Raw genomic sequence first — 72,089 nt, forward strand, 5'->3', positions numbered from 1 at the left:
AAAGCTTCTGCACAGCAAAAGAAACAATCGACAAAACTAAAAAGGAACCTACAGAAGGGCAGAAGACATTTGCAAATGGCATGTCTGATAAAGGTTTAGTATCTAAAACATATAAAGAACTTATAAAACACAACACCCCCAAAATGAATAATCCAATTAGAAAATGGGCAAAAAACATGAATAGACATTTTCCCAAAGAAGACATACGGATGGGTGAGGGGTATCAGGGAGGGCATGTGTTAGGATGAGCATTTGGTGTTATATACAACTCATGGATCGCTGAACACTACAACAAAAACTTACGATGTACTATATGCTGCCTAACTGAACATAATGATAAAAAAATATACTGACAAAAAAGACATACAGATGGCCAAGAGACACATGAAAAGATGCTCAACATCACTCATCATCAGGGAAATACAAATCAAAACTACAATGAGATATCACCTCACACCTGTCAGAATGGCTAACGTTAAAATTACAAGAAACAATAGGTGTTGCAAGGATGTGGAGAAAGGGGAACCCTCTTACACTGCTGGTGGGAATGCAAAGTGGTGTAGCCACTGTGGAAAACAGTGTGGAGATTCCTCAAAAAGTTAAAAATAGAAATTTTGACCCAGCAATTGCACTACTGGGTATTTACCCAAAGGATACAAAAATACTAATTAAAGGGGATACATGCACATGAATGTTTACCGCAGCATTTGCCACAGTAGCCAAATTATAGAAAGGGCCCAAATGTCCCCAGACTGATGAATGGATAAAGAAGATGAGATATGGGGTGTGTGTGTATAAATAAAATACATAATACAAAGTGTACATATATAAAAATATAACACAAAATACATGGGTATATACATATATATGTATATGCATACACATGCACATACATGAATACACACACACACACACACACAATGTAATATCACTCCTCCATAAAAGGATAGCAATCTTGCCATTTGCATTGAAATGGATGGAACTATAGATTATTATACTAAGTGAAATAAGTCAGAGAAAGACAAATACCATATGATTTCACTCATATGTGGAACCTTAGAACCACAACAAATGAGCATAAGGGGACTAAAGAGAGAGAGGTCTTTAAGCTCTCAAAAGAGCTGGCAGGAACCATTTCTCACCAAACCTGCCCCTGCCTAGGTACCTTGAAACATGTGGGAACCAGCAGTAAAACTCTCAATATAGCAAGCTAATGCCAAGTACCCTGCCCCCTGCTCCCTGCCAATGTTTTCCTGCCTACAGTTTTATTCAACCCACACCTCGAGGCAGAAGTTCCTCTGAAGAAACATTTGATGCTTCTCATTGTGCAAGTGCCCCCTGCATTGACCAGCACCACTACAAAATGACTCTTGCCACAGGAAGTGGGAAAGATAACCACTGACACCACTTCCACTATAGCCCCAGCAGAGGGTTGGTAACAGATATGTGATCTGACTGCTGGCCACACTCACCTAAAACAAAACAAAACAAAAACAAACAAACAAAAAAACAGTGGGGCAACACAGGGAGACAGCTCCATAGTTCAAGTTAAATTCAACCCCAACAAACAGACTAGGGACAGACATCTGGTCTAAATGCAGGGCCCGTCCACCAATGAAAGTGTCTCAGGACAACAGGAAGAGCTCCCAGCAGATTGGTGAAAACCCAATCCCAGCAAAAGATGTGAGAGCATACACCTGGTCTGACCCATCTACAAGCCCATGGAGGCCCCAGACTGGCCCCTTAACAGTACAGGGACTAAACCTTAACCACAATAGGCAAAGGGGGCCATTGCAGCTGAGTGGACTGAAGGCAAATGTGTCATAACCCCAACAGTAGGGCACAAGCAATGTGCACAAGAGACACCCTGAAGTACCTGGATCTGGTAAACAGGGTACGTATAAGACCTCCTCTTCATAGGCTACAACTCTGAAGATCAGGTGATGTAGCTGACTTCTCTAATACATAGAAACAAACAGGGAACTAGACAAAATGAGTAGACATGATGTCCGAAATGAAAGACAAATACAAAATCACAGCAAAAGAGATAATGAAATGGAGATAATCAATGTGCTGCATAGAAAATTCAAAACAGTTATAAAAATACGTACTGGACTTGAGAAAAGGCTGGAAGATCTCATTGAAAGCTTCAACAAAGAGATAGAAAATGTAAAAAGAAAAAAAAAGAACCAAATAGAGATAAAAACTCAATAACTAAACGTAAAAATACACTAGAGGGAAGAAATAATAGACTAGACGAAGCAAAAGATCAGATATTCCAAGAGGTGGGAAGATGATGGAGTAGGAGGACCCTAGGTTCATATCCTCCCATGGTGATAACTATATAACACTCACATCACTGTTAATAATCAAGAAAACGAACCTAAGAATGGTAGAACACTCTCCACAACCAAAGTTAGAAAAGAGGCCACATGTAAGAACATGGGCAGGGCTGAGATGTGGTTTGGGAGCAAAACAGACTTTCACTGTCTGTGGACAGGAAGGAGCAGGTGGTGCAGTGAAGAGTGAGAGAAAGACTGTCACACTAGGGAGCACCCATGAATATGAATCCCCATAACATTTGGCTTTGAATGTGAGAGGGGCTGAATTTTGTGAATTCCTAAATGAGCAGGAATTAAAGCCTTGAATTTTAAAAATAGGCAAAACTCTGGGAGAACCTGGAGGGTGATATGAAACCGAGGCCCAAACTTAAAGTGACAGAATGACAATCAGCAGGTACAGATAGAGCCTAGAAGCAGTAGTCTGAAAAACACCTGGGGCATACAGGAGAGAGAGCTATTTACTCATCTCAGAGGAAGTTCCCGAGGGGCAGGGAAAGCATGAAGACATTTCTAGGAACAAAGGAGCTGGCAGGCTCCATCTGCCTCTCCCATCTCTCAGCATAAATGCATTGCCACTTGTGGACACAAACCACCTAACTTGCTTACACTAAGCCCCATGCCACCGTGATTCAGAGGATTGGCATTTCCCAGTCATGTTTGCCTCAGACCCAGGGCTGCAGTTCAAACCCTGAAATACCACATCTCCAACACACACATGTTATGGGACCTTGGTTCTGGGGTGGCACCAACAGGACTCATTTTACAAGCAAGCCAGTGCACACCTTGTTAAATTGTGCCCCACCATATTTGGGGACGAAACACTGCAAAACTGCACATAACAGGCAAAGACAGCCTCTACAGATGACTGGACTGAAGGAAATAGTAGCCAGGACACAACAGCAGGACACAGGCAACACACATAAGAGATACCCCCTAAAGCACCTGGTCTTTGGCAACAGGGGACACTGCACTATAGGACACTACAGGACCTCTTTTTAATAAGGCCATTACCTTCAAGAGGAGACATAGCTGACTTTCCTAACACACAGAAAGAGACACAGTTAGACAAAATAAGGAGAGAGCAGAATAAGTCCCAAATGAAAGAACAGGACCAAACCAGAGCAAGAGACCTAGGTGAAAGAGACACAAGCAATATGCATGAGAGAGAATTTAAACATACAAAAAATAATAATATTAAACAACTTAACCTTACACATAAAGGAGCAAGAAAAAGCAGACCATACAAAGTCCCAAGCCAGTACAGGGATAGAAATAAAAATGATTAAAACAGAAATAAACGAAATAAAGAATAAGAAAACAATAGAGCAAATCAATGAAACCAGGAGCTGTTTCTTTGGAGGTTTTTTGTTTGTTTTTTAAAGATTTTATTTATTTGACAGAGACACAGAGAGAAAAGAGAGAGCGAGCGCACAAGCAGGGGGAGCAGCAGAGGGAGAGGGAGAATCAGGCTCTCCACTGAGCAGGGAGCCCAATGTGGGGCTTGATCCCAGGGGTCCTGGGATCATGACCTGAGCTGAAGACAGCAGCCTAATGACTGAGCCACCCAGGTGCCCCAGGAGCTGTTTCTTTGAAAAGATGAGCAAAACCGATCAACTTCTAGCCAGACTCATCAAAAAAAGAGAGAGGATTCAAAATCAGCAGTGAAAGAGGAGAAAAAAAAACCACCACCACAGAAATAAAAAGGATCATCAGGAAATATTATGAGAAATTTTATGCCAACAAGTTGGACAACCTAGAGAAAATACATAAATTCCAAGACATACATAACATTCCACAACTGAATAAGGAAGAAAGAGAAAATGTGAACAGACTAATTATTAGCAATGAAATTGAATCAGTAATCAAAAAACTCCAAACATAAGTCCAGGATCAGATGGCTTCACAAGTGAATGCTACAAAACATTTAAAGAAGAGTTAATACCTATCATTGTCAAACTATTTCAAAAATAGAAGTGGAAGGAAAGCTTCCAAATTCATTCTCCAAGGCTAGCATTGCCGACACCAAAACCATATAAAGACACTACAAAAAAGAAAGCATCAGAACAGTATCTCCAAGATTGCAAAAATCCTTAACAAAATATTAGCACACTGCATTCAACAATGCAAAGAATCACTCAACCAACTGGGATTTATTCCAGGGATGCAAGAGCGGTTCAATATTTACAAATCTACCAACTTAACACGTATTAACAAGAGAAAGGATACAAAACATATGATCATTTCAACAGATGCAGAAAAAGCACTTCACAAAGTATAACATCCATTCATGATAAAAACTTAGACAAAGATTTAGAAAGAACATCCCTCAACATAATAAAGGATATAGGAAAAAACCCACATATAATACTGTACTCAATGGTGAAAAACTGAGAGCTTTTCCTACAAGATCAGGAACAAGACAAGGATGTCCACTCTCACCATTTTTATTCAACACAGTACTGGAAGTCCTAGCCATACCAATCAGACAACATCAAAAGAAAAGGCATTCAAATTGGTAAGGAAGAAATAAAACTTCCACTATTTTCAGGTGGTATGATTCTATATATAGAAAACCCTGAAGACTCCACCAAAAAACTACTAGATCTGATAAATGAATTAAGTAAAGGCACAGGATACAAAATTAATACAGAGAAATCTGTTGTGTTTCCATACAGTAATGATGTTGCAGAAAGAGAAACTTACTTACTTTTTAGCTAAAATTAAGAATTCTCGTAGAAAGGGCCTTATAATGTTAGGACATGTTCACTGACATACCCAATTTCCCCAAATGCCAGCAGAGATAAGAACAGCATGAAGAGGGAAAAACAGAGCAGCTTGTCCCAGTTCCTCCTCCTGGGGCTCCCCACCTGGCTAGAGCAGCAAGGCGTGTTCTTTGCTCTGTTCCTGGGCATGTACCTGACCACAGCCCTGGGGAACCTGGTCATCATCCTGCTTATCAGGCTGGACTCTTGCCTCCATACTCCCAGGTACTTCTTTCTCAACCACTTGGCTTTCTATGACAATTCCCTTTCATCTATCACAGTTCCAAAGATGGTCACGAACATGCAAACTCAGTTACGATCTACGCCCTATGCTGGGTGCATTTCTCAGATGTTTTTCTTCTTAATTTTTGGTTGCCTTGACAATTTTCTTATCGCAGTGAAGGTATATGACAGGTACTTGGCCAACTGTCAGCCACTCAAATACACCACTGTCATGAGGCAGGAGCTGTGCATCTCATTAGTACCTGGGTCTTGGTTCTTCTGTTGCATCCATGCCCTTTAGCACAGCCTCCTCTTGGTCCAACTGTTCCGTATGATAGTACCATCCCCCACTCTGCGACTTCACTGCACTCCTGATGATGGATTGCTCAGACACCTCCCTCAAGGAGCTGACTTTCTTAAGTTTATTTAAATTCTAGTTAGTCAATATAGTGTAATACTAGTTTCAGGTGTACAAAATACTGATTCGACACTAGCATACAACACCTGGTGCTCACTACAAATGCATTCCTTAATCCCCATCACCTATTTAACCCTCCCCTCTACCCACCTCCCCTCCAATAACCATCAGTTTGTTCACTATAGTTGAGAGTCTGTTTCTTGGTTTGCTTCTCTATTTTTTTCCCATTGCTCATTTGTTTTCTTAAATTTAACACATGGGTGAAATCATATGTTATTTGCCTTTGACTGACTTATTTCACTTTGCATAAAACTCTAGCTCCATCCACATCATTACAAATGGCAAGATTTCATTTGTTCTTATGGCTGAGTAATATTCTACTGTATGTATGTGTGTGTGTGTGTATATATATATATATATATATGTATATATACATATACATATATATACACATACACACCACATCTTCTTTACCCATTCATCAGTCAATGGATATGGGCTATTTCCATAATTTGGCTATTGTTGATAATACTGCTACATAAACAACAGGATGCATGAATCCATTTTAATTAGCATTTTTGCATTCTTTGGGTAAATACCGATAGTTGTGCAACTGCTGCATCAAAAGGCAGTTCTATTTTTAACTTTTTCAGAAACCTCCATACTGTTTTCCAGAGCAGCTGCAACAGTTTGCAATCCCACCAGCAGGGCAAGAGGGTTCCCCATTCTCCACACCCTTGCCAAAAGCTATTGTTTCTCATGGTGTTGACTTAAGCCATTCTGAGAGGTGTGAAGTGATATCTCATTATAGTTTTGATTTGTATTTCTCTGATGATCAGTGATGTTGCGCATCTTTTCATATCTGTTGGCCATCTGTATGTCTTCTTTGGAGAAATCTCTATTCATGTCTTCTGCCCATTTTTACTTGGATTATTCACTTTTGGAGGGTTGAGTTTTATAAAGTCCTTATATATTTTGGATGCCAGCCCTTTATCAGATAAGTCATTGGCAAATATTTTTCCCCTTCTGTAGGTTGCCTTTTAGGGTTTTTTTAATTATTATGTTATGTTAGTCACCATACAGTACATCCTTCGTTTTTCATGTAGTGTTCCATGATTCACTGTTTGCATATAACACCCAGTGCTCCATGCAATATGTGCCCTCCTTCATGCCCATCACCAGCCTATCCCAATCCCCACCCCCGACTCTCTGAAGCCCTCAATTTGCTTGATGACCATTTCCTTAACTGTGCAGAAGATTTTTATTTTGATGAAGTCCCAATCTATTTTTGCTTTTCTCTCCCTTGCCTTAGGAGACATATCCAGAAAGAAGTTGCTATGGGTACTGAAGAAAGAGAAATTAGGGAATCCATCCCATTTACAATAGCACCAAAAACCATACGTTACCTTGGAATTAACTTAACCAGAGGCGTAAAGGATCTATATTCTAGAAACTATAAATCACTCTTGAAAGACATCGAGGAAGACATAAAAAGATGGAAAAATATTCCATGCTCATGGACCGGAAGAATTAACATAGTTAAAATGTCCATGCTACCCAGAGCAATCTACACTTTCAATGCTATCCCGATCAAAATACCAATGACAGTTTGTAAAGAACTGGAACAAATAGTCCTTAAATTTGTATGGAAATAGAAAAGGCCCCGAATCACCAAGGAACTGTTGAAAAGGAAAAACAAAGCTGGGGGCATCACAATGCCGGATTTCGAGCTGTACTACAAAGCTGTGATCACAAAGACAGCATGGTACTGGCACAAAAACAGACACATGGACCAATGGAACAGAATAGAGAACCCAGAAATGGACCCTCGGCTCTTTGGGCAACTAATCTTTGATAAAGCAGGAAAAAACATCCGGTGGAAAAAAGACAGTCTCTTCAATAAATGGTGCTGGGAAAATTGGACAGCTACATGCAAAAGAATGAAACTTGACCACTCTCTCACACCATACACAAAAATAAACTCCAAATGGATGAAAGACCTCAATGTGAGACAGGAATCCATCAAAATTCTAGAGGAGAACATAGGCAACAACTTCTATGACATCGGCCAGAGCAACCTTTTTCACGACACATCTCCAAAGGCAAGAGAAATAAAAGATAAAATGAACTTATGGGACTTTATCAGGATAAAGAGCTTCTGCACAGCCAAGGAAACAGTCAAAAAAACTAAGAGACAGCCCACGGAATGGGAGAATATATTTGCAAAGGACACCACAGATAAAGGACTGGTATCCAAGATCTACAAAGAACTTCTCAAACTCAATACACGAGAAACAAATAAACAAATCATAAAATGGGCAGAAGATATGAACAGACACTTTTCCAATGAAGACATACAAATGGCTAACAGACACATGAAAAAATGTTCAAAATCATTAGCCATCAGGGAAATTCAAATCAAAACCACACTGAGATACCACCTTACGCCAGTTAGAATGGCAAAGATAGACAAGGCAAGAAACAACAATTGTTGGAGAGGATGTGGAGAAAGGGGATCCCTCCTACATTGTTGGTGGGAATGCAAGTTGGTACAGCCACTCTGGAAAACAGTGTGGAGGTCCCTTAAAAAGTTAAAAATTGATCTACCCTATGACCCAGCCATTGCAATACTGGGTATATACCCCAAAGATACAGACGTAGTGAAGAGAAGGGCCATATGCACCCCAATGTTCATAGCAGCATTGTCCACAATAGCCAAATCGTGGAAAGAACCGAGATGCCCTTCAACAGGTGACTGGATTAAGAATTTGTGGTCCATATATACAATGGAATATTACTCAGCTATCAGAAAGAATGAGTCTCAACATTTGCTGCAACATGGACGGTACTGGAGGAGATAATGCTAAGTGAAATAAGTCAAGCAGAGAAAAGACAANAATTATCATATGATTTCTCTCATCTATGGAACATAAGAACTAGGAAGATCAGTAGGGGAAGAAAGGGATAAAGAAAGGGAGGGGTTAATCAGAAGGGGGAATGAAGCATGAGAGACTATGGACTCTGAGAAACAAACTGAGGGCTTCAGAGGGGAGGGGGTGGGGGGAACGGGATGGACTGGTGAAGGGTAGTGAGGAGGGCACGTGTTGCATGGTGCACTGGGTGTTATACGCAAGTAATATAGCATCGAGCTTTACATCGGAAACCAGGGATGCACTGTATGGTGACTAACATAACATAATAAAAAAAACATTAAAAAAAAGAAGTTGCTATGGGTGATTTCAAAGAAGTTGCTGCTTGTGTTCTCCTTTAGCATTTTTATGGTTTCAGGTCCCACAATTAGGCCTTTAATCCATTTTCAATTTATTTTTGTATATGGCATAAGAAAGTGGTCCAGTTTCATTCCTTTGCATATTGCTGTCCTCTTTTTCCAACACCATTTTTTGAAGAGACTGTATCTTTCCCATTGAATATTCTTCCTGCTTGGTTGAAGATTAATTGACCATATAGCTGTGGGTTCATTTCTGGGGTTTCTATTCTGTTCTGTTAATCTATGTTTCTATTTTTGTGCCAGTACCATACTATTTTCAACACTACAGCTTTGTAATATAGTTGAAGTCCAAAACTGTGATGCCTCCAGTTTTGCATTTCTATTTCAAGATTGCTTTGGCTATTCAGAGTCTTTTCTGGATTTTTGGAGTCTTTTTAGGATTGTTTGTTCTAGCTCTGTGAAAAATGCTGGTGGTATTTTGATTGAGAGTGAATTACAAATGTAAATTTTTTGGGGTAGTATAGACATTTTAACAATATTTTTTCTTCCAATCCATAAGCATGGAACATCTTTCCATTTCTTTGTGCCATCTTCAATTGCTTTCATCAGTGCTACATAATTTTCAGATTCTTTCACCTTGTTGGTTAGGTTTATTCCTAGGTATCTTACAGTTTTGGTGAAATTGTAAACAGGATTGATTCATTGACTTCTTTTTCTGCTGCTTCATTATCGGTGTATAGAATTGCAACAGATTTCTGTACATTGATTTTGTACCCTGAGAAATCACTGAATTTATTGTTTGAGCAGTTTTTTTGATCGAGTCTTTAGGGTTTTCTATATAGATTATCATATAATCTCCAAATAGTGAAATTTTCACTTCTTCCTTGCTTATTTGTATGCCTTTTATTTCATTGTCTGATTGCTGTGGCTAGCACTTCTAGTACTATGCTGAATAAAAGTGGTGAGAATGGAAATCCTTGTCTTCTTCCTGACCTTAGAGGAAAAACTCAGTTTCTCCATATTTAGGATATTAGCTGTGGGTGTTTCATAGATGGCCTTTATTATGTTGAGGTATGTTCCCTCTAAACCTACTTTGTTGAGGCCTTTTATTACGAATGGATGCTGTACTTTTTGTCAGATGCTTTTTTTTTACATCTATTAAAATGATAATATGGTTCTTATCCTTTCCTTTCTTAATGTGGCATATCACATTGATTGCTTTGCAGATATTAAACCACCCTTGCAACACAGGAGTAAATCCCACTTCATCGTGGTGAATGATTTCTCTAATGTATTGTTGGATTTGGTTTGCTAGTATTTTATTATTTCTGCATCCATGTTTGTCAGGGTTATTGGCCTGTATTTCTCCTTTTTAGTAAAATCTTTATGTTTTTGATATCAGGGTAATGCTGGCCTCATAGAATGAATTTGAAAGTTTCCCTTCTTTTTCTATTTTGTGGAATAGTTTGAGAAGAACAGGCATTAACTCTTCTTTAAATGTTTGGTAGAATTTCCCTTGAAGTCATTTGGCCCTGGACTTTTGTTTGTTGAGAGTGTTCTTATTTCTTACTCATAATTTATTTGGTGGTTATTGGTCTGTTCAAGTTTTCTATTTCTTCCTGTTTCTGTTTTGGTAGTTTATACATTTCTAGGAATGTATCCATCTCTTCCATGCAATCCAATCTGTTGGCATATTTTTTTTCATAGTATTGTCTTATAATTGCTTGTATTTCTGTGCTGTTAGCTGTTATTTCCCCCCACTCATTTGTATTTTTATTTGGGGCCTTTTTTATTTCCTTTTTGATAATCATCACTAGAGTTTTATCAATTGTATTAATTTTGTCAAAGAACCAGCTCCTGGTTTCATCGATCTGTTCTATTGCTTTTGTTTTTGTTTTTGTTTTAGGTTCTGTATCATTTAGTCATTTATTTCTGCTCTAATGATTATTTCTTTCCCTTTGCTGGTGTTAGGCTTCATTTGTTCTTTGTCTACCTCTTCAGGTATAAGGATAGGTTGTTTATCTTGAGGGTTTGGGGGGTTTTTTTGCTTCTTAAGGTAGGCCTGCATTGCTATATACTTCCCTCTTAGAGCCACTTTGGCTGCATCCCAAAGGTTTTGCAATGTTGTGTTTTCTTCTTCATTTGTTTCCATGTATATTTTATTTCTTCTTTGACTTCCTGGTTGAACTACTCATTGTTTAGGAACATGTTTAACCTGTATGTATTTTTAGACTTTCCGAAATTTTTTCTTGTGGTTGAATTCTACTTTAGTAGTGTTGTGGTCAGAAAAGTTGTACGGTATGATTTTAATCTTTCTGTATTTCTTTAGGTGTGCTTTATGAGCTGATATGTGATCTATTCTGGAGAATGTCCCCTGTGCACTTGAAAAGAACATGTATTCTGTTGCATTAAGATGGAATGTTCCAAATAAAGCTGTTAAGTCCATCTGTTCCAGTGTGTCATTCAAAGCCATTGTTTCTTTGTTCATTTTCTGTTTAGATGATACGTCCATTGGTATAAGTGGGGTGTTACTGTCCCCTACTATTATTGTACTATTCCAATTAGTTTATGTATGTTATTATTTCATATATTTGGGTGCTTTTATGTTGGGTGCATAAATACTAAATATTGTTAGATCTTCTTGTTGGTTTGTCACCTTTATTACGATATAGTGCTCTTCTTTACCTCTTGTTGCAGTCTTTGTTTTAAAGTCTAGTTTGATATAAGTATTGGTACTCTGGCTTTCTTTTGACATCCATTTGCATGATAAATGTTTCCCCATCCCCTTACTTCAACCTGCAGGTGTCTTTAGATCCAAAATGAGTCTCTTTTGGCAGTATACAGATGGGTCCTGTGCTGGTTTTTTGTTTGTTTGTTTTGTTTTGTTTTAATCCATTCTGAAACCCTATGTCTTTTCATTGGACTATGTAGTCCATTTACATTCAGAGTAGCTATTGATAAATGTGTACTTAGTGTCATTTTATTATTTGTTTTGTTATTCTATCTGGAGATATTCTCTGTTCCTTTCTTGTCTTTGTCACTTTTGGTCTTTCCCTTCCATACAAAGAGTCCCCTTTAATATTTCTTGCAGGGCTGGTTTAGTGGTCATGAACTCTTTAGTTTGTCTGGGAAACTTCATCTCTCCTTCTATTCTGAATGATAGCCTTGCTGGATAGAGGATTCTTGGCTGCAAATTCTTCCCATTCAGCATGCTGAATGTATCATGCCACTCTCTTATGGCTTGACAAGTTCTGTTGAGAAATATCCAGCTAGGCTTGCAAGTTAAGGACTGCTTTGTTTTGCTGCTAAGACTTTTTTTTCTTTATCACCGTATTTTGTAAATTTATTTACAATATGTCTTGGTGTTGGCCTGCTTTTGTTGATTTTGATGGGAGTTCTCTGTGCCTCCTGCCTAGATGTCTCTTTCATTCCCCAGATTAGGGAAGGTTTCAGCCCTTATTTCTTCAAATAAACTTTTCCTCATTTCCTCTATCTTCATCTTGTGGGACTCCTATAAGAGTAATGTTATTACATTTAATGAAGTCACTGAGTTCCTGAAGTCTATTTCATAATTCTTTTTTTCAGCTTCATTACTTTCTTTTATCTTTTATGTCACCAATTCCTTCCTTTCTTCTTCCAGCCTGCTCATGATATCAAGCTTGTTTCCAATCTCATTTATTGCATTCCTTATCTCTGATTCTCTTCTAACTCTTTTATCTCTGTGGTGTGTGCCTCACGTTTTCTACTTTTCCCAAGCCCAGTTAGTATTGTGATTGTTTCTTGAAATTCTCCATTAGGCACATTACTTATATGTTTCACTTGGCCATGGGCTTATCTTGTTCTTTCATCTGGGATGAATTCCTCTGCCTTCTTCTGTGTTAGAAAAGCCTGTTATGTCTCCTGATCCTGAAAGTAATGGCTTTATGTAAAAGAGATCATGTAGTGTCCATGTCCTGGCACTTCAGGAAGTGTCTCTGATGTGTGCTTCGTGTACTATACTGTTGTGTTTGGGCTGCTCTATCCTTCAGACCAGTCATCTGCAGAGGCTCTGCTTGTCTTCTCTGGGCAGCATTTGGTAGTGGCCTAAATGTGGTGAGTTTTAAGTAGGTGTGCTCTGGTCTGTTTATGAAATGAGACCTGATAATACTTCCATAAGAACTGAGGCCCTGCACAACTCTCTGGTTGGGAGATGTGGTGTGGGTAGGGGTTTGTGCTGGTCTTCTGGGGAAGAGGCTCACTATTCTGGGACTGAGGTAAGCTTGACACGGAGGTTCATAAAAACAAAGTACAGGGGGGTAGGGCTTGTTGTAAATAATATAGGCATCCAGTGTTTGTGCTGTGCTATTTCCCACAGGTGGCTCTGTGTTTATGCTGAGGGGTAGGGGAGGGAAATGGTGTCAACCAGCTCCTTTGTTCCTAGAGAGGCATCTCTACAATGTTGCCTCTCAGGGAAGCAATCCAAGAAGAGCAAATAATCTCCCCATTGTGTGCCCCACATATTGCTGAGATCACTGTTTCCATGCTGTCAGCCTCAGGCTTTTTTGCCTGCCTTCTCAGGTGCAACACAGTGCTCTCCAAGTTCTATATCAGCCAAACCTGCTGACCTTTAAAACTCCAGGCTTTAAAGACACAGTCTGGGCAGGGGCTTGTCCTGGTCTGGGGGTGGAGCCCACTGTATTGGGACTGAGACAAGCCTGACTGAGAAGGGCAGTCCTGGCAGATTGCTGGGGTGTGGGGCTTGATGTCAGCAAGTTAAGGAGCCAGTGTTGGCAGTGTGCTGTCTCCCACAGGTGGCTTTGTGTTTATGGTGAGGGGCAGGGCAGGGAAGTGGTGCCACCCAGCTCCTATACTGATGGAATAGCATCTCAGTGAATGCTAGCTCTCATGGAAGAACTCCAGGAAGAGCAAATAATCTCCCCTCTGTGTGTCCCAGGCATTCTTTAAATCACTGCAGAAAATGAAATTTCAAAAAAATCCCATTTACTATTGCAACAGAAATAATAAAAATATGTAGGAATGAATTTAACCTAGGAGGTAACAGACCTATACTCTGAAAGCTATAAAGCACTGATGAAAGAAATTGAAGATGATAGAAAGCTATCCCATGCCTATGGATTAGGAGACGAAATATTGTTAAAATGTCCATAGTACCTAATATAATCTACAGGTGTAATGCAATCCCTATCAAAATATGAAGAGAATTTTTCACAGAACTAGAACACATCATCTTAAAATTTGTATGGAACCACAAAAGAACACAAATAGCCAAAGCAATCTTGAGAAGGAACAAAGCTGGAGGTATCCCAACCCCAGATTTCAAAATATATGACAAAGAGATAGAAAACAAAACAGTATGGCACTTGCACAAAAATATACATACAGATCAACAGAACTGGATAGAGAGCCCAGAAATAAATTCATGCTCATATAACTAATTAATCTATGATGTAGAAGGCAACAATATACAATAGAAAAAGAAGAGTCTCGTCAACAAATGGTGCTGGAAAACTGGACAGCTACATGCAAAAAAAATGAAATTGGACCACTTTCTTACACCACATACAGAAATAAACACAAAATGAATTAAAGATCCAAAAGTGAGGCCTGAAACTATAAAATTCCTAGATGAAAAAATAGGCAGTAATTTATTTGACATCAGATGTAGAAATCTAGGTATGTCTCCGAAGGCAAGGAAAATGAAAGGAAAATTAAACTATTGGGACTATCCCAAAATAAAACCTTTTGCATGGCAAAGGAAACCATAAACAAAACAAAAAGATAACCTAATGACTGGAAGAGATATTTGCAAATGATATATCCAATAAGGGTTAGTATACAAAATATACAAGAAACTTATACAACTCAATACCAAAATAATAATAATTGAATTTTTAAAAAAAAATGGGCAAAGGACTTGAACAGACATTTTTCCAAAGAAGGAATACAGATTGCCTACAAACACATGAAAAGATGCTCAACATCACTAATCATCAGGGACATATAAATCAAAACTACAATGAGTTATCACCTCATACCTGTCAGAATGGCTAAAATCAACAACACAAGAAACAACAAGTGTTCGCAAGAAATGGAAAAAAAGGAACCCTCACGTACTATTAATAGTACTGCAAATCGGTGCAGTCACTATGGAAAATAGTAGAGAGGTTCCTCAAAAAATTAAAAAAACAAAAAACCCAGAATCACCATATGATCCAATAATTCCACTACTGGGTATTTACCTGAAGAAAATGAAAATACTAATTTAATAAGATATATGCACCCCTACACTTATTGCAGCACTATTTACAACAGCCAAGATAGGTAAGCAATTGAAATGTCCATTCACAAATGAATGGATAAAAATGTAGCATATATACAACATGGAATATTACTCAGCCATATGAAAGGATGAAATCTTGCCATTTGCAACAACATGGATGGATCTAGAGGGATATAATGCTATGTAAAATAAGTCACAGAAAGATAAATACCATATGAATTCACTCATGTGGAATTTAAGAAACAAACACACAAAGAAAAAAGATACAAACAATAAAACATAATCTTCAATACAGAATACTGGTGTTTACCAGAGGGGAGGTAGATGGGAGGATGGGTGATATAGGTGAAGGGGATTAAGTATATACATATTGTAATGAGCAGTGAGCAATGTATAACACTGTTGAATATTTACACTGTAACTTGAAACTAATATAACACTGGATGATAATTATACTTGAATTTTAGAAAGCATAGATATAGAGAGAGGGGCAAGATGGCAGCAGAGTAGGGGACCTCGTTTCATCTGGTCCCTTGAATTTAGCTGGATATCTATCAAACCATTCTGAACATACACAAATTCAACCTGATACATAAAAAGATTTTTTTTTAAATATTTATTTATTTATTTGACAGAGAGAGAGACAGCCAGAGAGAGAGGGAACACAACCAGGGGGAGTGTGAGAGGAAGAAGCAGGCTCCCAGCAAAGCAGGGATCCCGATGTGGGGCTTGATCCCAGGACCCTGGGATCATGCCCCAAGCCGAAGGCAGACACTCAACAACTAAGCTACCCAGGCGCCCCGATACATAAGAAGATTTATCTGGATCTACACAAGCAGAAAAATGACTACTTTTTGCAAGGTATAAAGTGTGGAACCTTGAATCTTCACGGGAAATATCGGAAGATAAACAGAAGGGGAAGGGAACCTCCATTAGCTGGCCGCTGGAAAGTGATGTAACACCAGAGCAAAAAATTGAGACCCTTGGAAGTCTGCTCTAGTGAGAGGAACCCCCTTCTCAAAAGGGCACAGGGGATGAATAGGGCAGAATTCTAGGGGGTTCATTATGGTCTCAGGACCCCAGGGACTCAGAAAGAACAGGGGAGCCTGAACTGAGAGAGTGCCCAAGCAGTGGAATGGGGAGACTGGTTATGGTCAGTGAGCCCAGAAGGGACTCTCGGCTCCGGTCACAATAAACCGCAAGCTGAGCCAGTAGGGAGACCACCCTGTGCCTGACCACACTGAAAAGGACTAGAAGGTGTGGGATGTTTAACATCCTAGGGGAGATATAAAATGGCATGCACCCACAACAGGACAACAGCTCTCAGGGTGGTGTGGCCCATGAAAGGACACTGGGCAGCAACCAGCATGACCAGGGAGCCACAGAAGAGGGTGCACATGTGAGCCCACGGCCACCAGCAGTTGTGGAGTCACAAAGCACAGAGATGCTCAAGGGGAGTCCCCATAACTCCCCTGGGAGAGGTGCATCCAGCAGGAGACGCAGGATTCAGCAGTTTGACACACAAAGAGCTCACGACTGGGCAAGAGCTCTCAGGATGGTGTGACGCCCAAAGGGACACTGGGGCAGCCCCCAGCATGACCTGGGAGCTGCAGAAGAAGGTGCATGTGTGAGCCCACAGCCACTAGCAATTGCAAAGTCACAAAACACAGAGATGCTTACGGGTCCCGTGGGTCCCCTGGGAGAGGTGCGGCGGGCACAAATTGCACAAGTCTGTGGAGTTTGGTACGCGCAGAAGTGGAGATGTTTTGACCTGAAAGATTTGTTGAGGGGGTGGGAATAAAAACTTGTGGCTCTGGGCTGGAGATTTCACTCAGTCATATTTGCTCTGACCCTCTAAAGAGAAGCAGAAAGATGCCAGGGACCAAAAGCCAAACAGCTGACCAGTTCACATCAAACCCATCCCCCTGACAAGGGGTAGGGCAACTCAACCCAGGCAGAGAAGCCTGAAAGTTGGAACAGCAGGCTCCTTCCCAAGAAGACAGACTGGAAGAAGAGGTGAATGATAAGCTTATTTTCCAAAGGACTGTAAAACTCCAGCACCACGGGGGAAAAAATATAGGGAGTTCCAGGTGTTCCCTCATGACTTGTTTATACTTCGGGCAAAACTTTAACATTTCTTTTTTAGTTTCTTTTCTTACTTTCTTTTTTCCTTACTTGTTTCCATTTCAGATAGATTCTTATTTCCCAACCGATGTCTTTAAGTCATTTCTTAACTTTTATTTTTTTCACATGTTTTATAGATTTATGCCCCATACTAGCCCATTTTTCACTCTATTCAATTTATATACATATTTTTTTTCTGATTTCTTTGCAATTTTGGTATATAGTGTCTTCTAACACACAGTCCAAAAATCAATTAGGAACAGGCAGATTACCCTGCACTGTTCACCCTGAGCAATTATAATACCTCTCCCTGCCCCCCTTTTTCTTTTATATTCTATTGAATCATCTTGGCTTTGGTTACATATCTGTGGTAGCTTTTGACCACTTCAGATTTTTTATAAGGTGTATTTTGCTTGGGTCATGGTTGATATTTTGGACTCCTTTCATTCACTCAACCATGCCTCGACAGAATGACTAGGAGGAGGAGCTCCCAACAAAGAAAAGACCCAGAGACAGTGTCCTCTGCCACAGACCTAATGGGTATGGATATAAGGAAGATGTCAGATATACTCTTCAGTATACTTATAAGCTACCAAGACTGAAACAGGAAGAAACAGACAATCTGAACAGATGAATAACCAGCAAGGAATTTGAAACAGTAATCAAAAACCTCCCCAAAAAACAAGAGTCCAGGGCCAGATGGCTTTCCAGGGCAACTCTACCAAACATTAAAGAAGAAATCATACTTATTGCTCTGAAGCTGTTTCAAAAAATAAAAACTGGAAGGAAAACTTCCAAACTCATTCTATGAGGCCAGCATTACCCTGATCCCAAAACCAAAGACCCCATCAAAAAGGAGAATTAAAGACCAATATCCCTGATGAACAGGGATGCCAAAATAGTCAACAAGATCCTAGCCAATAGCATCCAACAGTACATTAAAAGGATTATTCACCACCAGGTGAGATTTATTCCTGGGATGCAAGGGTGGTTCAACATTTGCAAATCAATCAACATGATACATACAACACATTAACAAAAGAAGAGACAAGAACCATTTGATCCTCTCAATTGTTAAAGAAAAAGCATTTGACAAAATGCAGCATTCCTTCCTGATTAAAACTCTTCGAAATATAGGGATAGAGGAATATTCCTCAATATCACAAAAGCCATTTATGAAAAGCCCACAGCAAAAATCTTTCTTAATGGGAAAAAACTGAGAGCTTTTCCGTTAAGGTCAGGAACATGACAGGGATGCCCACTCTTCCACTTTTGTTCACCATAGCACTAGATGTCCCACCTTCACCAATCAGACAACAAAAAGATGTAAAAGGCATTCAAACTGGCAAAGAAGAAGTCAAACGCTCTCTCTCTGCAGATGACATGATACTTTATGTGGAAAACCCAAAAGACTTCACCCCCAAATTACTAGTACTCATACAGCAATTCAGCAACGTGGCAGGATACAAAACCAATGCACAGAAATCAGTTGCATTCCTATACACTAACAATGTGACTGAAGAAAGTAATTAAGAAATCAACCCCATTTACAATTGTGTCAAAAACGACACTTAGGAATAAACCTAAACAAAGGGGGAAAGGCTCTGCATTCTAGAAACTACAGAACACTTCAGAAAGAAATTGAGGAAGACACAAAAAGATGGAAAAACATTCCATGTTCATGTACTGGAAGAATAAACACTGTTAAAATGTCCATGCTGCCCAGAGCAATCTACACATTCAATGCAATCCCTATCAAAATACCATCAACATTTTTCACATAGATGGAGCAAACAATCCTAAAATTTGTATGGAACAAGAAAAGACCCTAAATTGCCAGGGGAATGCTGAAAAAGAAAACCAAAGCCAAGGGCATCACAATGCCTGACTTAAAGCTATATTACAAAGCAGTGACCATCAAGACAGCATGGTATTGGCACAAAAACAGACACATAGATCATTGGAACAGAATACAGAGCTCAGAAATGGACCTTCAACTCTATGGTCAACTAATCTTCAACAAATCAGAAAAAAAATATCCAATGGAAAAAAGAGTCTTTTCAGTAAATGGTACTGGGAAAATTTGACAGCCATATGAAGAAGAATGAAACTGGACTACTCCCTGACACCATACACAAAGATAAACTCAATGTGAGACAGGAATCCATCAAAATCCTAGAGGAGAACAGAGGCAGTAACCTCTTTTACCTTGGGCACAGCAACTTCATTCAAGACAAGGCTCCAAAGGCAAGGGCAACAAAAGCAAAAATGAACTTTGGGACCTCATCAAGATAAATAGCTTCTGCAGCACAGCAAAGGAAACAGTCAACAAAACTAAGAGGCAACCCACTGAATGGGAGAAGGTGTTTGCAAATGATATTACAGATAAAGGGCTGGTATCCAACATCTATAAAGAACTTCTCAAACTCAACACCCAAAAAACAAATAAATAAGTCAAGAAATGGGCAGAAGACATGAACAGACACTTCTCCAAAGAAGACATACAAATGGCTAACAGATACATGAAAAATGTTCAACATCACTAGCCATCAGGGAAATACAAATCAAAATCACAATGAGATACCACCTTACACCAGTTAGAATGGCAAAAATTAACAAGACCGGGAACAACAAATATTGCCAAGGGTGTGGAGAAAGGGGAACCTTTTTATGCTGTCAGTGGGAATGAAAGCTGGTACAGCCACTCTGGAAAACAGTATGGAGTTTCCTCAAGATGTTAAAAATAGAGATACCCCATGACTCAGCAATTGCACTACTAGGTATTTACCCCAAAGATACAGATGTAGTGAAAAGAAGGGGCACGTGCACCGCAATATTCATAGCAGCAATGTCCACAATCGCCAAACTGTGGAAGGAGCCAAGATGTTCTTCAATAGATGAATGGATAAAGAAGATGTAGTTCATATATACAATGGAATACTACTCAACCATCAGAAAGGATGCATACCCACCATTTGCATCCATGTGGATGTAACTGGAGGGGATTATGCTAAGTGAAATAGGTCAAACAGAGAAAGACAATTATCACATGGTTTCACTCATATGTGGAACATAAGGAATAGCATGGAGGACAATAGGGAAAGGAAGGGAAAACTGAAGAAGGGGAAATCAGAGAGGGAGACAAACCATGGGAGACTATGGACTCTGGGAAACAAATAGGGTTACAGAAGGGAGGGGTGTGGGTCAATGGGGTAGCCAGGTGATGGGTAATAAGAGGGCATGTGTTGTGATGAGAACTGGGTGTTACATCCAACTAATGAATCATTGAACACTACATCAAAAACTAATGTATGGTGGCTAACATAACATAATAAAAATAAGTAAATAAAATATTCTTTAATTGAAAAAAATAAATTAAAAAAATGCAAAACGTTACCTCTCCTAGGTGTACCTTTTACTAGGAAATGCCTTCAAGAGAACATAGGCTAGGCTTTCCTAAAGTGATTGTGTAGACACATGGTTTCTCAAACTCTTTTTAAAGCAAAATCTCAAGTAGAATGTCAATATATATATATAAAGTATCTCTGTATAACCCTAGGATTCCATCAAACATAAATGAATTGTGTTCTATGTGGAGGTACTATGTTAAAGTGAATACAACAGAGACATGGGAGGCCAGCCCAGATTCTTTATTCTGTGCTTATAAGCAATGTGGCTTTCTTAGCTTTAATTTCCTCTTCTATAAAATTATACTACCACATGTCTTACAGTGTTGTTTTGAGAGTCTGTGATAATATATACAAAATCCTTAGCACAACATTTAGCACCTATAGGTGTTCAATAAATTTTCATTACCACCTCATAACTAAGTCACATATCTTAATTTGACAATATAGTTAGGGAATAAAAAGTCCCACTGTCTCTTTAAAACATTCTATGAGTTACCTTATTTGCAATTACACTCTTGACAGGCAAAGGATGATAATCAGCTATGTCTTAATATATCATTGCTTTAAAATTTCAATAAATAAGAATCATTAGGGTTCAACATATTTATTATGCATACATAATGATGTCTTGCTTTAAGATTTCAGTCTGCTACCTCAAGAAAAATTGTTATAGTCAGCTTACTAGAAGAATTTCATAGTAGAAATCTCATGTCCTGTCTGCCTCTCTGAAGTAGTAGAGCAACACCAAGTAAAAGTTTTCCAAACACAGGACAGAAAGCTATTCGATTCCAAGTGCTAATAGTAGGGTTATGCAGTTCTTTGGGCACACAGAAGTAGAAGTTGGGAAAAAATGGTGGTAAGAGGAAAGAAATAAAAACGTTCCTTAAGCGTCTGCTTTTGGCTCAGGTCATGATCCCAGGGTCCTGGGACTGAGCCCCGTATCAGGCTCCCTGCTCAGGGGGGCAGCCTGCTTCTCCCTCTTCCTCTGCCACTTCCCCTGCTTGTGCTCTCTCGCTCTCTGTCAAATAAAATCTTTAAAAAAATGTTCCACTGGCACCTACCTGTCCCGGAATAAAGCAGTGATAACAATATCATAGATTTTTTTATTCATACATTTGATGAGAAGAAGTGGCATTACGAATCCAATTTTTCTCTTTTTCATCTCCCAGCATCTTGATCATCCCTTGTGTATTTCTGGTAGGTAGAGTTTGAGATCACAGAAATACAGGGAGAGCATCAGAATTGAAAGGAACCCTAGAAATCATTTGTCAACTTCCCTCATTTTACAGATGTGAAGACTGAAGCCTAGAGATAGATAATTGAGCAGTAACTGCTGAATAAAAGAACAAGAAGGAAATCAAATCCCGCACAATTCATATTTCCCTTTGTATTTTAGTTTTCAGAGTGAATTGCTCAGAATTGGTCCTTAAATGGCTTCAAATGATGAGCCGTAAGTAATCCTTACATGCAATACTTCTTATAAGACCCAACATTCTACTAGCTAACTAGGCCATAATTTATGAGACAAATGATAGATAACAATATTTAAAAAGCACATTTGAGATATTATTAATATTTAGTCCAAAAAATATCACAATACATTTGTCAATACTATAAAAACTGCAGAGACTCTGATACATAATTAGTTCTGCTTTAAGATATAAAGCCATTCATAACAGCAAAGAGGAATTTTTAAGGTAGCTGGCAATTTTTGCCTCATTTGTCTGGGCAACTACAAAAGGAGACAATGATACCAGTCCAGTTTACAACATCCTTTTCTCTCAGAATATCTACACTACCTATTATCTACTTCATTTCTTATCAACCTTTTTCAGGTTAGAATCCCTTGGAAAAACAGATGTCAGCTACATACTTTTTCCCCAGGAAAAGGCACATACTAACATAAAAATCTTACAATTTCAAGTTTAGTAAATCCACACATGTGATCAAGAATCACTGTTCAGGCATTCACCTCAGCTAGCATATGCTAGCTTGTACTGATGTTTATCCCCACCTATGTGTCCTGGCTCAGATTAAAAGGTGCTCAAGGTTCAGAACAGGTCTTCTAACCTTTGTATCAAAAGCATAGATGCATTCCTCAGTGCACAGTAGAGACTCAATATATGTTAATAATTAATTCTTAACAGAAGGCCATTTACCCATTTTGTGTCCATTATGAGGCAAATGCTGTGCAAGGAAATGAAGATTCAAAGATAAAACATAAGGATCTGATCCTTGAAGAACTCACAGTCTAATGTAAGAGACAGATAAGTAAACCTATATTACAATAGTGTTAAAAAGCTAAACTGGGGGGTGGGGGGAAACAGATAGGGAAATGAGCACAGAGTAGTAACTGGTGCTCTCAGATTTCTAGATTTGTTGGGGATGGTGGGTTAGGAGACTAAGATGAAATGAAAAGCTTCCTGGGTATGAAACATGCTTGAGCCAAGACCAACAAAAACAACAAAATGCCAGAAGATGGGTAGAAACATAGAAAAGGACCAAAAAAAAAAAAAAAAGGGGCTTGGGGAGGAGCTTGGAGTAGGGACGTATCCCTTAATAATTTCTATTGTTTCATTCCTACAAGTTAATCAAACACTACTGAAATACACTGTATTAATATTGCACACATATTGCTCTTAGTTCTTAAAACACCTTACAACAAATAAATTTGGCCATTCCATTGAGTTTGAGTGAAATTTAATCTAATCCACCATGATAAATTCAGTGTGTTTAACAGAAGATAGAAGTCACAATTACCATACTAATTCAACTGTTAGCAACTTGGTATTATATACCGTAACAATATTTTTGCATTTTATATAGGTGACAAATAAATGTTATTCAAGATTCAACTTATGTTATTTGGAAGACAGGTCTGAGTCCAGGTCATTTTCTTCCTCTATACTCCAAGGAAAAGACCTGGATTCTACACTTCTTTTGACAGAATGAAGGGTAGTTAATACTTCATTTTAAGTACTAAACTATTGATAACAGTACTATTAATTTTAATTATAGTCAGGCATACATGCTTTTTAGTGAATTTGTAACTATCTTGTTATTGTAAATCACACAGAGTAGGCTTAGGTAGAGCAAAAATAACTTGCATTATTAGTAAGAAACAAAAGCAATTTTAGAGCTATTACCTCAAATCCTTCCAAAAGTTCTGGGGAAAGCGAAAGCAATTTGTACTCTATTTCATAATACATAACAGTATGTTCAGAACTTTACAATTTAATAAGCCCTTCCATTTCATTTTATCTTCACAATATAGCTGTATAAGGTTGGCAGCTCAGTTAGTATGTTTACAAATGAATAAAGGTTACCTGACAGAGGCTATGTGACTTGCCCTAACTCATTTCTTCAGAGGAAGAACTAGGATTAGAAATTCATCTTCTGACTCATAGTTCAGCTGCTTTTAAAAAACATCATCTAACACAACTACACTTCCATAAATTTTATCCTTTAAACTGCAGTGATAACTGGATCTTTTAGTCATTTACTATGTTCATGAAATGACCTATTTGTTGCACCTCCTCAAGGATTCATTTTATTCTTGGTTTATCTTGGTCAGCTCAGCACAGGATAGAAAATGATTCTATATCAATAATCTCAGTATGACTTATATAATTTTATCTTTCCACCAGAAATCCTATTTTTCAGACTTATAAACTAATGAAGACAAAAGAACTTTAACATGAGCTATCAAACAATAACTGTTTTTGCCATTTGGCCAAGTTTCATTCAGTGGCAAAATACCAAGCTACGCTATTTTCTATAATGCCAACTCCTGGAAGAAGGAAGAATTACAGAGAAATGGAAATCTTGTGACGGTATTTCAGTAACGAAAAACGATTTCATCCTCCAATTCAGGGAGTCACACAGCTTGGTTCCCAACCCTGACCTTAGTGTTTAAGTGGGAACACAGGCGCAACTGATGAATTTTTCTAGCTTTAGGGAACAATGAGTTTCCTCATTCTTAAATCAGAATATTAACAAGCAAGCACTCAATTTAGTTTGCAGGGCTGGTATTAAGGACTTTACCTCATTACCAGTCACCTACATCCAGAAAAACGAAGAAGTTCCACAAAAATTATTTTCCCTTTATTGCATTCAAAGCCTAGAGGTATGCCCCAAACCTCTGGCAAACTCCCGCTGCCTTTATCCATAAAACTGCCCCTCAATTGCTAAGAAGTGGATAAACTAACTGAAAGGACAAATGACAAGAGCCCTGAACGAGAAAGGGTTCATGCTCAAGAATCATTTCAAACCAGTCCCCCAGCTCTTCATTCTCGCCAAAGCAGTCCCGCTTCCCCGGAAAGCGGCGACTACCAGGAAACACAGCAACAACAAACAAGTTACAGGCGCCTACCAATCAGCATCAGTGCCCTTATCCTTCCACAGGAGACCCAAAAGGTCACCAACAGGAGCCTCCCAGGGCCCTAGCCCTTCTCCCCTTCCCTAAACCCCAGCAACACCTTTTCAGACGGGAAAGGATACTCTCCATATTCGACATGGTCTCACAACTTTTTTGGTGAGGCGACAGCCCAGAGCTGGGGCACGAATTTGATACGAGAGCGCTCAGAGTACCGACGAGAAGCCAGACTGGCTCCTAGTTTTACAATCCCACTTTCTGTTTCTGCGCACAGCCTGCCGGGGGTGGAGCCGCCTACGACCGAGGGGCGGGGCTGGCGTAACGCCAAAATGGCTGCCGCTCGGAGAGGCTGGTATGGTGGACAGCAGTCGCTTGGGGGCGTTGGCAGGCGCGAGGGGTTATGCCCCGCCCCCTTGTGTCCTTAAATCAGCGCGTAACGGTTTTCGTCACCCAGCTAACCGCCTAGTTCTTTCTTTTGTCGTACTCCGAGCCCTACTTAACCTCCCGCCCCATTTTTTTCCTCAGATTTCAACTATCCTTGGCCCCTCACTTCTGTTCTCAGAGTTTAAGTCTTACGGATGAAGGAAAAGGTATAGGGTTTCTACAGTACTTTAAAAATATATATAACACTGAAATGAGGACCTATGGGATAAGCGGGGTTGGGAATTTTGAGTTGTGAGGTTCAGCTGAAGTTTTAAAAAGCTCGTGATCATTAAAATTTTAAGTTAGATGGGGAAGAAAAAGTAAGCCCAGGTTTAAGAGAAGTTGCTGTAAAATATAAATTCGTAATAAATTATTCTTACTTTTCGCAGATGGGTAAGATACGAAAATTACTATGAAATCTCTCCAAATTATAATTGACAGGGACTTAATTGAAAAACTAAACAGTGGTTGGCGTTTTATATGTGACATTAAAATATCCAAGGTAATTTATTAGACGTCGTTTCTAGCTTTGTGGAAAGAAAGGGGATCTTTGATGGTATCGCTGCATTTTAAGTCAAAACTCTTGGAAATTCTAAGAGATGCTTGGGAAAAATTAGCTTGAGTATTCTCTTACTGAGGAATTTTATAAGTTTGGATTTAAATTTTTTCTCATCTTTCAAAGTTTAATATGTGGGGGAAATAATGAATACATAACAGCCTTTTTATCTTTAGGATTGTTTCCTCTTGCACCGAAATGGTTCTAAAAGGTACTGTTTTACACTTTTGTGTTAATGAAGATTGGTAGGCTTCAGACTGTTAACTAATTATAAACCCTTGATATTGGAAAACTTATTTTCCCTAAAGGTTCAGGGAAAGTACAATCTGGAAACCACTTACATAAATGAAACTGTATAATGCTTATATATATATTTTTATCTTCCTCTATATATGTTTCAGATGCAAGATTTACTTTTATAGAGGTAAAAAACTTGACAGATTTCATCATTGTTTCATCATTCTCCATGATAGATAAACAGCTGTATTTCACTATTTGAGAACTTTTTTTGGTATGAAAGTGAAAAGTATTTTTAAAAAGTTCTTCCCTTAGATGCTTAATATGTATTAACACAGTGCTTTCAATAAATCCACATGTAGACTAGAACAATCCACTAAAGCTTAAGAATTTCCACATTTTTTGCTATTTTTAGTTATATGTAGGTAACCTACAAAATAAGCCTTTTTTAAAAAAATATTTTTAAAGTGTTTTGCATATTGTAGAACTTCTTAAAAGGGGAATCATTAGGATAGAATAGGGTTTTTAGTAGAATTAAGATCCAAAGATATTTGTTCAGTTAGGAAGTTTGTTATTGTCCATGTTAGGTAAAAAAAAAAAATGCATAGCCTATATCTTTGATGAACCACTCAGGAGATTCCAGACATTGTTTTTATTTTTTATGAGTTGTGAACTAATTTTGACTCAAAAAATTGTCTTCATGTTTTTTCTTGGACATTTTATGTCTTAAAGTTAATTTTTGATCTTAGGCACAGTAATAGAAATATTTAAAGTATATGTATATTGTTGTTGCTGTTGAAGCAAGGAATTAAAATGTCTTAAAATCATAAACTTCTTTTTATTACAAAGAAAGTATGGGAAAGACATCAAATTTTAATTGATTTTATTAAATATTGAATACCTATAAAATATTTGTAAAACGTGAGTACAGAATAAAAAGCAATACAGCAAACACCTGTGACCCAATTTAAGAAAACTAACATTCCTTTTAAATTCCCTTGTGTTTCCCTTCCCTAATCACATTTATTTCCTTCCCTCTTTAGAGGCAACTGCTGTCTCAAATTTATATATAATTTCCCTGCTTTTCTTTATAGTTTTATCATAGTATTTGCATTCCTAAACAATATGTTATTTACTGTTGCATATTTCTAAACTCTGTGTAAATCATAGTGCCTTTTCTCCATCGACTTGCTTTTGTAACTTATAATGTTCCTTGTCTTCATTATTGCTTGTAACCGTAGTTGATTCATTTTCACTGCTGTACTCCACGGTATGAACATTTTGTAATTTTTCATTCATTGTCCTAATGGATATTTGTGTTGTTTTCAGGTTAATATAGCCTCTAGCAATATATTAGTGTTATATTAACACATATTCTAAACACTTAAGATCAATAACTTAAGTCCATAAACATATCAGGATGAAATCTGGAAATGCTTATTTTATTATAGTGACAATTAAAGTTAAACTTTTTAAAGCCAGATGTAATCTTTAACAATATAATTTTACTCTCACCCCCTAGGAACTATTTTTCATTTATTGTTTATTATATTTATATTTCTTATTGTTTTGGGTTATTTTATTTTTTTTAAAGATTTTATTTATTTATATGACGGAGATAGAGACAGCCAACGAGAGAGGGAACACAAGCAGGGGGAGTGGGAGAGGAAGAAGCAGGCTCATAGCAGAGGAGCCTGACGTGGGGCTCGATCCCATAACGCCGGGATCACGCCCTGAGCCAAAGGCAGACGCTTAACCGCTGTGCCACCCAGGTGCCCCTGTTTTGGGTTATTTTAGATCTTGGCTTTGTTTCTTCCACTCTTCCAGATTTAGTAATACCTCTAACCCTGTCTCACCTAAGTAGGCACCTACTTTTTCTCCTTTCACCCTTTGAACAGGGCTATAATGATAAAAATGACAAGTATAGGACTTCCCAAATTGTTTTTTTTTTGTTTTTTTTTTATAATTAATTTTATTTTATTATATTATGTTAATCACCATACAGTACATCCCCTGATTCTGATGTAAAGTTTGATGCTTCATTAGTTATTTTGGAACTGAGTTAACTCTAAATATGAAGGTTTAACTGAAGCAGCCTCAGTTTATCAGTTGATAAACTCAGATATGGAAAATTTCATTTATGGATACTTAGATGTGTTTTAAAATATCTGTGAATTTTCACCAGGATAAATGAGATGTAAAGAACTAATACAGTATCTTAAGTTCATTCAGCATCTATTGAATATATTAAAATTTTACATTATTCAAATAAAGCTAATGTGGTAAATTATAATTCTTTCAGTAAATTGAGTTGTTTTCATGGTTAATCATTGTTAGTTCTCTAAATATTTTACACTTTACTGTGTTAAAAAGAATAAGCTTTGCTTTTTAAAGTTAAAAATATTTATTAAAAAATTTGTTAAAATCTAAATTATTTAATTTTTTAAAAATTTAATTTCAGTTGTTTTGTGATAACACAGCATTTTTGTTATATGTTACCAAATGATTTCAAGGTGATCAGAAAATTAAATGTTACGTAGTTACACTTTCACTGAAGTAAAAAGAAAGTAGACCAGAAATGAGAATGGTATAATATAAGTAATATTTCTCAAACTTTGGCGTTCTTGTTAAAAATACAAATGGCTGGCACTCACCTCTATAGATTCTGATAGAATAAAATTGGAGTAGGTCCCAGAAGTCTATATTTTGCCTCTGTTTGTGTAATTGAAGTGAACATTTTAATATAGAGTAATGTATATCCCGTATTGCCTAGTAGCTCAATTTGGATGGAACTTCATAGTTTACAAAATGCTTCTTATATAGCATTTCATTTGATACTTAAAGTAATCTGAGGCAACCTGAGCAGGCATTATCACCCTCTTTTTACCAGTTAGAAGAAAAAGGAAAAACAACACAAAACAAAGCTCAGAGAGATCGTATGATTTGCCCAAGCAAGTTTTACTTTAAGTAAGCTCTACACCCAAGTGTGGCTTGAACTCACAGTCCCAAGATCAAGAGTCAAACGCTCGACCAACTGATCCAGCCAGGAGCCCCTGCCTAAGCAAGTTTTGAGTAAATGGAGCCTGTATTCAGTTCAGGACTCCTTGATTTCTAATCCAGTGCTTTTGAATACATACAGCAGATTGGCAAGGAGGACTCATTAGACCACTTCTGCTTCCAGCTTTCTATAGTTTAGGTGCTCATTTGTTATAGGAGTAAAATGAATAGTTATTCCAGCTGGTCAGCAGTCTCTCTGGTTTCTATAAGAAAATTCAGTTTTCTAAGAATCCTAGAGAGTTAGAAACTAAGGGTATTTCTTTTTTTTTAATTTTTACTTAAGTTCCAGTTAACATACAGTGTAATCTCAGTTTCGGGTGTACAATTTAGTGATTCAACACTTACATACAACAACTGGTGCACATCACAACAAGCACACTCCCTAATCCCCAACACCTATTTAACCCATCCCCCACCTCCCCTCTGATAGCCATCATTTTTTTCTCTATAGTTAAGAGTCTGTTTCTTGGTTTGCCTCTCTGTTTTTTCTCCCCATTTTCATTTGTTTCCTTTCCTAAATTCCACATGAGTTAAATCATATGGTATTTGTCTTTCTCTGACTGACTTATTTCACTTAGTGTAATACTCTCTAGCTCCATCCGTGTCTTAAGGTCTTTCTTTTTTTTTTAACTTATTTTATTTAAATTCAATTTGTTAACATATAGTGTATCATTAGTTTCAGATGTAGAGTTCAGTTATTCATCCATTGCATATAACACCCAGTGCTCATTACATCAAGTGCCCTCCTTAATGCCCATTGCCCAGTTACCCCATTCCCCCACCTACCTCCCCTCCAGTAATCCTCAGGTTGTTTCCTATACTTAAGAGTCTGTTATGGTTTGTCTTCCTCTCTGATTTCATCTTATTTTTCCCTCCCTTCCCCCATGATCCTCTGTTTTGTTTCTTTGTAGGTTTGAGTGGCTGCAGTAGCTGAGTGTAAGATTCAACTGAATAGAAAAGTCTTGGATGGGGTGCCTGGGTGGCGCAGTCATTAAGCATCTGCCTTTGGCTCAGGGCGTGATCAGCGTTCTGGGATCGAGCTCCACATCAGGCTCCTCCACTAGGAGCCTGCTTCTTCCTCTCCCACTCCCCCTGCTTGTGTTCCCTCTCTCGCTGGCTGTCTCTCTCTGTCAAATTAATAAATAAAATCTTTAAAAAAAAAGAAAGAAAAGTCTTGGATAGTTAGGAAAAATATATCCACATATTTATCATTTTTATGAGTGATCATTACTAAGATTTCATTGGTATTTTAATAATAAATGGTGATATTTGGTGATTGTAAGACATAGTTATCAGAAAGAGAATTTCTCTAGAAAGCTTTGATTTTTAACAGAGCACTCAAGGCTTAAAATTTGCCTTTGCCAGGAAATCTTTTTAAAACTTGAATAATCAATGCAATTATATCTTGTCATTAGATGAGTTGATTCATTTTTAAAGGGTGAAATGGTGAGAAAGAATAAAACATTTGCTTTTATTAGAGATACTTTCCCACTTTGGGATGATTCCAAATTAGTTTCGAGAGTTGTATGATTCAGAAATTCTTTAATATAGGTGTAGGTGCTCATAGAAAAACTCATTTTTAATAAAACTTTTCTTTATTATTTTACCATCTAGGAGCTGTTTGAGGAAAACTCTTTAAGAGAAGAAAAAGCAAAAATAAGAGACTTTTATCAGAAGGACAGGTGAAGGCAAGGTAAAAAACAAACAAAGCACTCTCTTAAAAGTCTACTACTCTCTACTCCCGTATCCCATTTTCGTGGCCACAGCACCTATACGCTTAGTTCTAGATACTGCTTTTATTTACTCTACTTTCTTACCATAGATTGATTATGGAATCTCAAGTCAAAAGTCTGTCAAAGTCATTCTCTTGGTTTTTGAAATTTATCTGGTACTGGGTTAGAATAGAGGTAGAATGTTTTGTAAATTCTTTGAGTTCTGTATATTTTAATACACACATTCTATTTTTTTAAGTTTTTTATTTTAATTCCAGTATAGTTAACATATATTCTAGGATCTTTGAATATTATTTTTTTCCCAAAATCAGCTATAGTGTGGTCCACAGTTCTTCCCTCTGTATCAGGGTTTTTCAACCAACACTATAGACATTTTGGGCTGGTCACTTATTTGTTTTGGAGGGCTGCCTTTTACATTGTAGGATGTTTAGCAGCATCCTTGGCCTCTACCCTCTATATGCCAGTAGCTTCCTACCACCTCCAAAGTTGTGACAACCAAAAATGTCTCTAGAGATTGCCAAATATCCTCTGGAGGATTAAGTCACTTCCAGTTAAGAATCATCCAGTGCTCGGAAGGGGGAATAAAGCATGAGAGACTATGGACTCTGAGAAACAAACTGAGGGCTTCAGAGGGGAGGTGGGTGGGGGAATGGGATAGGATGGTGATAGGTGATGGGTAGTAAGGAGGGCACGTATTGCATGGTGCACTGGGTGTTATACACAACTAATGAATCATCGAACTTTACATCAAAACCCAGGGATGTACTGTACGGTGACTAACATAATATAATTAAAAAATATTTAAAAAAAAAGAATCATCCACTGCTGCCTTATATATTAAATCAACAGATGCACATTAACAACAAAACATCTAAAAACAACAACAAAACATCTTTCATCTTATTCTTTTTTAGGGATAACCATAGCAAATGCTATGCAGCAATAACATGTCTAGATTTTGAACTGTTTTACTGAAACTGGTAAAATTGAATCCAAGAAAGGGGTTTTGAAGTCATTGTAAAATTTTTCACTTTGGAGGCATTGGAAAAAGCAGAACATTTAGAGTCATTCAGACCTAGGTTTGAATTTCTGGTTCCTATATTTAATATGTGATTATCTAGGACAAGTTATTTAATCTCTTTGTGTTTCAATTTCCCCATTTGCAAAAACAGGGGTAATAATATTTATTTCCTAGGTTTATCATGAAGTTTAAATGAGATTATCCTGAATGCTAGAATACTTGGAGGTTCTCAGAAATGATAGCTTAGTAATGTCTTCTGTAGCCAAAACACCCTTAACAAAGAGGTAAACATCAAGAAAGTTATTTGAAACGAAAGAGAAAATCATACTGATATAAAACCATGGTACCTTGGTCCTTGGAAAAATTGTGGCATTTCTGTTCACCACTTCTTGAAAAAGAATTAATGTCAAGAGAGGGGCCAGGGGCGCCTGGGTGGCACAGCGGCTAAGCGTCTGCCTTCGGCTCAGGGCGTGATCCTGGCATTATGGGATCGAGCCCCACATCAGGCTCCTCCGCTATGAGCCTGCTTCTTCCTCTCCCACTCCCCCTGCTTGTGTTCCCTCTCTCGCTGGCTGTCTCTATCTCTGTCAAATAAATAAAATCTTTAAAAAAAAAAAAAAAGAGAGGGGCCAGAAAAGAAGTTATAAAAAGTGCCAGAAGGGCTTTGATTAGACTAGATTATTTAATATTAATAGAATATCTAATATTCTTCTGTATAGAAAGAATGGGTTGATTGAATCAGCATAAAACCATGGAGTACATGGGTATGAATTTGTTCCTAGGATCTTAAGCAACTAAGAGTAGGTGATCTTCCTGTGCCTCATCCTACTCAAAGATAGAGGAAGGTGTTACTTTTTTTGTTTTTATTAAGTTTATAGTATATGCTTTTAATATTACATCAGTCTCTTTATAGTTTTATAAGAAAATTTATTTTTATGAGAAATTTTTAAATACAGAAGATATAAAAATTATATATTAAACATCCATGTTTCCACCTCCTCCAAGAATTGACAACAGTCAATATTTTTTTTAAGATTTATTTATTTATTTTTGAGAAATAAGGGGGAGGAGGAGGATCAGAGGGAGAGGGACAAGCAGACTCCCTCCTGAGCATGGAGCTAAATGGATCTCAATACCCTAAGATCACGACCTGAGATCAGGACCTGAGCCAAAGCCAAGAGTTGAATACTTAACTGACTGCGCCATCCAGGTGTCCTGACAACAGTCAGTATTTTGTCACACTTATTTCCATTTCTTTTTTAAAATAAAATAAATAAAACTATATAGTAAATTTGAAGTCTCCTTTGACCACACTCACTAGTCTTATTCTCTGCTCTCCCTCCTGGAAACAACTACTTTCATGAAGTACTGTGTGTATAGTTTTCCATGCATAAATATGCATTCATGGAAAATATACAATATTTTGTACATGTTTTTAAATTTACACTAATATTACACTTAATATATGTCTAGGTTCCATACCTTTTACTCAACATTTCTTTTGAGACCTACACATACTGATGTTTATACATTTGTGTATGTAATAATTTACCATATAAATATGGCTCATTTTATTTATCCATTCCCTCTCATGAACATTTATAGGTTGCTTTCATATTCTTTTCCAATTACAACAAATGCTGTGGTGACTAACCGTATAACACTGTACAGGTATATACTGGAAGTAGAATTACTGGGACATAGGGTAGAAATATCTGTGTTAAGAAAATGAAAAAGTATTTTATATGTTAAAAAAAGGTTTTGTATACTGAAAATGAAGATTCAAAAAGCAGTTAAATTTGCATACATTTAATGAAAGAATTTATGGCTTTTATATGGGATAGTTTAGAAGTCAGATATTCAAGAACAGTTCAATGAAATATTGATTGCCTTCTATGTGCTCAAAACAGCACAACTGATATCATCAGAAACAGAATACTGAGGTGGATGGACTAATCCAGAATAGGTTTTATTATGCTCTTATTCAGTCAAAAGATAAGACTACCTGCAGGACATGACCAATGTACCAGGCAAAAGTATACAAAGTTTGAGTATATCAGGTTCATTGTCTATTTGATTAACATAGCCCTGGTCTAAAAGGTTTGTCAAATGCTTTCCTCCTCTCTGAAACTCACAATTTTGAAGACCATTATTGGTCAGTTATAGCTAAGGTATACTGGAAATTAACATTTTCATGTATATTATTCTTTCCTAAAATGGGTATTGGGTAAGGCATGTGAAGATATAGAGGGGAAATATACTTATATATCACTTGATCCATCATAAAACTAGAATAAAAGAGGCAGTCAATAAAAAGGCAAATTCTGAGAAGAATATAAAGGAAAAAATAAGAAATTATGAAAAAAAATGTAAAACAATGAAAAGATATTCCTATGGGCACTCTTGAGAGGAACTTACTGAAATGGTATTTATTAGATTTTTCATATAACTTTTTTCATTGAGATAACCATTTTCACCACAACAAGTCTCAAATTCCATATTTGGCCAAAAAAGGCTTAAAATTTCATTTCACAAATTATTCCAGACCTTGTGTATCTCAGTTCCCTGAAATCAAACAATGAATTTGTATGGTAACTAAATTCAGTTGACCTATTTCTTTTTTTTAAGATTTTATTTATTTATTTGACAGAGAGAGAGAGACAGCCAGCGAGAGAGGGAACACAGGCAGGGGGAGTTGGGAGAGGAAGAAGCAGGCTCCCAGCAGAGGAGCCTGATGTAGGGCTCAATCCCAGGACCCTGGGATCACGCCCTGAGCCGAAGGCAGATGCTTAATGACTGAGCCACCCAGGCACCCCTCAGTTGACCTGTTTCTAAGTCAGGCCCTAAACTGAAGCTTAATGGGATCTAGGCAATGATCCAGACTACACAAAAGTTAATAACCTAGTTCTTTTTTTTTTCAGACTTATTCTTTGTAAAAAAGAAATCCTCCAACATTTCACGTCTATCTAACTGAAGTTTCCCTAACTGGAGGTAAGATGCAAAGTTTAGAGAGGCAAAACTGTATGAGTTGTGTGCGAAAAGAAAGGTTATGGAACTTGTTAAAGACCATACATGAGGTTGGTGTGAATGAAGCCTTTCATTTCTTATTCCACCCTACAGATAACCCATCATTTAAGGTGTATTTATGAACAAGGGAGAAAGGATCATCTTGAAAATTCCCTTTGACAATTTTTTTTGTTAAAGATTTTATTTATTTATTTGACAGAGAGAGTGACAGCCAGCGAGAGAGGGAACACAGGCAGGGGGAGTGGGAGAGGAAGAAGCAGTCTCCCAGCAGAGGAGCCTGATGTGGGGCTCGATCCCTGGACTCCGGGATCACGCCCTGAGCCAAAGGCAGACGCTTAACGATTGAGTCACCCAGGCGCCCTGCCCTTTGACAATTACATTAATAAATAAAGTATGGTTTTAATAAGCAATTATTCAACTTTGGATAGAGGGAGGAAAATAAAGATTATGGACATATATTTGATAAGCATATTCTCCATTACATTATTATTTTATATTTCTTCTTTTTTTTATTTATACCAGTAGTATTTCTCTGTTAGAGTTCTTTTTGCCTTTCTTATAAGCCTTTCCCTAATTTTTTTTTCTTACTAATTCTCATATTCATCTTCAGTACCAACCATTTTGGGTACTTTTAAAGTCATGCTTAACCAAGGAATCTCAAGCTCAACCTAGACTTCTATATTTAGACTCAGAAAGGTTTACTGGAATTCATAGGATACAGTGCGATTAAGGTGATGATTTAGTTAATAGCGTTATATTGTGCAAATAGGGGCCACACCAGGTGCACGAGTGTATAAATGTTCCAATACCTCATGTTTCTTAATATTTGCTGGAAGCCTATCAACTTCTAAAAAGATACCACTCTAACTTCTAAAAAGATACACTTCTATCAACTTCTAAAAAGATACACTCTGTACCACTATAGTAATCACTGTGGTAAACAACTTTGATTACTATATAAACTGTTACTATCTTTTTAGCTGCATGGCTTATCTCTTCAATTAGTTTATAAGCATCTCTAGGACCAGGTCATTTTATTCCTTGTATGACTTCTGACCCCTGGAACCAACTGATTTCCTTGCATGCAGTTGAAACTTAACATATTTTTATTGTTGATGAAGTTTTATTATTACTTTTTTTGGAAAGATTTCATTTATTTATTTGACAGAGAGATAACCAGTGAGAGAGGGAACACAAGCAGGGGGAGTGGGAGAGGAAGAAGCAGGCTCCCAGCGGAGCAGGGAGCCCGATGTGGGGTTCGATCCCAGGACCTTGGAATCACGCCCTGAGCCAAAGGCAGACGCTTAACGACTGAGCCACCCAGGGGCCCAAATTATTACTTTTAAATTAGAACTATGTCTTGTATTTGGAGAGCTGCTTTCATATCTAGTTACATTTCCATGATTGGGAGATATATGCAAATATTTGAGGAGTAAGAGATTTGGAACAGATTAATTAGTGGAGAAGAGAAAAAGAGAAACTCTTAGCTTATTTTCAGCAGGCAAAAATGTCTGTTAAAATAATTTCTCCCTAAGTGAATATATCTGAATTTGAGAATTGCCTGTTCAATGGAAATAGATTATTTATATTTAAACGCATTAGATTCTTTTGATCTCTCAGTAACTGAGCATGAATTAGCTTCCAACAGAATTAACAGTGGAAAATACTGTCTTACAAACCTCAGGTGTCTTTGGTCTGATAATGATAAACATTAACTCACTTTGGTAATAGAAGAATTGTTCCTGATTGTGTGACTCTGATATCTTTATGAATAGTATAAATTAGTTGGCTGTTGGTCCTATAATTTTAAAGTTATGAAATATCATATATTGACGTCTCCTTCTTGTTAGAATACCTTTCAAGATAAATATTATCCCACCCACCACAAAAGGTAATTTTCATTGTGAATGGCTAAAAACGAAGACCATGTCAAAATACCATGTAGTTAGGTGTTACAGGAAACAAATCCTGGTTTATTATTTTTTAACTGTATATGAAGCATTTTAGTGATAGAAATAGATGTAGAAAAAACTTTTATTTTATTTTTTAAATGTTTTTTTTATTATATTATGTTAATCACCATACAGTACATCCCTGGATTCCGATGTAAAGTTCGATGCTTCATTAGTTGCGTATAACACCCAGTGCACCATGCAATACGTGCCCTCCTTACTACCCATCACCAGACTATCCCATTCCCCCACCCCCCTCCCCTCTGAAGTCTTCAGTTTGTTTCTCATAGTCCATAGTCTCTCATGAGAAAGAACTTTTAAATATTGGCCTTCTCTAAAATGGAATAGACAAAGAACTATCTTCAAGCATGTAATCATAGGACAAGTTGAAATCACAAACTTCACAGAGAATACACTGATTTTATTAAACCAATAATTTCCTTTTCATGAAGCAGACTTGTGGTTTTAATTACTCTTTGGGATTCTGTTTTTGGAGGAAGCTTTTCCTAATGTCTTTGTGCTAATGTCATAATATGGGACATTTTTGTTGAAACTAATTAATTAATGAACATTTTTGGATACCTTCTATTTTCCCACAACTATAGATGAAAAAGTAATGTAAGACATGAATGTGTCCTCAAGGAAATTATAACTCAGTTGTGGAAATCAAGCCAGCATATATTAAGCAATTAGAGAACACTGTTAACTTTGCATCACTGGCTTGACATAGAGGATACGAGTGTTGATGAGAATCCTCAAGGTTTCATGAAAGACATCAGACTTAAAAGATTAGGATAGGTCAAGGGGGAAAGGAATGTAATTCCAGATAGGTAGAATGACATAATCAAAGACACAGGGGTGAGGATTAATACCTATTTACATTCCAGGACTATGCATGTGTTGGTATAGTCAGTAACCCCACTTTAAATCCTAACCGGGAGACTATGAAACTCTAGTGTTTATATAGTTAAGTAATGTATTTCTTGTTTATTCCATGGCATATATTCACTGACTGAAAATGCTACAAATCAAATAAGCATATCAAGGATAATATCTTAGTAAGATTTTCCTAGTTAACTCTGTCCTAAGTAGTAGAGTTAAAGATGTTAATATTTAAAAAGGTGGTTTAGAGCTGCGTGATACCAAAATAGTTTTACAAGTTCCAGAACCAGATGAATGAGACTGAGAAATCTGTTATGCTTTGTTTATTGGTTGATATTTATGGCATCATTATGCTATCTTACACATAAGCAAAACAAAATTACAGGTTTTACTGTACTACCTATAGTGACACCATTATTTTATTTTATTTTATTTTATTTTATTTTATTTTATTTTATTACTTTGCACTTATAATACAATAGCAATGATGCTACAATAAGATCTTATTATTGCTAAGTAACTCAATGGGCAGGTGAATAATGAGATGATATAAGTTGTGAATAAAATTAAGGTTTTTAGTATTAAAAGATGTGTTCTTTTTCATTTGTCCCTTTGAATAAATTTTAAATTACTATTATCTTATTGGATGGGAGATGGATAACCACACAGGTTTTTTTTTTCATTTATTTTTTTTTTAAAGATTTTATTTATTTATTTGACAGAGAGAGACAGCCAGCGAGAGAGGGAACATAGGCAGGGGAGGTGGGAGAGGAAGAAACAGGCTCCCAGCAGAGGAGCCTGATGTGAGGCTTGATCCCAGAACACCAGGATCACGCCCTGAGCCAAAGGCAGACGCTTAACGACTGAACCACCCAGGCGCCCTGATAACCACATAGTTCTAATAGACAAGTGAAAAAGATCCCAGTTTAGGCATTTGAACCAAAAGAAATGCTATTTTGGTTCAAGTAGATTTGGAGAATATCTTAATAGTTTGAATCATTAATTTTAGGAGTTGTTAGTGTTGGTTCCTGTTCGGACTGCTTAACTCTATGTGATTTAAAGCTGAATTTTCATATAAACAAAATGAATTTTGAATTTGGTGTAAACCAGAACTACAAAATGTTTCATTAAATTATGACTCTTTTTCTTAAAGTAAGAAATAAATTTCAAATTAAGTTCTTAGTCTGTGGAAGTTACTGGGAAGAATGCAGATTGTTAGTTTCACATGATACGGGAGAAATGGTGTATGACATTTGATAATTTGTGTTCAGGGAGGTTACAGAGCAGTAGTTCGGCTTCTTTGGATATTTGTGGTAAAGGCACGTGTATTAGAAGAACCAAAGGAACTCTTCACTAATAACTCTACATATTGAAACAAATTTGAAAAATATAATGGAAACAGTTCCAAATCAAGCAAAGTATGTCTTGTGCACCGTCCTTAATATAGCTGACCTTCTGACTGTATAAAATAGAATCATATAAAGTTAGAGATGCTAAGGTTCTTAATAACCTAGTCCAACCCTTTTATTTCACAGAGGAGACTGAAGTTCAAAGTGGTTAGGTGACTTGCCAAGTCCTACACACAGTATTAGAGTCAGTATTAAAATCTAGATATCCTCTTTTGCAAATCCAGTTGTTTTGTTTTTATTATAACATATTGCTTATATGAAGCAAAGTATGATTTGAACATTGTTGGCAAAGAGATGGTAACCCTGGTAAATCTTATCATTATCCTCTCATATACCAGAAATCCCTAATATTAGTGATTCTTATGTAATCTTGTTATAATATCCCCTAAAGGGAACAATACATTATTGACAACTACTTTTTTTTAGCATGAATTGGTATATTAAAGACTAAAAGCTTCAAAATCTAGAAGAGATGGATCACAGATAAGTTTCAATACAGAAAGGTTTTTTTATTCATTTTTGTTTTATTTAGTTCCAATAGATAAGTTCAAAGTCTAAACACACATACCATATATCTGTTTGGCTATCTATCATCTATCTATCTATCTATCTATCTATCTATCTATCTATCTATCTATAACACCTGAGGTTTTCCTCCCATCCCTGTCCCCTACTGTGTGATCTTCTCTGTTTCCTCATCCACAAATAGGTAACCTATTTCTTTTGTTACTTTTTTTTTAATTTTTTTTTGCAGTAGGATTTTTATTTCTGCATAGTAGTCCATTATTTGTATATCACCACAATTTATTCAAACCTTCACTTTTACTCTTTTTGTAGGTTAATTTAAAAAAACTTTTTTCTTTTTTTTTCTTTTTTTTAATTATGTTAGTCACCATATAGTACATCCCTAGTTTTAGATGTAAAGTTCCATGATTCATTACTTGTGTATAACACCCAGTGCACCGTGCAATACGTGCCCTCCTTAATACCCATCACCAGCCTATCCCATTCCCCCACCCCCCTCCCCTCTGAAGCACTTTAAAATATCATTCCACAGATTCCGTTTACAAATATAAATATATAGTCAGGTTTTATCTCCAATAGAAGTTTCTTTTCCCAAGATGGGAAATTCTCTGTGTGAAGTCCATGGCAAGGTCCTCATTTCTTTCTTTCTTTTTCTCTTTCTTTCTTTCTTTCTTTTTTTTTTGAAAGAGAGAGAGCACGAGCAGGGGGAGGGGCAGAGGGACAAGCAGTCTCCCCGCTGAGCAGGAAGCCAACGTAGGGCTTGATCCCAGTACCCTGAGGTCATAACATGAGCCAAAGGCAGATGCTTCACTGACTGAGTCACCCAGGCGCCCCAGGTCCTCACTTCTTGATGCCACTTTTCTTTATCAGGAACTCTTTGGTGCCTTCCATCATCCTGGCTTCACTTACTCTATATTAAACAGAAATCCCTCAAAATTTCTTTCTGATAGGTAGATATCACTCCACAGTTTCTAGTGATGACATAGGATTTGTTTCTTTGTTTCCTTTCTACATATTCCTTTGGCTACTTTCAAGGGAAGTTGGGACTATAGAACCTAGATGCTGGTACTCAAATTTGGTCTTTCTAAGACATTGTACTGTATACTTTATGACTTCAAAATTTTGTAGGATAAAGATTACCAGGAATTATATTTCCAGGTTTTCAAAGTACTTTTTAATTTATTTTTTAATGATATAATTAGTAGTGTTCTTAACATTTAGGAAACTTGGCTGATACAGAGTGAGTATTCTACTCATTTTTTATGTAAGAAACATTGGAATACACTACACTATATCAAAAACTAATGATATACTGTATGGTGACTAACATAACATAATAAAAAAAAAAAGAAACGTTGGAATAATCCACTGCATAAATTTCCATGGCTTGATTTTTATTTAAAAATTTGTGAAAGAAATAAGACTTATGACAGTTTATATATTTTTTGGTAGCAATCTAAGATAAATGCTTCCAGAGAAATTAAGAAGCAGTAAAAGGTAGTTTTAGAAAGACACTTTAAGTAATGAGCACTGGGTGTTATATGCAACTGATGAATCACTAAATTCTACCTCTGAAACTAATAATACAGTATATGTTAATTAAATTGAATTTAATAATAATTTAAAAATAAAATAAAAATTTAAAAGCACAGGCTTTAGAGTTAGACCTGGTTTTTATATCCTGACTGCCACTTGTGCTTTTTGGCAAGTTACTTTCTTTATCTATAAAACAAAGGTAGCTACACCTTCTTCTTACAGTTGTTATATGGATTAAATGAGACAAAATAGTTAACAGTATTAGCAGACCACAAGAAACACAACTAATACTCAATAAAAGATAGGAGTCATTTTATTAAAAGCAGCAGCAACAGTAGAATAACTGTAATAGTAATTGTTGCTCTTGTCACCATACTTTGTTTTGTCATAGCAATATGTTGTGTCATAGCTAATGTGAAATCTCTTCAAGCAGACATTGAGTTCACTATTTCATAAGTCTCACTTGTGCTGTTTAATAGTTTTTCATGGTATGTAAAGAAAGGGGCAGTAATCAGAAGGGGGAATGAAGCATGAGAGACTATGGACTATGAGAAACAAACTGAGGGCTTCAGAGGGGAGGGGTGGGGGATTGGGATAGACTGGTGATCGGTAGTAAGGAGGGCATGTATTGCATGGTGCACTGGGTGTTATACGCAACTAATGAATCATCGAACTTTACATCAGAAACCAGGGATGTACTGTATGGTGACTAACATAATATAATAAAAAAAATTTTTTAAAAAGAAAAGTTGAAAGTACTGTCAGTGTCATTTTGTAATATTAGATTGCTCCAGTGGTGGCGGGAGGGGGAGAGAGAGAAAGAAAGAGAGAGAAAGAGAGAGAGAAGGAAAGAGAATGAATGAATATGAATGTTTTCCTTACAGAATTTATTCCACAAATGTATTATGAAACCTTAATAATGGAGTCAGTATTATTATTGAGAAATAGTGAAAGGTCTTATTTTCCTAGTTCTTTGGCTTTAATATAGATCTTAATATCATTTATTGTTTAAAATAATTTTAGAATTTTGCCCTTTTAGTAAAATTCATTTAAAATAGTAGTGCTTTACAAAAAAGTTAAAAACAGCATTTTTGGCTATACTTTATTATTTCATTTTTTGATAAGGACTTTCTCAGTTAACCTTTTGTATCACAGAAGACATAAGAGCTTAATGTCTTTATTTTTTAAGTTTTTATTTAAATTCCAGTTAGTTAACATACACTGTAATATTAATTTCAGGTGTACAATATAGTGACTCAACACTTCCATACAACACCTCAGTGCTCATCACAAGTGTACTGCTTAATCTCTCTCACCTAGAGCTAAATGTTTTTATAGTGATATATCAGATATGAAGGGTTTTTTTTTTACTTTCTCCAAATTTTTATTTAAATTCCAGTTAGTTAAGATACAGTGTAATATTAGTTTTAGGAGTACAATTTAGTGATTCAGACCTTCATACATCACCCAGTGCTCCTCACAAGTACAATCCTTAATCCCCATCACCTATTTAACCCATCTTACCACCCACCTCCCCTCCAGTAACCCTCAGTTTGTTCTCTATACTTAAGAGTCTGTTTCCTGGCTTGCCTCTCTTTTTTTCCCCCAATGGTCATCTGTTTTGTTTCTTAAATTCCACATATGAATGAAATCATACGGTGTTTGTCTTTCTCTGATTGACTTATTTCCCTTAACATAGTACTCTCTAGCTTCATCCATGTTGTTGCAAATGGCAAGATTTCATTCTTTTTTATGGCTGAGTAATATTCCATTGTATTTTTTTTGAGAGATGGCTATATCCTCTGATTTTTAGGAAAGGGTAAGAGAATGGATGTTTTACTGAATGCTGTCTGTGTATTTCTTTATTTATCATCAAATAGTCATATAAAGTATATTATCATTGTTTCCCTCATTTTATAGATGAGAAAACAAAGATACAAAGATCAGGTAACTTATTCATGGTAGCATAGTTTATAAATTAAAAATATTCGGATACAAGCCCTGGTATATTAAGATTCCAAGACTACCATATTCTTTTTCTACCAGATCATACTGCTTTCAATATTTATTGATGACTCTGCAATGTTTAAGGTACCATGACGGGCACTACATTCTTTCATTTTAATTTTCATGGCATCTATGCATACTGAAATTAGATACATTTTATAAGTGAAATATGTGAGACTTTATGAATTTAAGTAATTTATCCATGACCTCTTAGTTATTAAGTGGCAGGGCTGGAATTTGAATCTCTATCAGTCTGATAATTCCAAAACCTAAAACCTATGAAAACTTTGCACCCAGATAGCTAATGTGAAATGACCACAATCCTATAATTATTTTTGTGATGTTAATAATAATGCAGGCTGATCACTTTTATTGTGAATTTTTAAATGTGTCTCATATTAACATTCAATTCTGGTTAGTATTCTGATTTCATATTTCTTAATTCATTTTGACATAGTACAGAGATTAATAATGCCTTAAGAAAGTATGGTTCCAGGATTCTCAAATATACTGAGAGATTCTTTTGACTTACAAAATAGTCTATATATTATTTTCAAGTGTTTTCCAATGTTGTTAAATGTGTTATGCATAGTAGTCTAAACTTCTTTATGCACAAATGATGATGAAACACCCATTAAGCAAATCCATCATAAAACTACAAAAAAGCACAAAAAATTATGAGAGAATTTCTAATATCTTTTATCCTTTCAAGATATGAAATAAAAAAGGCTAAAAGAAAATCTAAGAAAAATATAAAATCTTTTAACATGCATTTTTTAGTTTACTAAGAATTTTAAAGTCAATAGGAATTTCAGATCAATCCATTTAAATGCTAAAATGCATCTAGTACTCTAATACATATTTAGTCTGTCGTGTTTCCTGAGTTTCTAATATACTTGCTATTGTTGCATTGCACTGACATTTCCCCACCTAGTAACTTAATTTTGAGGTATAAAAAATTGCTCCAAGTCAGATGGTCATTAAGGTATATGCTAATTTCCTGATACCCTGTATTTTCTAAGATACTTTTTTTGCTTCACAATACAATACACTCAATTATAAACATAATTATAATAGCTAATAATAATAGTAGCTCAAAAGGGATTCCCAGAATAATGTAATCTTCTATAACAGTATTTTTGTTGGCTATAATTATCCCTTACTGTGGATTGCTTTTAGAGAGTGACAGTAAAAGTTTGAGGATAGCAAGAATTTGAAGGATTCAGGTCCTAAAATAAGACTGCCCTTAAGGGAAAAAAAGTAATGAGAGGAGTATTTTATTCATATTTTATAGCAAGTCAGGCACCGATTTTCAAGGTAGCAGAGAATAGTAGTAAAGTAGCAAAGTTAAAGTAGTAAAAGTAGTAAAAAAAAAAAAGTAGTAAAGTACAAATAAAAGTAGTGAAGTAAAAGTAGTAAAAAAAATGTCTAGAGAGATCCAAAGATTAAAAAATTTCAAACTGAAATCAAAGAATTCACTAATTAGAATAACAACAGCAACAACAACAGGTATCAATAGAAAAATAAAGAAGTATTCAGAAGTAGCTAGGGGCTTTTTACCTATAAAGAACAAGATAGATATTAAAATGGAAAAACCCAGACTGCAAAGCAAAAATAATATTGGAAAATATGAAAAGTCTTCAATTTAGAAAGAATAGTGGAAAACCTAGAGTTCTTGGTGAAAAAGCCCCAAATCAGGGATATAGATGCATATAATCTGCTGAATCTGAGATTTGGTTTTCTAGATAGGCCCAGGAAGGCATATTTCCAAAGTGGTGAGACAAGAAAATAGGTATAAAATGTGAAATAATTCATTGGTGTTTGCTGTAATTATATCAAATAATTGGTCAATAAAAAATGAAAGAACTTAATGTTGAGGTTAGAGTTCATAAAAATAGGCACAATAATAACTATGTAGTTTTTAATTCATCTCACAACCAGAGCAATTAGATCTAGAATTTTAGAGATGCCATGTAAGACTAAAAAGTCGAATGAACCATATCAATAAGTCTGTTTGTCTTCTATCTCTTAGTATACTCTGATGAAGCTTTGGGAAGGAATTTTTATAGGAAACAATTCATGTTTGTAGCTGCTGTGAATTTTAAAGTCAATAGGAATTTCAGATCAATCCATTTAAATGCTAAAATACATCCAGTGCTCTAATACATATTTAGTCTGTCACGTTTCCTGACTTTCTAATATACTTGCTATTGTTGTATTGTACTGACATTTCCCCACCTAGTAATTTAATTTTAAGGTATAAAAAATTGCTCCAAGTCAGATGGTCATTAAGGTATATGCTAATTTCTTGACATCCTGTATTTTCTAAGATTTTTTTTTTGCTTCACAGTACAATACACTCAATTATAAACATAAGTTATTTAGTTGAAGAAACACTATTTCAAGTTACACATTATAATACATGGCATGCAGAATAAAAAGAAAAAAAAAGACTCAAAGTCCCCAAACTTGAAGGGATCCTAAGGGTACTCTAATTTAGCCCATTTTCTAGATAATTCAGTAGTCATCTCTTGTATAATGTAATCAGAAATCTATGACAAAACAAAATAAAACTCTGTGGTCAAGAGTTTTTCATATGATTCTTGTCTATATTAATATCCTTCACAAACAAGTAGTTCTTCCTTTGTTTTGTACAATACAACTTCATTTTCTTTCTCTTTTTTTTTAAACATATGTTTCTATATTAGTTTCAGGTGTACAATATAGGGATTCAGCAATTCCATACATCACCTGGTGCTCAGTGAACAAGTGCACTCCTTAATTCCCATCACCTATTAAACCCATTCCCTCATTCCCCCTCTGGTAACCATCAGGCTATTCTCTATAGTTAAGAGTCTGTTTTGTGATTTGTCTCTCTCTTTTTTTCCCTTTCCTCATTTGTTTTGCTTCTTAAATTGTACATATGAGTAAAATCATATGGTATTTGTGTTTTTCTGACTTATTTCACTTACCATTATATCCCCTTCTCCATCTGTGTCATTGGAAATGACAAGATTTTATCCTTTTTCATGGCTGAATAATATTCCACTATATATGTAGATATATGTATATATCTACATATATATACAGATATATATACACATATATATACACATATATATACACACATATATATATACACATATACATACACGTATATATATACACATATATATATACACACACACACATATATATGCCACCCTTCTTTATCCATTCATCAATTGATGGACACTTGGGCTGCTTCCATTTTACTTTATATGCATTTTTAAAACTTCACTTGCTTTGCCTTCCACTGCTTTGTTTTCTCTGATAGTATCCCTGTGCTTTGGGTTAGCACAATAAAGAAGTAAGAAAAAAAAATTTCTCCAGGATTGAGAATATAAGAAAAAAAAGTAGACTTATTAAGATAATTTGGTTAAAAAGTTTATCTTCTTTATCCTTACATAGCTATTGCAATCCTGTTATTCCTTTTATAGGTACTGCTTTACTCCCCAGCAAGTATTAAATTTAAAAAATATGGTTTGATTAACCAACTATTTGATTGACATTACTTTATTTTTGAAATGCAAAATGACAAAATAGTACATGTTTTACATTTTTCGTCACTGAGCCAGACACAAAGTAGTGACCATGATGGGGTGAGGGTTGTGTTTTTTGTTTTTGTTTTTTTTTCTGATCCTGGCCTGACTTATGGGTCCACAGGCATCCCAATCAATATTTTCTTACCTGTTGTTTCAGTAGTTTTCTCTTAGGTTAATGTATTACTTCACTCTTTACTTTTGACAGGGTGAAAACAGTGCGAGACTTTTCTAAGAGATGATTAACACTTTTGTTTCATAGATACTGTTTTCTTTTTATTTTCTATTTAGTGCATTTATACTATTAATGTCATCCAGGGTATTCTACTGTGTTACTAAATATAGCCTGGAAACAGCAAAGTAATATTATTTGGCAACCATAATATTTTCTTCTTGATATACCAAAATACTATTTTTTTCTGAAATGGGTATTTGTATTTTTAAAGAGATAATGGTTGTGAATCAACCATAGCTTAAGTAAATTACTTGTCATTTCTTACCATTTCTCACAGCCATCAGCATTCCCTCTTAAAAACAAAAGGAGTATACCAGATAAAATATCCAATACCTCTTTCCAAAAGATAGATAATATATAATAGTTTGTTGAACTAGTAAAATACATTTTAATCAAAATCTGTTTATCTATATGTAGGTATATATGTATATATGTAGTGACAGTTTTTAAAGCATAAGAATCCACTTCTGTATATAATCATTTATGATAGTGGGACTATTAAACTTGTTTTTAGAATCCTAGTACAAAGTTTATAAACACTTAAACTATTAGTTTAAATATTTAGTTGAGAAAATAATATTGAGCTGTTAAAATGTAAAAGAAAGAAGCTTATAGTCTAAAAGAACATTTACTTTGATTAGAATTATCTAGATTATTCAAAGTAATGCTTTTTTTATAAGACAATAACTAATCATTAAAAATTTTATTTTATTCTTTTAAAGATTTTATGTATTTGTTTGACAGAGAGAGCACAAGCAGGAGGAGTGGCAGGCAGAGGGAGAGGGAGAAGTAGGCTCCCCACAGAGCAGAGCGAGCCCAATGTGGGACTTGATCCCAGGACCCCGGGATTATGACCTGAGCCGAAGACAGTCACTTAACCAGCTGAACCACCCAGGCACCCTAATCAGTAAAAATTTTAAAGCAAAATCCAAAATAATAAAACTAAAGACAAATGACAAAAAAAATTCACTATTCCAAAAAAAAGTTACTATTCCTAACAAACAAAAGTCACTTAAAAATCCAAAATGGAAAAAAAAATAGACCGATATCTTAACAGAAAAGTGAACAAAAGACATGAACATGGCGGGGGATTGGGATAGGCTGGTGATGGGTACCAAGGTAGACCACGAGAGACTATGGACTCTGGGAAACAAAGTGAGGGCTTCAGAAGGGAGAGGGGTGGGGGATTGGGCTAGGCTGGTGATGGGTATTAAGGAGGGCACATATTGCATGGAACGCTGAGTGTTATATGCAAATAATGAATCATGGAACACTGCATAAAAAAAAGAAAGAAAAAAAAAAGAAATAGCCAAATTATAAGGGACTAGGTACTACTATTGGGACTACTGTTCCTTTACTCTTCTTTCTCCGTTTTCTATAGATTAGTGATTCTTTTTTTAAAAAGATTTTATTTATTTATTTAACAGAGAAAGCACGAGCAGGGGAGTGTCAGGCAGAGGGAGAGGGAGAAGCAGGCTCCCCACAGAGCAGTGGGAGCCAGATGTGGGACTCAGTCCCAGGACCCGTGATCATGACCCAAGCTGAAGGCAGTCACTTAACCACCTGAGCCACCCAGGCACCCTCGATTAGTGATTCTTAAAGTGTGGTTCCCTGAGCAGCAGTATCAACATCACCTGCAAAGTTGGTAGAAATGCAAATATTCAGGCCTCACTTCTGAACTGGATGAGAAACTCTGAAGGCAGGACCCAGGAATTTGTGTGTTTACAGGCCCTCCATGTAATTCTGATGCATGCTAAAATAATTTCTTCTGTCAGTCTTTATGTCTCTTTATCTCTCTGTGTATATATGTCTGTGTGTATATAATTTGTAGGACCACTGACCAATGATCACCACATTACCTGCATATAACATTTATAAAAGAACTCCATTGTTGCATTTTTTTCTTCCTGCAGTTTTCCTGATTGATTCATTATCTTATTCAGTGATAAAATGAAAATTGCTATCTTTATTAAAGGATCCACTGAATCATCTTATTAATTCAACTGTATTGCATTCTCAAAGTAATCCTCCCAACATAAGTCTTAAGCCTTTTTTTCATTTTTGTTGAAAATATTATTCTAGTATTAATACAAATACAAAAACACTAAGTTTTCCTTTTCTTCCTATAGTCAGAAGGACCATAGGGTGGAGATAGGGAGAACAATTACACTTTATAAGTATCTATTTGCAGTTCTTTGTGAAATCTTGCCAACTCACTCATCTTGCCTTGCATTGCAGTGAATTTAACCAGTTGAATATCTGCAAAACAGTGAACTGTTGATTTCCACATTTGGAGAAGAATAATTAGGAATTTCAGATTTTGTACTTCTGTTTGGGCTTATGTGACACAATATTGTAGGATTTCTGCCTTGAATTTGAGCTTTTAGCCTTTGAAAATATAGCTTTATATTTCATGTTCAATAAACATACTTTGAGTAACTAAGAACTGTACTGTACCCAAGACAAACATAAAGAGTGTGAATGGTTTTGTTGGTGTTTTCCCACCTTTTATATGATAGTCATCCAAAGTTTATATTTAGTCATGCTCTTTGGTTCAGCAATTCAAATTAAATTTTCCAAGTTTTGTCATGTTTTTGTTATTGATATATAAGCATTTGACTCTGCTATATGAATATGACAATTAACTGCTGAGCCATAACCCACACATGAAGATAAGTCTTACTGTTTTAATGCCATATGTAAAATCTGTAATTCCAACATTATATTGATACTGTGCATTATATGAAAATAGTAGATGTGCCAGAGAAATATGACATTGCTCTCAGATCTTAATTATCCATGTTAATAGAGGTGAGCATTGATAGAGGTGTATGTAGATTCCAGATCAATATAAATTATTTATATTTATTCCATTGTGACATATATTTCATAATATTTTGTATGCTCATGTATGTCTGTATGTGTTTGTGTGCATCACAAAATTATTTTCATATTGTGCTTTTTTTCTAAGGCTATTTTTAAAAATTCTAATTTGCATTTCATGTACATATGGCTGTAGAGGTGGTTGATGAGATGGTAGCTTGAAATTCCTCAGTTGGTAATAATGTTACTTCAATAGAAAAATAGGATTGATTTATTTTTTTAATTTATTTTTTAAAGTAGTCACAAAGCCCAATATGGGGCGTGAACTCACGACCCTGAGAGCTGAGATGTTCTACTGACTAAGCCAGCCAGGTGCCCCCAAAATAGTCTTGATTTAAAAAAAAACTTTATGTAGCTGTAGATACAGAAAGATAAAAAAAAATAACTGGTTTTGAAAACTGTGATTTTGATATTTAAGTAATATATTGCTCAACCAAAGACACAGTTTTCCCACAGTTTAGCAAGTTGGTGTCACTGTTACTTTTTCAGCAAGAAATACCAGGCCTAAAATATTCTATATGTGTATTTTTTAAGCTCTCTAGATAATTCTGAAAACCAAAAATTTGGGGTGTTATTAACGTAGGTCATCAAGAAGCAACTAAATAGTTGTTCAATGGTGATCAATTTCTCTACACCACTTCTCTAGTGTAAAGTGAAGTTAAAATTTGGACAACTTTTTCTTGTCTTTACAAGATCATAGTATGATTCTGTCTGGGAAACAAAATTCTGACCCTTCCCTTCCTCCTCATCTATCTATGAATGGATTTAAGATATAAAGTAAGACTTCCTATTTCTTGATTTAAAGGGCACCATTTTGATCAAGGACTTCTACATTTTGACAATTAGTTAACTTAGTTATGTCTTTGGGTGGTTTTATTTGTACATAAATATTTTGGAAACTTCTGTATGGAAGAAAATGTGGTAATTTTAATAATGTCGGTATGCCAATGTAAACAATCTTTATTTTCAGATCAGTAGTAATTAGAGATATAAGTTTACAGGGGGATTGTAGGCCTGGGGTTGGACCATTGAATTTTAAACTTTTAACTAATATTGACAATGGAAATCTGCCATAAGGAAAGGAAAAATTGCCACACGCAAAAGAAATTTACATATTAAAAAGGAATTTGGGCATGTTTTCTATATCAATTATAGTTGTATAGTTTATGTGTGATATTTCTAAAATATTAGGTAAATGATTGATCTTGCTTCAGCCTTTACATGAAACCAGCCAATGTTATGAATTATTATTTTTCCAGATTGAGAATTTGAGGATAACAAATTTTGTTAGCTTAAAACAATTCAGTGATAATTCCAAGAAGAGAAATTAGGAAATAGGCATGCCAGTTCTTACTGCATATTCTGTTCTTCATGTAACATTTTATTTTTTCCGATGTCCTAAAGTCAATATACAGACCATTTCACTTGATGGATGAATAACCAAAAATCCAACAGCCTGGTGTGTAGTCAATTCAGCCTATTCATCTTTAAGGATTGATTTGGATATTGACATTCCTAATAAAACCCTCTGAACATTAGTAATTAATGTGGCTTAAAATGAAACAAAGAATACCTTATGTGGCCATTGTATCCCATAATAAAAATAAGTACTCTTTTATACATATATGTGGAGATTCCATATACAGAAACAGAATAGGTTTAGTCTTATCTTCCCACTGACATAGATTTGCCATTGCTTAATTGGCCTTTTGCAAAATGCTTGGACTGTCAAAGTCAATTCAAAACCAGTCAGTCCAAAAAAAGACAAATACCATATGATTTCACTCATAAGTGAAATTTAAGAAACAAATGAACAAAGAAAAAAAGAGACAAACAATAAAACACTCTATAGAGGACAACTGGTGGTTACCTGAGGGGAAGTGGGTGGGGGATGGATGAAATAGGTGAAGGGGATTAAGAGTACACTTATGATGAGCATTGAGTAATGTACAGAATAGTTGAATCACTATATTGTACACCTGAAACTAATATAACACTGTATGTTAGTTATACTGGAATTAAATAAAAAAGCAAACAAATAAATTGAGAAAATAAAAAAAATTGATTCTACAGATGTCAAATAAGATGATATTTGCTCTAGTTCTACTAAGGAAATAATACAACACTAAATTCTAAATATTGAGATTCTATTCTAATAGCTCCTTACATAGGCAAAATAAGAATACTGTCTATACAAATCTGCCTTAAACTTCATATATTTTTTTTTGTTTCTGGAACTCAAGAAAGAAAGCCTAAACCCAAAGCTACATCCATTACTAGCACTTTATTTTCCTAGTTTTATTTGCTTAGATAGCTTAATAGAGTATTTGAAGATCCATGTAGTAACTGTAATTGTACCTACTTACATAATAATAGAATTATATTTAACAATCCCATTTATAGTATTTACAACTTTAATTTCTTAACACCCCCAAACTGTAAAATTTTCTGAGCATATCATATTGCACATTTGCAGAAAACATTTTTTAAAGCTCAGGAATCTTACTATGGTTTTGTATATCTCTGCTCTCATTTTGGAGGCAAATGGAGTAGTCTCATGTATTTTTCACTTTAAAGTGACAATTATTTCCTTCAACTAACATTTATTTCTTTTTTTTAAATTCAATTAGCCAATTTATAGTACATCAATAGTTTCAGATGTAGTGTTCAATAATTTATCAGTTTCATATAACACCCAGTGCTCAACACATCACTTGCCCACTTTAATGCCCATCACCCAATTACCCACCTCTCACCCACCTCCCCTCCAGCCACCCTCATTTTGTTTCCTATAATTAAGAGTCTCTCATAGTTTTTCTCCCAATTATTATTTCCTTCAACAAACATTTCTTAAAAGGTTACTGGGCACATAGAAGAGGTAATGAGTTAGGTACCATCCTTATCCTCAAATTCAAGGAATTCATACCCTAATGGATATGTAGTATCCATTAATAATATCCTTTAAAATTTGAGCAGTATTATATACGAAACCAAATGCCCTAAAGCTTTTGGATTAAAGATGCTATATATTGCTTCTAAACATTATGCCTTCAGTCAGCTCAGTCTAACACACACAGACAAGCTCTTTGGATCTCACTTCATGACAATGTCAATGATGTACTATGGTAATTCCATTACAAAAATTTTACCAAATGTAGTCATTATAGTATTTAGATGAAGAAAGATTGAGGTCACCATTTTACGTAAAAAATAATTACAGCTCTAACAATTCCCTGAGAATGTTTGCATGCACCAATGGATCTAATGATTCTGACTTAATCATAGTGGCTTTTATTTCACTTACTTGACTATAGAGAACAAATTGATGGTTACCAGAGGGGAGGTGGGTGAGGGGTTGTGTAAAATAGGTGATGGGGATTAAGGAGTACACTTGCTATGATGAGCACTGGCTGTTGTATGAAACTGTTCAATCACTGTATTGTACACCTGAAACTAATATTACAATGTATGTTAACTGGAATTTAAATAAAAACTTTAAAAATAAATTTAAACACTATTAGGTACAGTGACAATTTTGTTTCTGGCATTAGTTTTGTTTATGTTGAGGGTAAGTCTGTTTTTAACTTTTTCACATGCTTTAGATATAACACAGATTTTGCAATGCTAACATTTGCTCTCAATGTTTTGCTTGCTTTCTAGTTGATCTACTGACTTTACAATGTCTGAAATCAGATTTAGCAATCTCACTTGGGATCAAGTTATAACACTGGATCAAGTGTTAGATGAAGTCATTCCAATTCACGGAAGGGGGAATTTCCCCACACTGGAGGTAAAACCAAAAGATATCATTCAAGTTGTGAAAGATCAATTGATAGAGCAAGGAATTATTGTTAAAGATACCCGATTGAATGGTTCCACGGCAAGTTATATACTTGCAAGCCACAATGGAATCAGCTATAACGATCTAGATGTTATTTTTGGCATTGAACTACCAAGTGATCAGGAATTTCAAGTTGTTAAGGATGCAGTTCTTGGTTGTCTACTTGACTTTTTACCAAAAGGTGTAAAAAAGGAAAAGATCACCCTAAAGACCATGAAAGAGGCTTATGTGCAAAAGATGGTCAAAGTTTGCAATAAGCATGATCGTTGGAGTCTCATTTCTCTTTCAAACAACACTGGAAAGAATGTAGAGCTAAAATTTGTGAATTCACTCAGACGACAATTTGAATTTAGTGTTGATTCCTTTCAAATTGTTTTGGGTCCCATGTTAGAATTCTACAGTAATAAAAGTGCTAAAATAACCAAAGAATCCTATCCTGTTGTGGTAGCTGAAAGCATGTATGGAGACTTCCAAGAAGCAATGACACATTTGCAGTACAAGCTTATATCTACTAGAAAACCTGAAGAGATTAGAGGTGGTGGCCTTCTGAAGTACAGCAACTTGCTGGTTCGTGACTTTAAACCAGCTTGTGAAGAAGAAATCAAGACACTGGAACGTTATATGTGTTCTAGATTCTTCATTGATTTTCCTGACGTAGCAGAACAACAAAAGAAGATTGAATCGTACCTCCATAACCATTTCATAGGTGAAGAAAAGAGCAAATATGACTACCTTATGACCTTGCATGGAGTTGTGAATGAAAGCACTGTTTGCCTCATGGGTTATGAAAGAAGGCAGACGCTCAATATGATCAACCTTATGGCTTTAAAAGCACTTGGAGAACATAATATACTACCCAATACAGATAATGTAACTTGCTTTTATCAGCCGATTCCATACTTAGCTGCTGAGGGAGGGTACCCTACTTATTATGTAACATCTGCACCACCACCTATTTTCTTTCAGCCATACCACCCACTTCACTTTCATGTGCCAAATGGTATGGTTTAAAAACAAACACACATACAACAGAAACTTTGCTTTAATTAAACACCTCATAAAGCAAGTTTCCAAAATCAATAAAATTTAAGATCTATTTTTATTTTTGTGCAGTTACCAACTATTTTCCATCAATTATAACTTAAGCCATTATAGTAAATGCAATGTCATCTATGAACTGGCCACTTAAAATGATTTTCAAGTGTTATTGATTAGCTATAATAACTTTCAAATGTTGTGGACCACTTCAAATGATTTTCAAATCTTACTAAGTCTTAAGTAAGACTTTCAAACTTGCTCCGACAAATACATTACAGATGCCTGCATCTTTAACCAAAATATAAAGGAACAGACTCATGTATTAAGATCCAAAAGTACAGTACAGACAAGTGCCCCCATTTTTGTATTCAATCAATTCCTTTGTTTCATTCACTTCATTTTTTTTCTAGTGAATATTACCATCAATGAATTTTCAGTACTTAACAAAAATACCTAATTTCAAAGACAACAGATTCAGAAGAGATTAAAACTCTGGATTTTACAAGCACTTATTTTGTTTTCCAATTAAATTGGGTTAGACACAAAATCTTACTATACTTTGAAGGAACACTGAAAAAAAACGGTTCTGAAAAACACTTAGACATTAGTAATTTGTCAACTATCAAATAACTTAATTTGTTGATCTGAAGAATAATACCATCCAGCTGTAAAACCAATACTGCAATCAGTTTTATAGGTTTCTTCATTTTTCCCCTAAATAAGTTGAAAAGAATGGAAATGACCAACTCTGAATGTGAAAATTGTCTGTCATCTGTTAGAGACTCTAAATGGCAAATAGCAAAAAACAAACAAAAAACTAGGTACTGTGGTTTTTTTTGTTGTTGTTTTGGGTTTTTTTTTTTAACCATGCATGGTATTTACCATTTTTATGACCTATTTGTCTAGCATCTTAGTATATCTGGAGACATTCAGTGTTAGTAAGTGAAAATATTTTCATTATTGCTAAATGAAGCATTTTTTTTCATGTTGCTCTTACCAAACATCAATTTCTAACATGCCAAACATCAATTTCTAAATGCCTCTTCATGTGAGTTTTTGCATAATACTATAATTTATCCAACAATTGCATGTGTTCATCAGTTATCTGAATACTTACTACAGCAAATATGCTGCTAGCAAATCTACTAGTGGAATTAAAACAATATTTTCTTCCCATAATGAAGGAAATAATTCATGACCAATATTAACTGAGATGACAGAAGGGGAACTGTCCTAAATGGATATAGATAAGACCATCAGAAAAGTCATCATTTTAACTTGCTTCTGATTTTTTGTTTCCATCTCAGTTTTCACTGACCATCATGACTTTTTTTTATCATAACATGATTCAAAAGGCATATTCTGAGAATTTGTCACTTATAAACTGTGCTTAATCTCTCTTCTCTGCATTACAGTACCAGACACAGGAAGTACATAAAATATAGCATTTTCAAATAACCAATATTCCTGAGATGTTTTATACCACCACACCACTGGCAATCAGTATATTTTTAAAGAATTATATTTAATATATATTTGTGTGTATATACACATACACATATTTATCAAGCATACAAATATGAGGCTTTTAAACATTATATGGATTCACCTCCTTGCTTGGGACAAATAAAGAATTTATAAATACTATATTAAAGAGAAAATTCAGTAATCTATTAACATAACGAATATATTGGCTAAAAAATGATTGATCTTTCTGCAGTAAAGTACAATCTTTAGTTTTCAGTTAGTGGGAGTGCTTGCATATAAAACTGAAGGAGTATATGCTATATTAACAGTGCCAAAAAACAATTCCAAAAGATATATAAGAAAAGTATTTAGGAATAAAAGGACTATAGTAATTATGAGTAATGGGTACAAGTTCAGTATTTCCATAGTATTTTATGTTGACTAGCAGAATTCTGAACCTGCTCCCTCATGTGCTCCCTTAGGTTCCTTTGGTCCTATTGAGAATTTGAACACCTTTTTCCCTAAAAAGCAAATTCTCTGTGGTGTTCTCACAAAGCTTTAAGTCCTGCTGGAAGAACAGCCTGAAAGCTACTACCATCTTCCTCTTAACATTCTAGTATGTGTTTTCATTGTAGTAGAAAAACTCTGAATTGGCATATAAGATTTTTTTTTCAAGAGAGAGAATCCAAACCTATTGAATGGAAATGGCATCACTAAAGAGAAAGCTATAGCTTTATCTCTTATGTTTTTTTTCTGTAGATACCATCACCAAAGTAGGCTGTTCTTTGCTTCCAACCAAGCAGAAAAATATTTATATTTAGCATTGAGTATCTCTCCAGGATTAGATAGTTATCTTAAGACAGAATTATCTCATTCTGTTCATTAGAGATAATAAATGGAAAAGTTTTTCTATAAAAAATGAGTGCTAGCTTCTTGACCAAAATGTGTTTATAGATGTTAGTTAAATTTGATTCTAGAGCATATGTCATGTCATTACAAGAGAAAAATGATGTTGTCTTTTCCTATTTTATTTTATACAAATTCAAGACTGGGTCTTAGTTTGGGATTTTTTTTTAAATGTTATCCTCAGAAACCTAACCAAGACCAAAAAAGAAAATCTTTTTATGTAGTTCTAGCATTCATTTCAGTGGGACACAGTTGGTGTCAGTTATAGGTACATATTTTTTAAACCAAAATATTCTTGAATTTCACAATTTTTTTCACATTATTATCAAAGTTCTAGAGTATTTGTAACTTTTAAATTCAGAGATATTCTTCTGATAGTGACTGATGTCGTTTGTCCAAGGAAGTTGAAGACTAAGTTTAACTAGTTTAAATTTTTAAGATTTTATTTACTTATTTATTTATTTATTTGAGAGAGAGTGAGTGTGAGAAAGAGGCACAGGAGCAGGAGGGAGGGGCAGAGGGAGAAGCAGACTCTGGACTGAGCAGGGAGCCCCACCTGAGGCTCATCCAGGACTCCGGGATTATGACCTGAGCCAGAGGCAGACACTTAACCAACTGAGCCACCCAGGTGCCCCTAACTAGTTGTTTTAAATGAGAGGTAGTGGAGCTAAATTAAAGACAAAATATCAGAGCTAGAACAGTTGTGAACTTCTCCAAAACACTGGGAAGACATCCTAGGCCCAAATTTCATTTTTAAATATCATTTCAGAAATGTTCTATTAAAATGCATGCAAATTAAAAGTTTTCAAAATTTTAAAAGTTTTTAAAAGTTTTTAAAATTAAAGTTTAAAAATTTTAAAATTAACCATATTTTAATTTAGGTGTTGATACAGATATCAATATGCAAAATGCCTGACATATGATTATAACTTTTCATTCAGTGGATCTATTATCTGGAAGGATTCATCCAACTTTGAAAATATAGGGAGTTAAAATTTATAACTGAGAAAAAATTTGAAGTTTTAATGTTTGTAATGTTTATCAAAATTATATTGATCTATTAATATGGCAGTTCCATTTATAGAGGATTTTTTTAAAAAGTATTGACTGTAAACATTAAAGCAAGATTAGGAGGTTTGTGCGACTGCAGTTTGAAGTTTGATAAGCATTCTTATGAAGACCATCTTGAAAAGGCCTAAAACCCAATATTTTAAAGTGCTTTAGGATTCATTTGCTTTATCATTGTAAAAGGAAATACATTTAATGATATTTTGCTTTCACTTCTTCAGTTCTTTTTGTGGTCATATTCTGTATGTTACAATGTAATACTTATGTAATAAGTATTGGAAATTGTATTGCTGATCCACTGCTCCCTTTTATGAACACTTTTTCAGCATGTATAATTAGAAGGAGCTAATTCGTTGAGATGTCAGTGTATTGCTTTTAGGTGCTTCCTTAAGGAACAGTTTTCCTTGAATTTTGTCTGAGCAAAAACATACCATTTAGGGTATATAGTGTCTGTAAACAAATTTAACTTGTAACAGGTGATCTTTAAGCTCAACACGTTATACTTTCTGTTTTTCTTTAATATGGGGGAATGTTAAGTTATTTTAAGACAACATAAAAACTTTTCTATATAAAATGTGGCTTCAATCCCAAATGGAAAAAAAATAAAGATACTGTATTATCTTTAACTTGTAAAATCAGTTAAAAAAGGAATTCCAGTATATTTTTGGTAGGCACTTATTAAAAATTTTTAATAAAAACTGGTATTTGATCATCATTTACATTTAAAATATCTGTTTTAAAAGTTTTTACAAATGTTCACCTCCCCCAATAAAATTATTTAACCCAAACATGTATTAGTGGATCTTTGAATAAAGAGGATTGGAAACAGTTTTCTTTAAGCCATACATGTGGCCTCCTTGAACAAAAAGATTTCTACACAAATTATTTTCTTTATGGTTTTGGGGACTTTTGTAGGGTAGCTTTGGGACACTTAGCATTAAATGCCTTCAAAAAACAATGGTTGCTCAGGCAGTGAATTCCAAATAACTATTGTCTCACTGTAACTCCTACAGATTTATTATCAGGAGAAATGCTTTCAGATAGTGTCAGCAGGTAGAAAATATAAATTAAAAGAGTTTTTAAAGTTAAAAAATCTCCTTCTTTTAAAAACACCTAAGTACATCTTTAAAGTGAAAGTCATCATCTTCTTCTAGATACCTAATGTTCTGAAATGGGAACCATGCCAGGGAGGTTATGTGCTTTAGAAGTGTAGAGGACTATATTTAATATTTTATAAGTAGATTTATATTAAAATCAGTGTCTATTTACTTAAGTCAGGGAGAATACCTCTGTAGAAGGGATATACAAATTGAAATCCTGACAATTTACAAAAAGAGGGCACATAATCCTTTTTTTCCAGAAGAGCAAGTTTTGAATTCCTTCTGTTTTTCTTCCACTTTTTCCTCCTTTGCTAAAATGACAATTCTTTGTGCTCTCAGTGATAAGATGCAGAAAAATGAAGTCTAAGGGTGATTTATTACTGTTTATATTACCAAAAGACAAAATGACACTGCTCCAACTGCTCCAAGTGAGAGAAGAGTCTGGAAATGTCAAAATTATTGACTCAGGATTATGATCATAGATGGTCCCAATCTAGAAAGTAAAGCTTCTATGTATGCATTGTGGAGAATCCAATTCTAGGAGCTCCAATTTTTCAAGATTTCTCTTAGGAAACAATACTTTAATTAAAAGACAGTGATTTTTAACATTCACTTTTCAGTCCTTGAGAATTCTAGGCAACTAACTGTGAAGAAATCACTTCCGTGACTTACTGTATCATTCAGAGTTCATACTGGTGTAAGTTATAAACTAATTTTTTTCTTTTAGTAAGAAATAGTCAAAATCATTTTAAGCATTGCTGTGTGCTCTTGTATAATTCTTGGAACTTTTCTAAAATTAGAAAAGTTAAATTTCAATTTCAACTAGTATATTTGAAAATTGTAAGCCAAACCAATAGAACTTTATTTTAAATAGACAAAAGCACCCCATTAACTTAGATTTAATGCATAAAATTATATGTCGGAGTATGCACACAAAATTTTTAAATTCCTATAGAATTAATGTCATATTAAAATATAAAACTATTAATAAATGATTCACCTTCATTAATTATAATTCTGTATTATATTATTGGAAATTTTTAGTATTTTTTTCAACTCAAAAAGCTTAAATGTCTTCCAGTAAATATTGGAAACAAACTATTGGATTATCTGAATTTTCCAGATCTCAATCCATTATAATTGGATGATATTATCTTATGGCTATCTTTCCCAATCTGTCTTTAAGTTCTTTAAGTTTTCAATTTATAAATGACTAATGTTAAAATGTAGGTGAAATAGCAAACTTTCTTGCTCTTTAAATGAAAATATTCTGCTGTTTTAAAACAAATCCTATATATCTCTGAAAAACATATCTATTTTATATCCATGTACATTTTCCCAATATAGACCAGACCAAAACTAATTATTGAATATGAGAAAATCCCTATAGTACCATTTCACTAGACGTTAAACAGTTCATCCAATAAAGAATAAATTTAAAGCTGGAAGAAGATCTAACTTCAAAGCTTTGAGAACAAATGGAATCCTTAAGAATTTATCTCAAATATGTTTCATTTTTTTCACTTTTATTTTTCTTATTATGTTCAGTTAACCAACATATAGTATATCATTAGTTTTTGATGTAGTGTTCAACAATTCATTAGTTGGGTATAACACACAGTGCTCATCACAACACATTCAAATTTCAGCTAATTCAAATCCAATTGTTTGGCATTAAAGAAAATACTGGTAAAAGGAATTATAGTCACTGAGTGGGAAATGAAGTCTAAACATCTAAATGTAGTTGTCCAGCACCCAGTAAAATTGCTGGTATGATTTTCTACACTATTTCAAGACATACATTCTATCATTAAACAAACAGTTCAGCATTTTAGGAAAAGAGTTCATATAAATACAGCTTTATAAATGTTTTAGGTGCCTTTTTAGCCTTATAGTTCACATTACCAATTGTAATCTTTTACTACAAAAATTTTGAAGTGTTCTTAAGAACTTGCTATGTCTCCATAAATGAAAATTTAAAGAGTATTAATGGGGGCGCCTGGGTGGCTCAGTCGTTAAGCGTCTGCCTTCGGCTGGGCATGATCCCGGCATCCTGGGATCGAGCCCCATGTCGGGTTCCTCTGCTGGAAGCCTGCTTCTTCCTCTCCCACTCCCCCTGCTTGTGTTCCTTCTCTCACTGTCTGTCTCTATCTCTGTCAAATAAATAAATAAAATCTTTTTTAAAAAAAGAGTATTAATGGAGTATTTAAGAGATGAATGAAGTGCCCAGAGTTGAGTGAAACACATATTTTTGCTTTAATGTTGACTGTATGTTAAATCAGATTAGTATTTTTACCATGTTATTGCTCATTGTATAGTTCTGAGACATGTATGTACTATGTTGGAAAATGTATTTTAATGTTAACAAATTTTACATGAATAGTGCGGGGTTTTTCTGGTGGAAACTATTTTTTAAAATGGATTATACCATGATAAGTGTACTTTCGTCATCGTCTAATAGCTTGTATACCTGTTTCATTTGCTTTGTCTCATGCTTTTGTGGAGTCTGTGGAAAGAGCACTGTATAGATTCTTAGAGTAAATGAGTTTTTGAAATAAAATCATTGTGAAATATGCAGTGATGTGTCAACTGTAAAATGGGTAAATGCTTTTTATTTCAAACACCACCAAATTGTTAAAAAGGAACTTTACCCTGGAATTTGTACAGAATCACAACTGATAATAGGAAGATACTGATCTACAGTATACTATGGCTCTATATAATTGACTTTTGTCATTTATAATATATTAACCAAAAGATAACATTCATTCATTTCCCAAACTTCATTTGATTTTACATTGGTAAAATTTACTTATATTTTCCTCTCTCTAAATAAGCAGTACCTATAATACATTGGCTAAGAACATAATTGGTGGTGATATAAATAAAATGGCAATATCATTTAGGAAATAAATCAAAATAGTATGACATTATATTGAATCCCTCCCAACATGTGCATGTACGTGCATACACACACACACACACACACACACACACACACACACTATTACCATATATTTAGCAGAGCTGGATAGTGTATTTACTAAGGTATGCTGACCACACATTCAAGCAATGGCTTTAGTGATCACTCTATGGAGTGGAAAATAGATTAGGATATAGTGTTAATTGGAAGAATTAAGAACTATGATAAAAGGGATTGGAGAGATAAAACACCACTTGATATGGTTTGCTTGAGGTTTCTACAGTTTTAGCAATAGCCTAGAAATGCTAGGCTGGAGAATTAATTATTTTACTGATAGAGCAATATATCAGTAAATACAGTTATGCCAAAGATGTCATATTTTCCCTACATAAATCTACATTATACAAATTATTGAGTCACTAAAGCTTAAAGCAAAATAAATGAATAAAAAACCAAAATGACCCACTGACACAATCAAGACAGTTTTTTGTTTTTGTTTTTGTTTTGTTTTGTTTTTAGAGAGGGAGGGGGGCAGAGAGAGAGGGAGATATAAGGTTTGATCTCACGACCCTGAGATCATGACCTGAGCTGACATCAAGAGTTGGATGCTCAACCAACTGAGCCACCGAGGCACCCCTACAAGACATTTTTTTAATCCTTTAATATGCAAGGATAAGTTGTGTTTTGTGTGGTACTTCCAACTTGACCAGAAAGCACAGATACTGTCCACTTATATAAAAGAGCTAACTTTAAATTAGTAACAAATGGTGGTAAATAATAAATGCAAGCCAAAAATATTTATTTTCCTTGTAACAAGCCAGTTAAGTGATGGGTGATGGTCTTTAAAGGCACCATTATATTCATATAGTATATTTATAAAATACTGTAACATTCATTATTGAGCATTAGTAGAAATGAGATTCATTTACCTTGGGATCCCTGACAATGATGCCATTAAGTTACTTGCATATTATGAAATTTCTGATTAGACGTGGTGATTGCTGTGCTTGCCCTCCCCCCACATTATTTCCAATGTTAAAGTGGAGAGACATTATTGCTCTGTATGCTTTCATTTCTGCTCAGATTGGGTCTGGTCCCTAGTAGGAATATTTAAAACTACCTACCTGCATGATTTCTTCAAAGGTTCAGTTTTATTAGAATTTCAACAACATTTTTACATAAAAATAAAATTGTTAAAACATAGAAAGATGATGAATAGTGTTCTATTTCCCATCACTGCACACATTACATGTTGTCCTTCCCAGCTGCTTCCATATTCATCTCTCATATCCTATGTTATTACAGAATTTCCATTTCGAAAATCACCATTAGTTGCCATGGAAAGAATTAAAATATCAAAAATATAATTTGAATAACATGATCAAACAACAAATTGGGTCACCTTTATAATATACATATATCTGTGAGATTATCCCTACATTTCTTTCAGCTTTTATTTAGGGACTCCCTCTTCCCATATCCAAACATACGAAAATACATGAATGTAACAGGTACTTAACATACATGTCATGGAGGAAAATCACCTCTCCATGGAGGAAAATCACCTCTCCAGTTTCAGAGGGAGATACATAGAATAGTCTTGGTTACAGTTAATATAGTTGAAACTGATCACTTTTTCTAGACACAAGAGATGGGATAAAACAATGGTTGAACTGAGAGGCATTACCAGCTAATAAAATTGTAAAAAGAAAAAATTCCTCTGAAAGTAGTTCTATGGGAAGGTAATTATATTCTGGCAGGTTTTTGATGCCTTTGTGGATTCTAAAGGAGAAACAAAACTCACCTGAACAACCCTTGTCTAGGCATATCTGGGTAACTTCTTTCAAAACTCATTCAAAGACCACTAGCTCTGGGGTATTAATCCAAATGTTCAAATGGAATAACTGAGAAGCCCCATTAGGGAGGCCCTCAGGGAAATTGTTAATTATGGCTTTGTCACTCCCTTCCAAAGACTCAGACTCCTAAGCATTTGCATCCCTGCCCCTATACCACCACCATTTTATCAAGCTCATACAAATGTGCATCCTTATATGATTCCACCACCATAGGCTGTACTTAATACATCCTTCCATCAAAATGTTAATGGCTCATGGTACCATCTTCTGCCAAGCAAGTTAATTCTTTTAACTTTTGTTATATCATGTGCAATGTCCAGGATGAAGTCAGTAAAAATGGTGGAATGAGAACTTACAAAAATTCAGTTTTTGATAAAAGCAATGAAAAAAATGCAAATATTGTCAGAATTAACTTTTTCAGTGTTCAAAATTATCAAAGGGGTTGCAGCAACACAAGGAGAAAAATACCTGAATCTTAGTAAGAACAGAAGCTTTCTGGTTTTTTTTTAAATACTTAATTTTTAGAGAATTTTTAGGTTCACTGAAAAATTGAGTGGTAAGTGCAGAGAGCTCCCATATATCCCCTGCCCTATGCTTGCCCAGCCTCCCCCACTATTAACACCCCACACCAGAATGATATATATATTTTTAAAATCAACGAATCTACATTGCCACATCATTATCACCCAAATTCATAGTTTATATTAGATTTCAGCCTTGATAATGTACATTCTATGCATTTGGGCAAGTTTTAAATTACATGCCCTCACCATTATAGTATGCAAAATAATTTTAGTGCCCTAAAAATCCTTGTACTTTGCCTATTTATTCCCCCCTCCCCCTAACCAATGGCAATGACTGATCTTTTTACTTATCTCTTATTTTTCTTTCCCAAAATGTCATATAGTAGGGATCTTACAGTATGTAGTCTTTTCAGATCGACTTCTTTTACTTATTAATACATATTTAAGATTCCTCCAGGTCTTTTCATGGCTTGATAGCTCATTTCTTTTTAGTACTGAATAATATTCTATTGTTTGTGTGTACCACAGTTTAACCATTTATCTACTGAAAGATGTATTGGTTCCTTCAAAGTTTTGACAGTTAGGAATAGAGCTGCTATAAAAAATCTGTGTGGAGGTTTTTGAGTGGATATATATTTTCAGAATACTTAAGTAAATACTAAGGAGTGTGTTTGCTGGATTGTTTGGTAAGACAAGGTATACGTTTTGTTTTGTTTTGTTTAAGAAACTGCCAATCTGTCTTCCTAAATGGCTGTACCATTTTGTATTCCCACCAGCAAAGAATGTGAACTCGTACAGCTCAACATTATGGCCAGCACTTGTTGTTGTCAGTATTTCAGAATTTTGTGATTCTAACTGAAGTGTTATGGTATCTCATTGTTGTTTTAATTGCAATTTCCTGATGACATACGATGAATGTTCTTTACATTTGTTTATGTGCCATCTGTATATCTTATTGGTGTAAAATGTGGAGTCTGTTAAGATGTTCTGTTCATTTCTTTTTTCATCAGATTGCTCGTTTTCTCACTGCTAAGTTTTATGAGTCCTTTATTTTGAATAACAGTTTTTCTACTTTTTGCAAATATGTTCTCAAAGTCTGTGGATCATATTATCCTTCTCTTGAATGTGTCTGTTACAGAGTAGAGCTTTTAATTTGAATAAAGTCCAGCTTATCAACTATTTCTTTTAGGTATTGTGCATTTGGTGCCTTTGGTATTGGATCACCAAACACAAGGTCATCTAGATTTTTTCCCATTGTCTTCTAGCATTTTTGTAGTTTTGTGTTTTGCATTTAGATCTATGATCCATTTTCAGTTAGTTTTTGTGAAGGGTGTAAAGTCTGTGACTAGATTATTTATTTTTTGGATGTGGGTATCCATTCATTCTAGCAGCATTTGTGGAAAAGTCTATCTCTGGAGAGAAAAAAAGATGGTGGAGGAGTAGGGGACCTTTTTTCAGCTGGCCCCCTGAATCGAGCTGCATATCTACCAGATCATACTAAATACCCATGAAATCAGCCCGAAATGTAGGAAGATACATCTGGATTTCTACAAATGAACATCTCTGGCACTGAGTATTGAGGCACGAAGTGGAGAGCCATGAATCTGTGCACAGATATCAGAAGATAAATGGAAGGGGGAGAGAACCCCTGTGCTCGGGTGCTTAGAAGCAGTAGCCACCTGCACTGGGAAGCGGGCCAGACTCACGGACCCACAGCCCCTGGGAAACCAGGCTGAAACTGGGAGCTCAGAAGTGTGCATGCAGCCAGACTGAAAACCAGAGCTCTGGAGTGCCCACAAACCACACTGAAACAGGGAGCTTGGGAGTGCATGCAGGAACCGGGGCAGCTGGAAGTGTTCAAAGCACAAAGGGCAGGGACAAGCCAGCCCTGGGAGTGAGGACTGGGAGAACAGCTATGGGGTGCACAACCCGGGATGCTGTGGGGTTTTTAGTAGCACCAACGGAAACAGAGTTTAAGTGCCCAGGAGAGCAGTGAAGAGCAGACTGTGATCTCCCTGTTCTGAGATGGAGACTTGGATATGGCCACTGTTGCTCTGACTTTCAGAAGAGTCAGAGCACTCATGGAAAGCCACCAGAGAGCAAAAGCCCGGAAAAACCAGTTCACACTGTGCCCATCCTCCCCCCCCCACAGGGGAAAGGGCAACTCTACCCAAACAGGGTTGCCTGAGTATCAGTGTGGCAGGCCTCTCCCCCAGAAGGTAGGCTGAAAAAACAAGAAGGTCCTTATAAAACAAGTGCACATTGCTTGGGTACTGGTCAATAATTTGGGCTTTGTACATCCCTGCAAACTCTCCTCATCAGAATGACAAGGAGGAGGAACCCCCAATAAAGGAAAGAAACAGAGACTGTGGCCTCTGCCACAGAACTAATGGATATGGATATAACCAAGTTGTCAGAAATGGATTTCAGAGTAACAATTATCAAGATGATATATATAGGCTTGAAAAAATATTAACAAAAATATTAATGAGAATATAGAATCTCTAAGGGCTGAAATAAGAGTGAATCTGGCCCAAATTAAGAATGATATGAACCAAATGCCATCTAAAATGGATGCTCTGATGGCCAGGGTAAACGAGGCAGAAGAATGAACTAGTGACTTGGAATATGAGATGATAGAAAAGAAGGAAAAAGTGGGAACTTGGCTTAAAAAACTCCAAGTTCAAAAAGGTAGAATACAGGAGATTACTGACTCAATGAAACATTCCAGTGTCATAATCATCAGCATCCCCAAGGGGGTGGAAAAAGAGACAGGTCTAGAAGAGATATTCGAACAAATTGTAACTGAAAACTTCCCTAATCTGGCTAAGGAAACAAACATTCATGTCCAAGAGGCAGAGAGGACCCCTCCCAAAATCAATGAGAACAGACCTACACCATGTAGCATAATAGTACAATTTGCAAATCTTAGATCCAAGGAAAAAATCCTGAAAGTGGCTAGGGGGAAAAGAATCCTCACCTACAGAGGGAGGAACAACAAAATAATGTAGGACCTGTCTACAGAGACCTAGCAAGCGAGAAAAAGCTGGCAAGACATACTGAGAGCACCAAGTGAGAAGAACATGCAGCCAAGGATCCTTTATCCAGCAAGGCTGTCATTCAGAATGGATGGAGAGACAAGGACCTTCCAAGACTGACAGAAACTGAAAGAATATGTGACCACCAAGCCAGCCCTAAAAGAACTATTAAAGAGGGTTCCATAACAATAAAAAGACCCCAAGAGTGATACAGAACAGAAATTTACAATCTATAGAAACAAAGACTTCACAGGCAGCATGTGATCATTAAAATTATATCTCTCAATAATCACTTTTAATGTGAATGGCCTAAATGCTGCCATAAAATGCCACAGGGTTCCAGATTGGATCAAAAGACAGGACCCATCCATATGCTGTCTAGAAGAGACTCATTTTGAACCTAAAGATACATCCAGACTGAAAGTGAAGGGATGGAGAACCATTTTTTATGCCAACGTACCACAAAAGTAAGCCACGGTAGCAATTCTTACATCAGAACCTAATCCTTAGGTTAAAAGAAGAAAAGACATTTTTATTTTCATCATTTTCCTCATCCAAAATCTGAAAGATGTCCTTATTACTTATGGATTAAAAATCTAAATACTGATGTTTGCTTATTTAAGCCTGCTGTAATTTGGCTGACCCTTACTCTCCATCTTATCTGCCACCATTTTTCAGCCCTCACTCTATGTTTAGTCATGTTGGGGTCTTTATTCTAACCATCTAACCATAAATAATGTTTATCCTACTGATGTGGAAATGTTGAGGTTCAGAGCCGACAGCCAAGAAAGAATTCTTGAGATGTTTTTGGTGCAAAAATGTGTTTTTCTCATAGCTCAGGGACAGGACTTTTGGGCACAAAGAGCTGCACTAGGGTTGTGAGGAGGAATTGATTATATACTTTGGAGTTGAAAGAGGTAAAGACAAAGGGAAGTTACCAAAAGGACTTTCTTATGCTAAAGAAGACTCACAGGATCTGGCAGCCCAAATATTGTCAAGTTAAGGATATTTTTCTCTCTAGAAAATCATTAACATTAAGACAGTTGGGAATTCCTGGAGGAATGTCCTACTCTGCCTGTCTCAAGTATTTGTCAATGGGCTGCAGGTTATAAAGAAACTTAATAGGAGTTAAGATGGTGGAGGAGTAGGGGACCACTTTTTCAGCCAGTCCCCTGAGTTGAGCTGGATAGGTACCAGACCAGCAGGAACATCCACGGAATCAGCCTGAGATGCAGGAAGATACATCTGGATCTCTACAAATGAACATCTCCAGCGCTGAGTATTGAGGTACAAAGTGGGGAGCCATGAAACTGCGCACAGATATCAGAAGATAAACAGAAGGGGGAGGGAGCCACCATGTCTGGGTGCCGGGAAGCGGTAGCCACCTGCACGGGGGTAGCCGGCGGACCGCAGACCCGCACCCTCGAGACAGCAGACTGAGACCGTGAGCCAGGGGCGCGCGCTACCAAGCATCTCACGGAACTCCAGAACTCCGGTGTGCTGACTGGATCCATTCTGAGACCGGGAGCTCCGGGAGCACGCACAGGGTGACTGGTGGCTGGCGGGCCACCTGCACTGGGGAGCAGGCGGACCGCGGACCCGCACCCTCGAGACAGCAGACTGAGACCGTGAGCCGGGAGCACATGCCATCAAGCATCTCACGGAGCTCTGGAACTCTGGTGTGCTCACTCGATCCACGACTGAGACCGGGAGCTCTGGGAGCAAGCACGGGGAGACTGGCGGCTGGCGGCTAGTGGGCCACCTGCATGGGGGAGCAGGCGGACTCACGGACAGCACACGCGAGACAGCAAACTGAGACCGGGAGCTCCGGGAGCGCACGCAGGGCGGCTGGCGACTGGCGGCTGGTGGGGTTAGAAACACAAAGGACAGAGATGCGCCAGCCCTGGAAGTGAGGGCTAGGACGCCGGGTGTGGGGCGCACAGCCCGGGATGCTGCACGGTTGAGCAGCACCAACAGAAACAGAGTTAAAGTGGCCAGAACATCAGTGGAGAACAGGCATGATCCCTCTGTTCTATGACAGAGGCTGAATTTCGGCCGCTGTTGCTGTCTCAGAAGAGGCACAAGAGACCACCAGGGAAAGCCACCAGAGAACAAAAGCCTGGAAATACCGGCTCACATGGTGCCCATCCCCATCCCCCCTCACAGGGGACACAGAGACTCTACCCAAACAGGGTTTCCTGAGTCCCAGCATGGCAGGCCCCTCCCCCAGAAGGCAGGCTGAAAAAACAAGAAGCCCACAACCCGGAGCGCCTGAGTGGCGCAATCATTAAGCGCCTGTTTTCGGATTAGGGCATGATCACAGCGTTCTGGAAAGGAGTCCCTCATCAGGCTTCTTCCCTGGGAGCCTGCTTCTTCCTCTCCCACTCCCCTCCTTGGGTTCCCTTTCTTGCTGACTGCCTCTCTCTCTCAAATAAATAAATAAAGTCTTTAAAGAACAAGCCCACATCCCTAAGATCTCTATAAAACAAGGCACACGGCCTGGGTCCCAGTCAATAATTTGGGCTCTGGACGACCCCGCAATCTCTCCTCATCCGAATGATGAGCAGGATAAGTCCCCCCAGCAAAGAAAAGATAATGAGTCTGTGGCCTCTGCCACAGAATTAATACATATGGATGTATCCAAATTATCAGAAACCTAAGGGCAGAAATGAGAGTGAATCTGACAGAAATTAAAAATTCTATGAGCCAAATGCAGTCAACCTAAGAATATAGAATCCCTAAGGGCAGAAATGAGAGTGAATCTGACAGAAATTAAAAATTCTATGAGCCAAATGCAGTCAACCTAGAGGCTCTGAAGGACAGGGTCACCGAGGCAGAGGAACACATTAGCGAATTAGAGGATGGGTTAGTAGAAGAAAAAGTGAAAATAGAAGTTGGTCTTAATAAAATCCATGCCCACGAATGTAGATTACAGGAGATTACTGACTCTATGAAATGATCAATGTCAGAATCATCGGCATCCCTGAGGGGGTGGAGAAAGAGAGAGGTCTAGAAGAGATATTTGAACAGATTGTAGCTGAAAACATCCCTAATCTAGCAAGGGAAAAAACATTTGTGTCCAAGAGGCAGAGAGGACCCCATCCAAGCTCAACCACGACAAACCTATGCCACGTCACGTCATAGTGCAATTTGCAAATATTAGATCCAAGGATACAGTATTGAAAGCGGCCAGGGCAAAGAAATTTCTCACGTCCCAAGGCAAAGTTATCAGAATTATGTCAGACCTGTCTACAGAGACCTGGGATTGGGGAAAGGCTTGGGGGGGCATTTTTAAAGCTCTTTCAGAGAAAAACATGCAGCCAAGGATCCTTTATCCAGCAAGGCTATCATTCAGAATTGATGGAGAAATAAAGACGTTCCAGAATCACCAGTCATTAACCAATTTCATAACCAGGAAACCAGCCCTACAGGAGATATTAAGGGGGGTTCTATAAAGGTAAAAAGGCCCCAAGAGTGATACAGAGCGGAAAGTCACAACTGATACAAACAAAGACTTTACTGGGAACACGGCATCATTAAAATCATATCTCTCAGTTCTTCGTGCCAATGTAAACGGTTTAAACTCTCCCATAAAATGCCACAGGGTTGCAGATTGGATAAAGAGAAATGACCCATCCATTTGGGGTTTGCAAGAGACTCATTTTGAACCCAAAGATGCATTCAGACTTAGAGTAAGGTGATGGTGTACCATATTCCACGCAAATGGACCTCAAAAGAAAGCTGGAGTAGCAATTCTCATATCAGATAGGTTGGATTTTAAACTAGAGGCTATAGAGAGAGACACAGAAGGGCATTATATTATTCTTAAAGGAAGTATTCAACAAGTGGATATGACAATTATAAATATATATTTCCCCAACAGGGGAGCAGCAAGATACACAAGCCAACTCTTAAACAGAATAAAGAGACATATAGATAAAAACACGTTAATAGTAGGGGACCTCAACACCCCACTATCAGAAATAGACAGAACACCCTGGCAAAAACTAAGCAAAGAATCAAAGGCTTTGAATGCCATACTCGACGAGTTGGACCTCATGGATGTATATAGAACACTACAGCCCAGAACGAAAGAATACTC

At 36.2% G+C, this 72,089-nt stretch overlaps 2 protein-coding genes across 3 annotated transcripts; both read left to right on the forward strand.

Annotated features, from left to right (window-relative positions):
• Positions 1-5,153: 5,153 nt before the first annotated feature.
• LOC105241742 (olfactory receptor 1J4) lies at positions 5,154-25,233 on the forward strand. Its single transcript, XM_011236465.3, is given in 2 exon segments — positions 5,154-5,655; positions 24,980-25,233. Coding segments are annotated over 2 exon segments (756 nt in total).
• Positions 25,234-25,647: 414 nt separating this feature from the next.
• TENT5D (terminal nucleotidyltransferase 5D) lies at positions 25,648-55,945 on the forward strand. 2 transcript variants are annotated; one of them, XM_034649828.1, is made up of 4 exons: positions 25,648-25,752; positions 31,050-31,128; positions 35,111-35,180; positions 53,887-55,945. In XM_034649828.1, the coding sequence occupies exon 4, from the start codon at positions 53,906-53,908 to the stop codon at positions 55,076-55,078; it is 1,173 nt and encodes a 390-aa protein (XP_034505719.1). In that variant the 5' UTR covers positions 25,648-25,752; positions 31,050-31,128; positions 35,111-35,180; positions 53,887-53,905; the 3' UTR covers positions 55,079-55,945. The 2 variants fall into 2 exon arrangements, with proteins under 2 accessions (XP_034505719.1, XP_002928667.1); XM_002928621.2 differs by lacking the exon at positions 35,111-35,180.
• Positions 55,946-72,089: the final 16,144 nt, after the last annotated feature.

Source organism: Ailuropoda melanoleuca, chromosome X, assembly GCF_002007445.2.
Source record: "Ailuropoda melanoleuca isolate Jingjing chromosome X, ASM200744v2, whole genome shotgun sequence".
Lineage (NCBI taxonomy): Eukaryota > Metazoa > Chordata > Mammalia > Carnivora > Ursidae > Ailuropoda > Ailuropoda melanoleuca.

What these genes read in the sequence shown, in the direction of transcription:
- TENT5D (XM_034649828.1), top strand. Translation starts at nt 53,906, where the DNA reads ATGTCTGAAATCAGATTTAGCAATCTCACTTGGGATCAAGTTATAACA.